This window comes from Phaseolus vulgaris, chromosome 3, assembly GCF_051622355.1.
Source record: "Phaseolus vulgaris cultivar YP4 chromosome 3, ASM5162235v1, whole genome shotgun sequence".
Lineage (NCBI taxonomy): Eukaryota > Viridiplantae > Streptophyta > Magnoliopsida > Fabales > Fabaceae > Phaseolus > Phaseolus vulgaris.
The window spans coordinates 52,048,899-52,105,066 of record NC_143500.1 but is presented as its reverse complement, the minus strand read 5'-3'; the positions used below and the strand labels follow the sequence as shown (position 1 = coordinate 52,105,066).

The following is a 56,168-nucleotide window of genomic DNA, read 5'->3' as shown; positions in this document are numbered from 1 at the left end:
GTGTTTTTTAAACTCGCTTAGATGCAAAGAACTTTGTAGAAAATCAGATAAAGAGGTGTGTTTATCTTATTTTAACTTTGTTTTTGTCTTTACATGAAAAATTACTAATTACTTTTTTTTTCATTGTATAGTTAATATATATAACATAATATAATAAAAATAAAATAATATTAAAATTATCTAAATACAAATATTAATTATTACATAAATCTATCAATCAAAACAAAAGTATTTATTGATATTATTAATAATATAAAATAATAGTGATTAATAAAATTAATAATAAAGTAAATTTTTAATACAACACAAACATATATAGTTGTTTATTATAAATATAATAATACTATTTTTTAATTATACTTTTTAAATTTATAAAACTTTACATCTGAATATTTTTGTCAAGTAACTTGAGAATAATTATTCAATGGTATCAAAAAATAATTTACAAAATTTTAATTAACTCAAAATCAACACAAAAATACTCATATTTCATTATTTAAATATTTTTAAAAAAGATTAAATTTGTAATTTGTAATTTGTAATTTTTACACATTTAAAAAAAATTATATTTCTCTTATAACCATTACATTACTCACAAATTTCAATAAATTTTTTTCATACATTCACTCTAACATACCTTAACAAAAACATCAATTTATTCACACTTCCCTCTCAAATCTTTACACATTCACTCTCTTAAATCTTCACACATTAACTATTTCAAATTCTCACACATCTTCTCCTCATTCCAAACACAACCTAAATAACGGTTGATGTGCGAGGAGTTTCAAGCTTTATGACTGACTACCTTATCCACATTCCATTATTATTTGTTTTTCTTGTCATTTATAATTAGTAGGATGTGTTGACGAAATTTACAATAATTTATAGAACGTTTATAATCAGTTATACCGTTCAATTTCATCAAATTTTAAATTATGATTATTGCTAATCTTACAGAAGACCAAATTTCATTCTTAATCCCTTATATGTGACTAACACAATTAGAGCTTCCAATTACTACTAATATTCATAATAAAATGATCAACAAATTATAAAGAAACTAAAAAAATGTTCTTATTTCATTTAAACTAAATGTCTACTTCTGGTTTTATATTTCCCAGATGGGGGATTGGGCCAAGAAAGGAAGAGAAGAAAACATCCCATACAAGAAAAGGGAAAGAGTAATATTAATATAATAGTGACAAATATTACATAAGTAAGATTTAAATTTGATGTGATAAACCAATTTCTTGTGATTGAATGAGAGATTAAACTCATGTGAACTTCTCCCCATAACACGCGACGCAATTATTGTATGAAATCATTGAGGAGGAATCTCAAACGAACGTGACCTTTTGTCAGAACAAGGAAAAAATTTGTTGGTAATTCCTTGGATTTTGTTCAGGATTTTGCTTGCAGCGCCTGGTTTTGATTCTACACTTGAAATCAATGCCAAATGCTCCAAATTTTCTAAAACTACAAAACATCATTTTGTTCAGGAACGAATATACCTTCTCACAACTGGCAGTTAAAAGACAATTATACAGTTAATATTTGTCCTAGTTGTACAGTGCATCACCTATTTTAGCTAAGATCTTACTAGAGTCATGCAATAGAATCTTATTTTAGGTAAGATCTATTATATGTAATTCTTTTTAACACTTTTTTGGTGTTTATTCCAATGCAATTTTGACAAATAATTATGGAAATGGTAGGTTTTCAAAATTTTGTCATATTGATAAGTTGTGTAAACACGAAGAAGTTAAGTTGTGTCAACACGAACAAGTCAAGTAAATATTTATATAGATAGTAACATTATTTGTTTTCAATTTACATTAATTTTTCTATTTTTTATTCTATAATATTGTTTTACAGCTTAGTTTTCTCTCATTATCACACAAAATAATCAAACAAATATTCATATATAGTTCCATAAAATTAAAAACCTAAGATTAATAGTCCAAACACAGTTTCATTGATTTTAATAAATAATATATAAATATAATAAATTTATTATACCAAAAATTAAAATAAGAATACCATAATATTTTATATATGAAATAAGAGTATGCCACCAGAAAAGGCACGGGAAAAAATTAAGTTTATAAATAATTTATTCGTGAGAAATTTAAAATTGATTCCTTCTATATATTTTTGTTTCAAAAAAATTTGGAATGAGTAGGTAAAATGAAAAGGTTGTCTGAAAGTGATGAAGCAAGTCCAAAAAACCTTGGTGGGGGCACGATGATACCAATGTTGTTAAATGAAAACAAAAGATGGACAAGAAAAGAAGCATGTCATCATATTCTCCACCTCCAATAAAACCAGCCACATACAGTGAGTGAGGTACGTCATAAATTCTCATTAGAACACTAAGTTTTGGCTTTAGACCCATGTCGGGGCTTAATTAACTCTTACTTTTAACCGGTTATCCGCACCAAATAGCAAAAAACAAACTTCCAACCACTCTTTTAACTATTTCTTATACAGTTAATATGAGTTTCATCTTCATAATCTACACTAATCCTTTATGTAAATTAAATCTTTGTTGTGTTACTAAAGAAACTTAATTGTGATTAATAAGCCACAAAAAATACACCGGTCGGTAGCCGTGTCACTCAGCCTTGGTAACCGATCGATCAGTCAAAAATACATTTAAAACAGTTATTATAAATAGTAGTTAAGACAGTTGTAAAAACTCTATGAGATTCACAAATACGACCCACCAAATCCATCCAGATAACTTTTCGAGAGATCAGGGAACCTCCCTAAAAATTAGCTAATACTAGTATACGATAGATTCTGCTCATTATAACAAATGACTCATGACCAAACACTATAAATAAATTCTTTAGAAAAGAATACGTACTCTTTAATTCAGTTTATAATATATAGTCATGAGTATTACTTGATAATCGGAGTACCTTTTGCAAGTTAACCCCTACCGAACATTAGAAAATTGAAAAAAAAAGACTTGGGACGAAAAACAATTTGGAGTACTCTCTAGAATCACTTTGTCTATATAATAAGTACAAATAAAGTTCACTATTAATTAAGAAAAAAGATGAAATGTTTTTACCACTTTTCACAAATATGTAACATTAATAAAGAAACAAAAAGGTGTACATTATAAATAGCCGTACGATTTTTTTTTGCATTAATATACAGTGAGGATTATATATGCTTTGAACGGTTCCTGCTGATTCTAACAATGGTGGACAATGGTCGGCCATGTCGATGTCTTTGTTTCTACATAATCTTATAATATTTGTTTGAGACAATGACCAACAATTTTAACCTTTCATTTTCGTTATTCTTTGTATATAAAACTCTACGTTTTGCATTTGGTTCGTACCAGACTAATTAACTACTCTTGTGTGTGATATTCTCTCACAGGGGTTTAAAGCTGAGAAATGGCACCCTTTGTGAGCAGTGAGTATGCTTTGGTGTTTTTATCTGTTCTCTTTTCTCTGGCCATGCACGTAGCTCATGGGAATAACGATGCCCCACCATTGTTCATATTTGGAGACTCAACTTTCGATGTTGGAACCAACAATGTTCTTAGGTCTGGAGCAAGGGCCAACTTCCCCTACAACGGCATTGATTTTTATCATTCACTTCCCACAGGAAGGTTTAGTAATGGCTTCAACACTGCTGACCAAATTGGTAAATACTATTTAACTATAAATATGACTACTCTATCAATTATAACTAATGTTTTCCTGCATTTTTTTTGTTCTGTGGAAACTAGCGAGGCTACTCGGTTATCAGCAAAGTCCACCACCTTTTCTGACTAAGAAAAATGAATTCAATTCGAAGAATAAGATTCTGAAGGGTGTAAATTTTGCGTCAGGAGGATCAGGAATTCTTCCAGAAACAGGGTCCGCGGCATGGGTAATTACTACTAATTACTGTGTGTAACAACTCTTTGTTTTACTCATTTTTACTTTACATGATGATATCAGATACATTTTGCATGTTTCAGTTTATCACTCCAACCAAAATATTTAAACCATTCCTTATTAACACAATATTCTTAACTCATTTTATATTCTAAGCTAATTTTTTTGGTTGGAGACATTTTATAGATTGAATGGTATAAATATCTTTCAAAGTAAATATATTATTTGAAATAAAATTTATTCAAAGTTATTTAAAACGTGTGCAAAAGTAAAAATAAAAACACTAATACGGCTGGAAAATAATTAAAAATAGACCAAAATCTATTAAATAAAATATTGAAAATAAGAGGGTTGGCACAAATAAGGTGCCAAAAAAAAAAAGAATACAAATATAACTTTCTAATATCTTTGTTTTCATTTTCATTAGTTAAAATCTTTGACTTGGGCACTATTTTGTTTATAAGATTAACAAGTGAAAACGTTCTAAATAGAGAAAATTGGAAATTGCATCATGCATGTATGCACGATAACATTTAGAATTTTTATATTCCAACTTTGTATTATGATTTTTTTTATTACATATATATATTTAGTGGTATAATGCATGCATGAAATTGATGTTTGTAGGGAGAAGTGGTTTTCTTTGAAAAGCAGGTGAAACAATTTGCATTGGTTCGTGCAAGTTTGAATGGGTTACTGGGATACAAAGCTGATAGCTTTGTTTCCAAGTCTTTGTTTCTGATTAGCGTTGGAAGCAACGATCTCTTCGATTTTGCAAGTAACCACAGTGGCTCCATTCGTTTGAACGCAGAACAATATTTAGGGCTTGTGCAAGTCACATACTACTCTCATTTAAAGGTACCTAATTTTGAACAACTTTTGCACCACCCAACTGCTAGAGACATGGTTGATTATAGTTTAATCATTGGGGTTAAAATTGCAGAAATTATATGATCTGGGAGCTAGAAAATTTGGCATCATAAGCGTTGCCCCCATAGGTTGCTGTCCCGCTATAACGTCTGGCAATGGAGGGCAGTGTGTGAAAGCACTGAATGATTTTGCAGTTGCGTTCCATTCTGCAACTCAAGTTCTTCTCCAAAAGTTGAGTTCAGAATTGGATGGCTTCCGCTACTCACTTGCTGACTCTTTTGTTATGACCACCATCTTGTTAAACATTTCATCTTCTTTCGGTAAGCACCACCACATACTCTAACAAATAAAATAAAATAAGACACTTTCAGAATTCGAGAAAGTATCACAACTCTTATATCTTGTATAGAGAGTATCTCAATTCTTATATAGACACTTCAAAAATATCCGAACCTTTATACACACTTTAGAAATGTTACAACCCTTATACAGATCACATACTAACCATTGATGTAAGCATTTTTATCCATCACTTGTTTCTATTTGTTAGGTATAAAGTTGGTATTAGTGGTTCTGAGAATGTATCATACTGAAGTTTATTACATGATGATGAGTAGTTAAGAGAGTAGAATAAAGTAAAAGTGTTGTTTGTGATGAAGTATTTGAATGTTGGGTAACGTGTAGGGTTGAAGGAAACGAAGGCAGCATGTTGCGGAAGTGGATATCTGAATGGGCAAGGTGGATGCATAAAAGCTCAAAACGCTAGTCTGTGTAACAATCGTGAAGAGTTCTTGTTTTGGGATTGGTTTCATCCTACTGAGAAAGTTTCGGAATTGGCAGCTAAGACGATATTTGAAGGAGGCAACGACTTTGTTTCTCCAATCAATTTTAGCCAGTTAGCTTCTTCCTATTGAGTCATAACAATCCATATTTACTACAATTTTTAGTGAAATAACGAAGCTGGCATATCTCACAGCCACTCTTTGCTTGTGTTCGGAAAAAAAGTATCATGCATAATCTAATGATTTGCTCATCGATACCTCAAAATTGTATCGTGTGTGAGGGCATAATAAGAGTTGCAATTTATAATAGGCATCAAGGGATTGTATTGTCTTAGTAGGTTATAATAATCAGAATGTTAATAAACCCCTTATATATGTGGTTTTCTGATACGCTAAATATCAAAAAATCCTTCCATTTTCTTTGGAGTGACAATAATCCTTATGACCTATAATCCACCTCATTTGTATCATTAAGTTGTTCGTTAGCATAGGATTTGGCCATAGCTGATAAAAAAAAGGATTTGGCCATATCAGACCCAATATGAATTTTGTCCACAATAAAATCTACATAACTGAACTTTTACTTTTACTTGACATAAAGCTTTAATTGTTAAATCGGGGCAGAATTTACATCATCCCGTTTTGCTTTGGTTCAACATAATAGGTAAGTTATATAATGATAAATATTTTTAAAATTATAAAAAAAAAAAATTAGCGGATTTTTAAAGTGTAATGACATCAGAGAGAGAGAGAGAGGAGAGAAATTGTGCATGTATTGGAGAAGAGAAAGATACGAAAACTATATTACAACAGAGGAAAAGTTAAATGCACATAAGGATACCCATGATACCATACATGCATGTACATGCATTAGGTAACATCTATCCTTAAACTTATGGGAGAGTTCTCAACAACCATAAGTTTACTCTTAAACTTATGAAAGAAGGCTCAGGGTTTCGTTAGCAAATTAGCTACTTGAAACTGTGAACGAGATGATTCAGAGAAGACACTTTGTTGTACACGATCACGCACAAATGAAAAATCAATTCAGTTCAAAGAACATCACCAATATTAGTGTAGAAAAGTAAATATGTAGTTCAGTGAATAGAATACATGGGATTCACTGCAAAAAAAAAAAATCATTATAGAATACAAACTATTTGTACAGAATTAGCAAATATGCAACTTCAGCTCTTCTTCCCGTTTTCTATAATCTTATTATATTATTAATTAATAATAATTACAATAATAACAAATAATCATATAATTTTTTTAAATTAAAAAATATCAGAACTATTTCTATTAAACAATTTCTACTTTAGCTCTATTTCTGGTCTATTCCTCTTTTCTTAACAGTGTTAATAAAACGAAAGCAGAAATGAGGCACTTGGAAGGTAGAACGTATGGAAATATTATCCCCCAAAAACAAAACTGATCTCTACAAGTAATCTCTTAGTTCTTCTAACACAAATTCTAAGGCCTATTCGTATGATGTAATCCCATAATATAATTACAGCTGATGACACTCGTCTTATAGAGTACACGAAGAATAAAACGAACGGTGACAAGATATAAACACTGAAACGGGGATGAATATCAAAATTAAAAACAAAAAAAATGTCATTATTCAAGCGGCTTTTCAAGATTAGCTTCTTCTTGATCTTTCTGCGAAGTAGGGCCTTCTTCAGACCCTTCTTCAGGGCCTTCTGCCTGCACCTCTTCGCCATTGACGGTTTCAGATTCTTTGACATCAGGTGTTTCTCCATTTTCCACTTTTGGCACTTCGCCATTCTCAGCTACGCTCTTGGATTCTCCACTGTTTACTGGTTTTGGGAGTTCTCGTGCAGAGGAGGTCTCTAAAAGACGGCTGATTCCATCATAAACATTCTTGGCATCCATAACAAGAGTTGCTCCACCAGGATAGCAACGCCCAAAACAAGTTGCGCAATGAGGATAAGCAACCTATAAATCGAATTTGAAGGTAATATATATATTATAGAAAGCATCTTGGATTGAATACAGATGAAGTGGTTCAGGAGTTTGCATTAGGTTATAGTGTAGATGATCCCAAAATAGAATCAGTAATCAAGCTGCATTGTGTAAGACTAATAAAATACCTCAATTAATGACCGGCAGAGTGAGAGGAAAAGCCCTGACTCGTTAGCCCGTAGCACTCGCGTTGTATTGTACAGCAACAATGAATCAGAAACTGCCCGTAATCCCTTAATCAATTCTTGGGCAAGGACATGTTTTAGACTTATTGGGGCACATGGACGTAGCTCATTCATTGCTGCAGATACACCTGCAGCCACCAAGAAGTGGACATTAAAATGGATAAAGGATATCAGATATTTAGATGTCTTTAATTTATATTCATTAGCAAATGGTTGGATATTGTTAGATATCCTTAATTATGGTAATTGGGAAATTTACATAATTATGATAATTATAAATTTATTTTTTCAGTAATTATTACCCACATTATATAATAACATACTCAGTTGTTTTATATTGACTTGTTTCATGTCTCTTGCTTTCTCCTTTTAACAAAGGGTTTATAAAAGCAGGAAGAATATGAAGCATACATAATAAAGCATTATGGAATCACATGATTAACAGCACCGATTGAAGTTTCATCAAAGAAGCTTCATAAAACATGACCCATCAACCATGGATGTTTCCATTTTGCACTTATTCTATATTTCGAACAGAGTATGTGAGTGTATGTTAGCATGTGTGAGTGAGTGGTTGGACGAATGTAAAATAGGCAAAGGATAATGAACAAATAATTTCCTGAAGATATCTAGAAGAAAACATTTACTAGGCTCACCATTAATAAAAACAGCAAGAGGTGGATGCTCCATCAAATTAGAGGGCGGAGTGACATCCTCATGATTTTCATCACCAACAGAACTTCCAGAAAAGCCAACTGCTGGCAAGGGAACCCATCGATGTGAATCCAAGACCAACTGTGAACAAATCCATCTCATAATCACTACATAAAAGATAGACAACTAGTCGGGGAAAAAATGAAAAAGGGGTCCCTAGATGTTGACTTGTTTGTATAAACCAAAGATCAATGCATAAAAGCAATCTCAGTAACTGCCATGTAAAATAATTACACTTCACAGCATTACCTGAAAATTCTCTACTGCAGTGCTCATATTTTTGGAGAATAAGTTCAGAACAGCTCTGTAAAGAAACCATCATATATATTAAAAAATGTTTTAAATATATGGCTTAATATAATAACAGATCATTAAAGGAGCATGTTTTACTCTTCAAAAAGAGATGGGAGCAAGCCTCGAAAATCTAGTCCAACCCAACCAAGTCCCATGGCACAGTACTGTTAAAAGTACAAATAAAAGAATGTTAGATGTAATTTCTTCTTGTTGTATGAGTCAAGCAGTACTAGCAGGCAGGAGAAACTTAAGTGTTCTTCTCCTTTGACCTAATTTTCCACAGGAAGGGAAGCTGCTAGAAATCTAATATGCCTCAAATTTATGTAGTCTATACAATATCATAATTCTTTCGAATTTCAAAATCAACAGAGTAAGATAGAAGAAGCCCACCATGCACTGATCCAAAATATTTGACAGAGATCCACCTTCGGTTATCTTTGGAAGCATAATTTTCAAAGTTTTTAGGTGTGAGGTAATTTGGTGCATTGCCCAGCTAAAAAGAAGCCCACCATCATAATTTTCCTCACTTCCTGATGTGTCGTCAGCAAATATTGCTCGATATTGGTTAACAACATCAAAAAGATGCATTCGGTGACAGTTGATCATCCCTTTTAAGTACTCGTATGGATTTGCCTGGTCCAGATCCTCAAGTATACCAGTAAGCCATGCCTCTCGGCATCTTAAGAACTACAAATAAATAAATGCCAAGTCAAATGAAAGCCAAAAAGGAAACCAAGGAGATGCAACCGAACTGAAAATTAAGAGACAAGCAAGAAAGACCGTACAATCATTACATCTTACCAGCAAACGCATTCCGTACTCACTAAATACTCCTATTCGCCGTAAATATCCGATAATGCGAAGGCATTCAGGTAACTGGCAAAGTAAGATACAGTAATAATAAGAAACTACAAAAGCAACATTTTTATAGATGAATCAAGTGGGATTTCTTTGTCTATTAAATCATAACACTGCATAAACCTGAATATTTGAGCGAAGTTTCTGTAGAAGCTGAGAAAGAAGTGATTGGGTAGTCAGCCTAACATCTGCAGCCAATGCTTGAATCACGGGTAACCTTTGCACCCATGAAAAACATTTAGTAACAAGAACAGAAATATATATATGCATAACAGGAAGAAAAAGAATCTTATTCAAAGTTAAATTACTTATAGACAGTATGGAAGAAGCATATAAACTTACTTTGGATGCATGGTTGAAAGTTTGCCAACAAATGCTTCCAAATCTAGGGCTTCATCATAATTCCCATTGCGTACACATCTGCAAAAATAATTAATTTACAAGGCTTCTACAGAGGAAGGAAATGCTCATCATACTATGTAAGAACACTACTACGCGAAAATCCCAGGAGTGTAATAATAACATAGTCTATCCTTTTTAACATACGTGTCCATGAGTTGAGGAATTTCTAGCAAGTCAAGCAAAGTACTGTGATTAGCTAGCATTGTTTGGTTCATCTTCCTCTTGTCCAAAATCTGCTCAGCAGATTCTATGAATTCAGTGCATCCAGATGTCAGCTTTGGGATCTCATTTATCTGTAACGGAGGAGATCAATACTCAATGCAAAATGTTTATGACCAAACGCACAAGAAAAAATAGAAATTCACAATGACAAGGAGATGGAAACTGTATTATCACAAAAGCTGGGCAAATTAAACAACAGAGAACAAGATAGCACATTGAAGCAGCAGGAAAGCTGTCTAATCTTTCTACATGTCTGTCAAAGAAACCAATAGCAGATCTAATAAAAAGGTGTACGTTAAGAGGGATAAGGTGACACGGGATTAGAGTTGGTTTCTGCCACAAACAGACCAGGGTCAGGCTCAATTGTTATTACAGTAAGAAATGATTTAGTTATTAGTCATACGCATTATGGGGAGAACCAGAGACAGAAGCGGTGGGGGCCATGCCCCTCCTTAACTTTTTTTACAACAGTTACATGTTTTTCTGGGTATTGGAAACCCCTTCCCCCACCCCCAGTTCATGTCGGCCTCCTCCTCTTATGAATTGGGTTAAACAAACATGCTTCAGTTTACAAAGCCCAATAGCTTACTTGTCAAACTTATTTAAGTAATAAATATTGGATTCAGCTACAATTTCTAAATGAATTTTCACCTGTCACTTTATATCCTGCTCAAACAAGTTTGTGAACTACACAAGATTAGTGTCCCTATTGAAGATTGCACAGAATCACAGATTCCTGCCACTAAAGCTTCCACTATGTCTTTTTGGTCTACAACTTAGGCCACAATTATATTTTTAAATGAGAGCAAGAGATTGGTTGCTAAACTATAGTAATCAATGTTCAGCTTTCAAAGTCATTGTACAACAGCATACATATTTAAATTTCTTTAACAATATTGTAGCTGTTGTATGATAATAAATAATTTTCATTAAGTGCTTTTAATTAATTTTTAATTTTGTTCCAGTGTATAACTAAAAGTCCATGATGTATTTAACTTTTATTTAACTTTGTATTTATTTCAGCACCTCATTAAATAATTTCTGGATTTGTCGTCCCTGGGCAGAAATGACTTCACATCTAGTTTTGACAGACCAGATTTCTCAAGACATTTTGTTCTACATGCATTTGATAAAGGTTTCAGAACTGTTTTGCTGTACAAAGATCACCCAGTAGCTTTCCTCAGTAAAGCTTTATCAGAACAGAAGAAAAAAAAGTCATACCTTAACTCCTGTGGAAACACTTGTGTTGCGATCATTACTAATTTCCATGGATTTTATTGAGGGATTACAAAAGCTCAAGGCAAGGACATCGTGGTAATACTAAACCAACTTACTGCCTGAGATGTAGCAGAGATTTTCCTTCAAGAAGTAGTCTGTTTACAAGGTTTTCAAGCCACCATTGTCTCTGGCCAGGAAGAGATTATCCTTAGGTATGTTTGGACTGGGTTATTTCTATGGGTGGTACTAACTACCAAGCATGGCAGAAATGTTGAATAGCAGCTAGGAGAGTGGGGTTTTCTTAAAATACAGCCCTATAGATGTAGATCATTGGCTAAGAAAATCAATGAGAAGCTGAACCTTGGATCTTATGGCTCATTCCAGATTTTGAACAAGATTAACAATATTTAAATCAGCCCGAGATGTTGCCCTAGGTGAGACACTGCAACCCTAAACTCCTGACTCATATTTTGTCTAATTATTCAAAATTGAAGGTGCAGCAAGCTGGTGCCATAGCTATCTGAGATCATCCTTCTTAAGTCACTGAATTTCTTATTCACCACGGCGATATTCAGGTTTTAAAGATTTCTTGGTAATCAGTCGCCAATTACAGGAATTGTACCCAGAGAACAATGAAATTTTTAGGTGCAGAGTGTTATTCCTGATTACTTATGCAACGGGTGAGCACAGGGAATTAGAACTTGGGTTGGTTTCTGTTATAAACAAACCAGGGCCCGTTCAACTGTAATAACATTAATAGTAAGTTAACTAGTTGTGTCATTTACAAATTAGAAGGAAAAGAGAGAGAAAAGGTGACACAGTACAAACTAATAGGGATTGAGTTTGAAATAGAGGCTCGTTAGAAAATTCAGGACTGTCATAATTGCCCTCAGCTTCGCTCGCTTCTAAGTTTTCTCTTGGTTCTGTAACCATGATGATTCAGATAGAGGAAGAGCAGTGCTATTCAATACAAATCTTATTCTTCTATACCTGTTTTCTAGTTTTCCAATCCAATTCTATTAGTAACACGCTTTACACTCAGTTGAACCTAATCACCTAATTTTATCCCAACCCAACGAAATGCCCCAAAGAATGTGTACGAAGCACGATCACATTTGCAACAATAACCAAATCCGCTTGGTTAAAGATTGAATTTAATATAACCAGAGCTAGAAAAGTGAAATACAAGAAAAAAACGAAATGAAAAGGGAGAGTAGAGAGAAGGTACGAGAGATTCGAGGTGGTTGTCAATGGAGGAGACTTCGTGGCGAATGGCGATTAAGGCGTCGGCGGCGGCAATGAAAGATCGGTAATTAGCGACGGCGACCTCTTGCATTTGGCGGCGAATGCGGTCGGCATCGACGCGCAGGAGCTCGGGCTCCTTGTGAAGGCGATCAAGAGTGAAGGATAGGAGTTCGGAGACGTAGGGTTGCTGTGATTCCGACGCCAGAGGAAGAGGAAGCGCCGCCTCCAATTCCGATGATACCAACTCCATTATTCTCCGCAAATCAAATCGCAGTATCAACTGAAACTCAGATCTGAACTCACTTCATCTTTTCTGTTGCAAGGAAATCTGAATCAGATCTCAAATTGCCCTGCCATTTGGATAAATGAGTCTCCACTGCAAGAAATTTCACTCTGTTAATCACTAAGGATTTAAGTTTTCAACATTCACTTATGGCGATTGGGTTCCCTTCCACAAAAAGTTATATAAAAAATATTTTCTCGGAGTATAATTCAATTCTTTTTTTGTGTTTTCATATCAACTTTAACATAGATTTATTTTTATAAAACTTGTAATGAATATGAGATAAAAATAAGAAAAAATAAATGAATGTTTTATAAAACAAAATTAATTTATTTACAGGAAAAGAAAAATTAGTTGTTTCCTCTACTCGTGTTTAGAATCTCATTGTTATATGAGATATTTGAAAGACTGAATTTTTAGATTTTTTAATTAACGTTTTTGCTAGACTTGGAAGTAGTTATGTGTTTTGTGCAGGTTTCATAGGGTCCTCACCTGGCAAGGTAGTGTTGTGTACAAGTCTATCTGATCTATGATTTCTTTTTGTAGGTATGGTTGGTTTTTGTGTTTTTGGTAATTAGGTTTCGACATTTGTCAGACTACTGGCAAAAACATGGTTTAAGTGTTGGGTTCTCTGTATATCATGAGGGTGTGTTTTATGGGTAGATTGATGTTATTGAGGACTCTATTTCTTGTTTTTTATTGTAATTTTGGGTAATGTGGTATAGGTTCTGTTGGATTCTTAACTTGTTGGGTGTAAGAAAACTGATTTTGTTTTGTGTATAAAGATTGGTACCCTGAAATGTTTCATTTTATTTTATTTATTTATTACTTAAAAAAAAGACAGAATTTAGAGAAGTTTGGTAATTGGGTTTCTCAAAATTAACTTATGCATTTTGCTTAAGACAAATATTATATGAATTTATCATGTAGGATTCGTAAAAAATTTTCCGATGAATGATTTATCCTTATATTATGTGTGATATGTGCTGTGTTCTTTACACTATCTTGAAAAAAATATATAATTATTTTATGTTTTAATTAATGAATATATAGTTAGTTCAAAAAGTTAGTATTTTAATTTTGTTTTAAGTGTATTTTCTAGATGATATGAAAATTGAAATTATATACTTGGTTTCCAAAATTTCACAACTAAATAATATAGGTTACATATAATATATCATTTAATAATACAAATATAAAAAAATAATATTTCAGAATTAAATAGTTTAGTGAGTAATGAAATTAATACTATCATTTTTGTGTGATAATAATATAAAAAAATTTAATACTTTATTATTTTGTAATAAAAAAAATCAGCTTTAGATAATAAATTATATATCATTATTGCAAATTACACATTATCAAAATTTCAGAAAATAAATTATGTATTTTATATTTTAAGTTATAGATAATAAATTACACATAATTATCCAAAAATTACATGTATAGTATTTAATAATTTATTATTTTGTAATTATAAATTTTATTAATAAATAACAAATAATAAAAAAAAACAAATGAGATTAAAATAATAAAGTAGACAAAAATTAATTTTTTGAATAATATTTTAATTCAAATTAATTTTAATCACAATGTCAAAATTCTAATCTTACAACTTCATTAATTAAAACAAGTTCTCAATCACATCACTTATAAACTTTTCATTTATTTTCCTTTATTTTCACTCTCTTTCCTTTTGATCAAAACCACCCCATTTTTTTCTCTTCTTTTTTTCTCTCTCTCTCCCCTTAGTCATCAAATACAAACAAAGCCTATATGACTTAACATGAAGGATTCTTCCAATGATTTTCCTTTAACATAATATTAAGAATGATTTATCTTTATATCACACTTGACATTTTTATTCAAATATTATCTTTTGCAATGTTACTTTTAACTTTTATTTATTTATTTTATGTAGAAACTAAAAAGTGACTATTTTAAAGATGTGAATTCATCATCCACTTAACATTGTAAAGAATAATCTAACAGAAGAGACAATATTGAATCATTTTATAAATAATTAAAATCATATTGAGATTTATCCTTAATATAAAGCTAAAAAAATAATTAAATCTAAAAAAATAAGAACTAAAATATATACATAAAAAACAAGGATGTTGATGCAAAATGTATATAAACCAAATGAGATAATAACTATAATATAACGAATGCATACAAATTATAATAAAAAAGGATGTGATAATCAATAATCAGAGTATGTAAATATTTTGTTAAAATTCCACTTAAAAACAGAAAAGAAAAGATAATAAAACTAAAAAAATAGAGAGGTAGTAACCACTAAATTTGATAGTTATAGGAAGAAAAAGAATTAAAAAAGAAAGAATAATGAAGTAGTGATTGGTTGCAGTTTTGGTGATAATTTCCCTAATATTTCTACCAACCAGCTCCCAGCACGTGGCATTTTCACTTATTGATTGTTTAGTGGTAAGAAATGAGAAAAAGACTTTGTCAATCATTCCCATCGTAACTTTCCTAATTTCCTTCTGAAATGTGAGACTAAGATGAAGAACTTGATGAAGACGAAATTAGAAATCCTCCTAAAGTCTTCTCTGTGATTTCGGCATCATTTCATCGTACTTTCGTTCCTTGGACCCAAACCCTTTCGATAAATCCCTCCACACAGATCAACCCACACACCAAACTCAACAACACAAACTAGTGTTTCAATTTTAAGCCATGGATGATAAAGTTGATTGGTCTGAACTTCCCATAGATCTATGGCCAAAGATCGGAAAATCTATGGAAAACCACATGGATGTTGTCAGGTTTCGCAGTGTGTGTGAGTCATGTCGATCTTCTATCCCTCTCTCTCTCCCCAATTCTCCTTCTTTTCCTATACAGATTCCTCAGCCCCTGAACCAATCCATAGACACCTTCCTCAGCCAAGCCACAGTCTTTCTTATTGAACCAAGCCTTGGAGCCTCCAATTTGGAGCCCTTGGCACCTTCTTCCAAAGGGTGGCTGATCAAGGTTCAGGAATCAAAGAATCAGTCCTTCACTTTGCTCAGTCCAATATCCGACAAAATCTTGTACCCTCATGGCACCAGTTCTCCCATGTTGTGGAACTTGTTGGACTATCGGGTCATCGAGTTATGCAAATCATACACCATTCACCGTCAATTATCTGCCTTTGTAAGCAAAGTTGTGTTCTTTCCCAATTCCCCTTGGGTTGATGTTGAGGATTCCGTGGCTTGTTGCATCTTTTTGGAGGGGAAGCTGGGGATCATGAAACATGGGGACGAGAAATGGAGTCTGCTGGATGACGAAAACTTCTTCTACGATGATGTTATCGTGTTCAAGAGTCAGTTTTATGTGACTGACAAGTGGGGTACCATTTCATGGGTTGATACTTCTTCCTTGAAGTTGGTGCAGTTTTCTCCTCCCTTGTGTGGCTTTGGGAACAAGAAGCATTTGGTGGAGTCATGTGGGAGTCTGTATGTTGTTGATAGGTTCTACGAAAAGCCTCCCAGAAGAAGGAACTACGGTGATGTTGCGGTGGTGTGTTTCAAGGTTTATAAGTTGGACGAAGAGTGGGGAACGTGGGTTGATGTCAAAAACTTGGGAGATAGAGCCTTTGTTTTGGGTAAAAGTTGTAGCTTCTCTGTTTCTGCTAAAGATATAACGGGGTACCAAGAGAATTGCATCTATTTCACAGATATCTTTAACGTTCGTGCCTACAACTTAGAGGATCGTAGTTTTGTGGCCATTGACTTTGATCCCTGTGTTGACAAATCTCTGTGTTCTCACTCATCATGGCTAAGAATTGGATGACAAAACCACCTCCACAATAATTGACTTTAAAAGTATATTGCTTATTCACATAACTCCCTTCTTTACTTTCTATTCATGTCTTCAATACCTTATTCATTTGCATATGATGTTTCTTTCTGTTTCTCTTTGTGAACACCAAATGACCCAAACACCTGATTAGCACGTATAATTTTTCTGTGTCTCTCTTCCTATTACCTGTTTTGACCATTTTTCTGATATAAAGTGATACTAGTTTTGATGACTGAGATATGTGGTTTGTTGTGGCAGTGGAAAGCTTTTGTGTGGGGCCTCTCCCAGAAGAAGTGCAGAGTGCAGACACTATACTAATTGGCATACAGAACGAGGTTTGATCTTGAGTTGTGGAAAATCATGGCCCGGTGTCAGAAGTTGGTTGAGATGAAAAACTGGAATAACTGGTTTGTTCTCCGTGATCTGCTTATTTTGACTCTGTATTTTATTTGGTAGGGAGAAAAAAAAATTTTATTCTCTTATGTGTATATTACATCAGTATAGTAAATATATAGGAAGTTTCTCTCTCCAAATTACAATCTAATTAGGTGGTAGGATACTAATAATGAGATTTTATAATTATTAAATTAATTGCATATAATTGGTACAATATCGTCAAATATTGCATACAATAATTGCATATAATTTTATAATTATTATTTCCTTAATACTCCCCTCAAGTTGGTAGGTGAAGATCAAGAACCCCCAACTTGTGTCGTAGCGTCAAAAATCGTTCCTTACCCAATGCCTTCGTAAAAATATCTGCGAGCTGATATTGTGTTGGTACATATGAAGGACTGATTATCCCAGCTTGTAATTTTTCTCGCACAATGTGGCAGTCTATCTCAATATGTTTTCTACGTTCATGAAATACTGAGTTTGCTGCTATATGTAATGCCGCTTGATTGTCACAAAAAAGTTGACCTGGCAAGTTACATGACATCTTTAAATCCTGCAATAGATATCGCAACCAAACTATCTCCAATAAGTATTGGCCATTGCACGGTATTCTGCTTTCGCTGATGATCTTGAAACGTTTGTCTGTTTTTTTGACTTCCATGAGATAAGAGAGGAACCAAGAAAAAATGCAATATCCAGATCTCCGAGTTGTCTGACAACCTCCCCAGTCTGAGTCGCAATAAGCTGTCAATGTCAGATTGTTTTCGGATGGCAATAACAATCCTTGTCCTGGTGATCCTTTGATGTACTTAGTACTCGAATTGCTGCATCCCAATGAGGTTTCCGTGGATCCTGTATATATTGACTTAGGGTCCAAACCGAAAATGCTATGTCAGGTCGAGTAACCGTGAGGTATATAAGTCGTCCCACGAGTCGCCTGTATTTGACTGGATCCTTTAATAACTCTCCATCGTCTGGTGTGAGTTTTAGGTATTGTTCCATTGGACGACCTGTGAGTCCCGTATCCTGCAAAATATCAAGCGCATATTTTCTTTGAGACATGTAAATACCAGCTTTGGAACGGGAAAATTCAATCCCTAGAAAATATTTTAGGTCTCCAAGATCTTTAATGCGAAATTGTTGTAATAAACAATCTTTAACACGCTGAATTTCTGTCAAATCATTTCTTGTCAAAAGAATATCATCCACATAAATCAAAAGAGCAGTAAATGATGAGTTATTATGTCTTGTGAATAGAGAGTAATCTGTCTTGGACTGTTGAAATCCTACAGATTTAATCACATGAGAAAATGTTGAAAACCATGTTCGAGATGCTTGTTTGAGACCATAAAGGGATTTGTTGAGTCGACATACAATGTTCTCCCTCTGTTGATGATGCCGGGTGGCAAGTCCATGTAAATAATTTCATGTAATGTGCCATGTAAGAAGGCATTTTGCACATCTAGCTGGTGAGTAAACCAATTCCTGGCTGCTGCAATGGTGAGGAGACACCTCAAAGTTGTTAATTTTGCTGTTGGTGAAAAAATTTCAGAATAGTCGACACCTTCAATCTGAGTGTACCCCTTTGCGACAAGGCGCGCCTTATATTTGTCGACGCTACCATCTGAGTTGTACTTTATTTTATAGACCCATTTGCATCCGATGGGTTTCTGCCCAGCGGGTAACGTGTCAAGGTCCACGTTTGATTTAGCTGCAAGGCGGAAAGCTCTTCGTCCATTGCTTTTTGCCAATTTGGATCAAGGATAGCTTGAGTATAATTGTGAGGTTCTTTGGTGGCTGTGATGTTAGCCAGATATGCACTATGTGTAGAAGAAAATCGTGAATTAGAAAGAAAATGATGCATAGGATACCTGGTTCCATTCGGTCGGTCTTGGGCAGTGGTCAAATGATTGGCTTGAGATCCCGTTACGTAGTCTTGAAGCCAGGAAGGTTGGGTTGATGTGCGACTGGATCGTCGAATCGGTTGGAGAAGGTTTGGTAATGGGTGCTAAACTTCTTGGCATGAGAGAAGAAGGTTGGTCTACTGGAGGTTCAGGTGTATTATGACGAGTAGGAGAAGAAAGTTGGTTTGATGGAGGTTGAGGTGGATTATGACGAGTAGGAGAAAAGAGTTGGTTTGATGGAGGTTCAGGTGTATTGTGACGAGTAGGAGAAGAAGGTTGATTGAGTGAATGTTGGACAAGAGTGGGTAAGTCAATGTCAATAGTGGGCAAAATACCTTGTAATGGAGGTGAGGATTGTGTCTGTGACTGTTGGCAGAATGGGAAAACACTTTCATGGAAGATGACATCCCGACTTGTAAAAAAAGTGTCTGCATCTACATCAAATAATTTGTATGCTTTTTGATTGTGAGGATAATCAATGAAGATGCATTGTCGGGCACGCGGATCAAATTTTTGCTTAGGTGAAACAACAGTTGCAGGTGGTTGATTATATAGTAGCTCAAAAGCTGATTTATTTTTTAGTAAAGGTGATGGCAAGCGATTAATGATATATGTGGCGGTTAAAACGCATTCTCCCCAAAATTCTAATGGTAAATTGGACTGAAATAGGAGGGCTCGTGCTGTGTTTAAAACATGTCTATGTTTGCGTGTAAACGCAAGTGCGTTGACATTCAATACCTTTTTTGAGAAAAAAAATCATACATTGAAATAAATTTCAGTCCGTTGTCAACGCGGATGGTTTTAATAGATGCCTGAAATTGATTTTGTGCAAATGTAATGAATGACTCTAAGAGATGTTGGGTTTCAGATTTGTGACTCATAAGAAATAGCCAAGTACATCTAGTATAGTCATCGACTATAGTGAGAAAAAAACGTTTTCCAAAATGAGTTGGGGTTTTATGAGGATCCCAAATGTCACAATGCAATAGATTAAATGGAGAATGAGATTTTATTGTGCTTAAAGGAAAGGGTAGTCTTGTCTGTTTAGCTTTGGGACAAATACTACAATGATTATGAATGGGAATGAGATTTTTACTAATAGGGATAGGTAGTAAGGAAGATACAAGTTGTAGACACGCCGGAGAAGGATGTCCAAGGCGCTTGTGCCATAAATCAAGATCGGTCGATATTTGAGATGCGTGGGCTTGGTTTGGAAGAGGGGACATGTAGTATAAGCCTGCGTGTTGTTTGTGGAGTCAAAACGACACAACAATTTAGTGAACTGGTTATCTTACTAATGGACATGAGATTTAAATTAAAAGAAGAAACACAAAGAACATCTTTGAGAGTGATTTTGTCATTGAATTTAATTGTGCCTGTAGATGAGATAGGCGCAGTTGAGCCTGTGGGCAGATTAACATTTAAAATAAATGATGATGAAGTGTGTGTGAAAAATTGTGAATCAGATGCAATGTGATGGGTTGCTCCGCTATCCAAAATCCATGGTTTCATAAAAGCAGAATTAGAAGAGGAGTTATGGGCAAGCATACCTGCAGAGCTAACAAACGTGTCACTTTTACCGTTATTGTTGAGCGAGTAAATAGTCCTTGCCAATTGCTGAATTTGCTCGGCACTGAAGCGTTTGTACAATTTTTTATTATTTAGAGGATAAAAATGGAGAGGCTGTCAGGCACGGTGCTCTGATACCATATAAGAAAATGATACAAAATGGTAAGAAGAAAAAAATGTTTCTTATTCTCTTATGTATATATTACATCACTGCATGCATGTATAGTAAATATATAGGGAATTTCTCTCTCCAAATTATAATCTAATTAGGTAGGATACTAATCATGCGATTCTATAATTATTAAATTAATTGCATATAATTGGATACAATATCGTCAAATATTGCATACAATAATTGCATATAATTTTATAATTATTATTTCCTTAATACCTTCTACGCTTAATTTAATTTTTAAATTTTTTATTATTATTACATAGTGGAATTTGAGAGCTCGTGATATAACATACTCATTAGAATAAGTTTATAATAAACTTTAAGTTTAATTTAATTTCATAAAACTGAGTTATGAAGTGGACTTTAAGTCTAATTTAATATCATAAAACTGACTTATAAGATGAGATTTTCATCCATTTATAAATAATGAAATGTTCATATTTCTAGTTGAAATATAACAATTATTAATTAATTCTTAATAATCAATATTACAAAATTAAAATATTATTATTTAATTTTAATAATTATTTTCAGCATAGTCTCATTTGACATATATATATATATATATAAATTGATTTTTCCTTTGCGTTGAATACCAAATGACTAAAGTAGAATGAAATTAAGGTCTAAATTGACGACTAAGGGATACTAAATCGCACACCAAATTGACCTATAGTTATTAAAGTCCATAATCAAACTCATATATACTCTTATTCTTCCAAATTAAAACATCTACACGCATAAATTTAATTGACATGTCTAAATATTGGTTCTGGCATTATCTAAGGAAATAAAAAAATAATATATATATATATATATATTAAAATAAAATTAAAACATTAAAACAAAATGATAGTTTTATAATTGAGAGATAAAAAAAAATGAAACACAAGTAGCCAAATTTTCTTACCGTGACTTCTATTGAAATAATAACCGTATAGATATAAAAGTTAGAGTTCTCCTATAATAAAAATATATACAAAAATATCTTCATATCATAATAATATTCTCAATTTTTTTCCTATTTTATGGATATTGCGTCATTTTCTATTCTTTTCTAAAAAATATTCAAACAATTATCAAAAACAGTTTTGAATATATAATAATTTTATTTTAATTTAATTTTTTAAAATATATCTCAATTTTTTCAATTTTCATATTGTTGTTTTTCAATTTGAAATTTTAGGATTTTATCCCGTTTTATTTTTCTTCGCTCTTTCTCACTTTATCTCTCTTCTCTCTCAAATATCTTAAAATCCAATAACATGACTCTCATGCTCTCTCTCATATATAGAATACACATAAATCTATATTTCATTTACATAAACTAGCGAAAACAAAGGTACAACAACACCTGTACATACATAAATAATCTTACATACATAAAAGAATAATTTTGATGAGTCAAAATTGAAAGACAAAAAATAACATATAAAAGAAAAATGATGAATTGATTAAACAACTTTTTTCTTCTTCTTCTATTGGTAGTTTTGGGATCGAAAAGTGTGATAATGTTCACGTTAAAGTTATGACTGACTTGATGGTAGATACAAAAGAATAATAATTTTACCAAAAAATATAGTTGTTTGAAATAGAGTGAAGATGGTGATTAGAAATGGAGGTTATTTTATGTGCGATTTGGTATGAAAATGTGTGAAGATATGCTCTCTCTCTTCCTATTGTTGCCTTAAAATCAGGAATTGGGGAGTCAACATATAAAAATTGTATATTAATATTAATTTAAAATTAAAAAATAATTTTATTTTTCAAGTAATTTATATGAAATGACAAAATACTCCATTGTACTAATAAAATGAGATATATTAAATAATGATAAAATCAGAATGACAAAATACTTCATTATACTAATAAAATAAAATATATTAAATAAGATAGATTTGGAAAAAAAAATTATGCATATAAAACACAGTTATAATGAAAAATATTTATATATATATATAAATATACATATAATAATAGAATAATAGTCAAAATAAAGGTAAACCTGTGTTTCCACTAGTTATTTATAATGGAAGAAGATGACGTGTCTCCATGAGTGACGCTTTCAGATTCCATGCAACCTCCATGTTTCATGGATTTTTTTCCCATCAAAATGGAACAATTTTGCATTATTTTTTTAAAAAAAGTCACACTATTTTTTTTTTAATTCCCGTCACGTTTCTTACTATTAATACATTATAATAATCAAATTATTAAACAATTCTTTAAATTAATCAAACAAATCATTAATAATTATCATTTATAAATAGTAGTAATTTTTTCATATTTTTTACACAACTTTTTCTTTCTTTTAAACCATAAATTTTCATTTACGTAAATTAAATAAATGACAAAACAAGATACATCACTCATTCAAATAAGATAAGTTCCTAGCATGTAAGTAATTGTTTTCCATGATCAATAGTCATCACCAATACCATGTTTAAAAAAAAAGAGTAAGTTGAGAACGACATTTTCACTTCTTTCCTTCTTATTTTTATTCATTCATATAATAACATAACATTTATTTATCTTTGTTTTTATCATTCCTCTCTTCTTATTTTGTTCCTCTATGTTTCACTTCCAAAAAATAAAAAGCAAAGACGCCATCTGCAAGGGTCCGTTTCAAATCAGAGAATGGGCTCAACTTTGTACAGTCCACAACAACAATATAACTAGAAAAAAATGATAAAATACTATGAACAAATATGAAGAAGAGCACTCCATAATTGATTCTAATATCACTGCATCAACCTAAAATTGATGAAAAAAAATCTAGGGAAATGTATAACACAAACTTTAACGAAACATGAAGAAAGGAAAGGAGAAAGGGGAAAGTTATAAGGAGGAGATGGAGATAAAAGGATGTGAATCTTGTCACATGCCATAGAAACTAACCGTAAATGGGATCTATTTGTGTTTATTCAGATGAAGGCTAAGCTTAATCAGAAAAAGGGGCACTTCATATTAATGTATATAGTTATTATTAGTTGTTATTTGTCTATTTCAGGGAGTGATGATCAACCAATTACCTCGTATAAATAAAAGGTTTGCATGGATGGTTACGTATTGACAAAAACAGAACATTAGATTGACTCCAACGAGTCCTATGAATGAGTTCATCAAATATTTGCCTGTTTTGTTTTATTTTTGTTGTTTTAATAAAGATTGTGCGTACAATATCACAAAAGTTATTGTTTAGCCGAGGCAAAAAAATTTTTTGCCAACATTTGACATTAGAGCTTGTCATGAAATTATGGCGACAAGTTCAAGCACACTAGGAAAGTCATCTTCAATACAATTAGTAATTGTCAAGTTTCGTGGAAGAAAAAGTTTTGCTAAGTGGAAAGACTTGATGGAATTTTGTTTAAACACCATTGGTTATGAAGTGACTTTTTTTGGTAGTTAACAGTAAAGATTATACAGAAATGTATTATTGAACCAACAAAAGGAGAACAATCCAAAGTTGGCAAACTAGTGGATGGAGATAATATACTTTGGAAAAAGCTGTTTTTTAATGTGTCATTCTGTGAAGCTATTTGTTCTTGAAACAAAAATTGCAGTCCAAAACGATAAAGAAGCTTGGGAAATTTTGCTCAACATATGAAGGTGTATATCCACACAGTTCAACTAGAAAGCGTCTCAGGAGATAGTGAAATAGTAATGGGAAGATAGCATCCCATCCATAATGACAAAGTTTAACGAAGGAATGTTTTAGAGAAGTCACAAGGGAAAAGAGGCAGATTATTTACTTAAAAAGGAGGAAAAGGAAAACAAAGATTCAAATCTTCTTCAATTACAAATAACATAAACATTTCATTAGGATTTTGAAGAATTAATATGTTTCAGCATAGCCTTGGAAGATTCATTAGCAAAGTATTTCTGCCTAAGCATCACATAAGGGTATCCAAGAAATGATAAAATGTGGGCAGGCTTTGAGAAAGAAAGCACTTCGTACCAAACCTGATTGTTCTCGTCTATCTCCACTGAAAAGCGCTCTTCCCCAGCCTGTGGCCAAAAAGGATAACACATTTAAAATGATCATGGCTTGTTTGCGAGAAGATTCATATACAAGGTAAGAGAAACTTATTAAAAGCATTTCTGCATTAACATGTTAAAAATATTTAGTATCTCCATATTTTTGTGTAGTTTAGCATAAACAATTGCTGTAGAAGTAAATACACAATATAATCAAGCATGAGACAAACTTATTGACAACAAAAACAATGGTTATTACAGTAGCGAGGACTAGGATGGAGTTTGCTATGCTTTCTCTCACAAAATAATATCATCAAAATAAGTAAACTGAAGATTGCAGAAAGAAACATGCTACAGGGTAAAATGATTGTAGGTTTATAAATTATACCAGAACTCAAGTGGCTCCCCAATTAGTTATTCTGAATTCTGAGAATGAATAACAGAACTTTTGCAACTTCCCTAAACCCTTTTCAGAGGCAAATAATAGCAAGAACATGTTGACATGTAAAACCAGTAACTTCAAAAAATGTTCAGTTAAACTTGAATTTTACGAAGAAGTCTGTCCGGACTTACATTTGTACATCCTATGACAGGGACATAGCTGCAGTGAAGTGACCATAACCAAAAATTTTGCTTGGAAGTGTAAACTGTTCCTTATTTTATCATTATGCAATTGCAAAGTATATATGCTTATTCAAACTCTCAAACAGAGAACTTAAACTGTCTTCTACAAGAATATAAATGCATCCAAAAGCACCAACTTAAGTCAAGGTATCATATTCATATCTATACAAACTTAAATCACAAAATAACTTAAAAAATATAATTAAAGGCCCAAAATAAAAGGAGTAAGAGGAAAAGAAAAGCCGCAAGACTGATGAAAAAACACTTACCAGCAAGTGACCATGAAGAGTGCCACTTCCAAAACCAAAGGAGCCCCCGCGGTTTTTGGCCTTTGGAGTTTCATTTACGTACACAACCTGGAGTGGCATCATGAGCCACGGAAAGAACTCCTTGACACAAACACAGAACTTCACTCCTTGTTGAACTGGTGTTTTCGGATCAACATATGCCCAATTCAATCCAAAATGCCTGCAAGCAATTTTCCCACAATAAACCTATGTAAACTTGAGGTGCACCCACTTCAAAACTTTAGCAGATTAAAACCACAATACACCTTTATTTTCTTATTTCATATATGAAATTAACATACCTCCAACTTCTGAGGGCACTCTTGCCTTTTTCAAAAGTCTCAATACCAGAACCAACCAGAATTCGTGCCTCATTCAGTAAAAATCCATCTTTGGAGAGCCCCTCGTCTGCTTTAAGGGAAGACAATGATTTAGCTGTAGCTCCTTGATATTTGTCATCATAGTTGAAAGTACCTGACCTAGTAACATGGCAACACGTAATAAGCCACAGAAAAATGCACTTGGAAACGGGTGTTCCAATTTTCGAGTAAAGAAGTTAAATCATGTGTTATTTACTTGTTGATGCAAGCTTTTTGGTCTTGGGGAGAGGGGCGACCCCAGCTCAAGAAAAACATCTCTGTTAAGCATTTTCACAAACATGTCGCGGGATAACAATAACGTGAAGGAAACCAACGTCCACAATACACAGTAAAGGTAAAAGAGAATAAGCTTTTCTGCAAATCGGAAATTGTAGTAATGATTTCCATGAAATGAGAGATTGAAGATACCAGATGTTCAGAAAGTCGCAGCCACAAGTTGCGTGCGTCTCGCTTGGATATGGAAGCGATCATCCACGAAAATTATTATTAAAGCGTAAAAATATTATTATTTTCATCTTAACTATTCATATTTAAATTATTACATTAATTAATGTTAATAACTTTTAAATTAATAATCATGGTCAGAAATAATAGTTAACATTATTATGTAAAAAATTAAAATTTATTTTTTAAATACATTTAAAAAAAATATTAGTTATTCAATTAAATATTTTTGGAAACATAAGTTATGTATTCTAAATGATATAATTGTATTTAAATTTTTATTTAAAACGTGGTTTTAAGGGTATTATAGATTTATTTAGTATTTCTCTTATATTATCAAAATTATAACAGTAATATATTTAATTAATTATTATTTTAATTAAAAAATATAATGTACTAATATTTTTAATGATTAATAAATATGATGTTTTTACTCATTGTTAATGTAAATAGTTAGTAAACAATTTTTTTTTTCTTCTTTAGTGTTTATTGTAGGTTGATATGTGTTTATGGAGGAAGATCTACAAGCATATGGAGATTTGTCTCTCTAAAACATAAATTATAATATTCACATTAATTTGTTAAACCGTCATGGAAACTTTATGTTTCATATCTTTTGAAACTTTAATGCTTTGTTTGGATCCAAGTGACTACTATTCACTTGGATTGAAAAGTGATCAAAATATGCATTTGTATCTCTTCATTTGTGAAGAAAGAAAAGCAATGACTTGCAGAAAAGTAGTAAAAGCAATCTTCTATCTACAGAAAAAAAAAAAAACAAAGAAACCAAACAAGTTTTACATAATACGAGAAAGTCAAAATTATCCTTGACCTTTTATACATATAAAATAACACTATATATATTATAATCATAATAAAATATAAACAATAAAAATAAATATAAATATAAATTACATACTTAATATAATTTTTTCTTTTCTTTTATTTGATTTTATGAAAATATTTTTATATATATTTATAAAATTTTAATTAACTAAAATTTATAAAAAAAAGTCTCATATTTTATTATTTAAATATCTTTTTAAAGAAAAAATAAATTTGTAAACTTACATTTTATATATTTAAAAATAAATAAAAAATTTCTTACAACCATCATATCACTCACAAATTTTAATAAGTTTTTCTCACAAATTCACTATAATATATCATAATTCAAAAAATCTCACTTTCTTTACATTTTCTTCTTAAATCACTCTCTCAAATCCTCTCCTCAATCCAAAGACAATCTCTGCCCTTAGTATGGAGAGATGAAAAACAAAAGAAAGTATGGAGAGATGAAAAACAAAAGAGTTTCTTGCAGAAGCTTCAAGTCTCATCCCATCTTGGGAGAGATGATGAAATTATTGTTGTGAGTGCAAATGCACTCGTGCTTGCCTCAGATATTGATACTGTGGTGTCAGCCTGGTAAAAGGCCATAACTTCATCTTTAGGCAAAAGTTTTTTTTCCATTGGAGTTGAGAAGAAGCATTCTTTTTGGTTGAATGTCAGAAATCAAAATCAGGTTAATCTTTATGGGGTTCTCACTTGCTCAAAAGTTAAAATAGGTGTCTTCGTTTGCTTGTAATACTTGGTTAGTTACCTTTGAAGCATCTTAAGTTCCATAGATTGGTTTCTAAAACATGAACGTGTTAATAGATAAGTTTTTCATTCACATTTTAACTATATATCGATTTAAATATTCATTCAATTATTATTTATCATACTTATATTCTTTTATTTCTTCACATTGCATTATTCATTATTATATTGTATATTTATCTTTTGCTATTCCGTCTTTTAAAAATGTGAGGATAATCCAAAAAATAACTGCAAAAGGGAAGTTATAAAAATATAATTTATTTTCTCGGCAGCAAATAAATAAACCATAAGACAAATTGAAGAAAGATAGATTTCCTAATTGTCATGTATTTGAAAGCATTTTGGAATAATATAAGGTACTATTTTTTTTTTCAACTGTTTTCTTTGTAAGTTAAGACGAGGGAGGTGGTAATCTCATAGGAAGGAAATATATAAAAAAAACGTAAGAGAAAGAAAGGAAAACAGTTAAATAAGTGATTTTTTTTTTACTAAATGTAAAATGAGTGAAAAATAAAATAAATTTATTTATTATTTTTAGTTATTTATTATTGTTATTATAACAAAAAAACCATAATTATTTTGCTAATATCTTATAATCAGTTATGTATAAAATTAAGAATACAATGGATAATGTATGTTGAGTGTGTTTACGTTACATATAGAAATTTTTCCGAATTATCTTAAACAAATCACATTAATCCTTTACACTAAAAAAAAATCATAGAGACTTAAAAAAATGATTGGTTTCTAAATTAGTGTATATTATTGATAAATAGTTTCTAAATTGATATTTAATTAGTTATCAAGGTTTTAACTACATACCAAATTTAAATTTATCTATAAAATAATATCTAATTTTGTTAATATAACAACTAATTATTTTTAGTCTCTAAAATTAATTTTTATTTGATGATTTTTTAGTGGTGATATCAAAGCCAAACAATACTGAGAAGAAGTCACATTAGATAAAAAAAAAAACATCAATCATGCCTAGCCAGAGAGAGTTGAAACATGAAACAAAACAATAAGTTTTTGTACGGAAATAGTATAATTTCTTTTCACAAATTACAATTTTTGATAAATTTTTTTTATGAAAATGAGTAAGTATATATCATGTGAACAATTTTAGAATGAAAGTCATACAACTCATATGACTTAAGTGTAAAATAAACTAAAGGAGTCATAAATGAGTAATGTGTTGTATTATTTTACTAAATTCGTAAGGATTATGTACAACTTTTACTCTAAAGTCAACATGATGTTAGGATGTATCCATATAATACAATTTTCACTTTTAAATAATGTACAACTTACTTATTTTCGTTTTTTTTTTTTACCTAAATTCGTAATTGGGGGGAAAATTTAACTACTTTCAAAATCCAAAACAATATTATTAGAGAAGCATTGGGATGACTAAAAATGAGTGAGCAGAATTTACGATAGTGACAGTTTATTTTATTCGTGCGAGTGGGTTGCGAATGCTTTGAAGACACACTGGAATCGTCACAAAGAAAATCATGCCGCCACGTTTTCAGTTTTAGAACTCTGACATATAACAGGCACCACCAAAGAAAAAGAAAAAGGTTTTGAAACATGTTTCCCTCAACTCTCCCCTTCCTTTACGCCACTTCCTCACATTTAAATCATAACTAACCACTTCACTCCAACCAAAACAAACACAAGTAAAATGGGTGTCTCGCAAAAATGGTTCAGAGTTTTTGGGGGCAGATTCTTCAGATCATCCAACAAAGACACCATTCTCCTCCCCACAACTAACCAATGCGAAGAAGCCATACTTAGGAATGAAGACTTCACTTTCCCTACACCAACACCAACACCTATCTCTTCAATCACCATGGAAAATCTTGCGGCCATTAAGATCCAAGCTTATTTCAGGGGACATCTGGTATGCCATCTTATCTCAAACATATATATCTATAACTTTTACTCAAAATCATTTTGGTATTTTTATTTAAAGATTATTTTTTTATCATAACAAATAAAACGAGGTAACTCAATCCTTATACAGATACTTTAAGTGTCTCAACCTTTATACAAATACTTTAAAATGTGTTTCAAGAATGTTTCAATCATTATAATAACCATGATGAACCTGTTCAACACTGATTTAAACACTGATGAAATTTATGAATTGATACAAGTGATGAAAATTGTGACTTAATGTTGATATATACATGGAAGCATGATTGAGTTGATTATTTGTTGGACAGGCGAGAAGAGCATATAAGGCGTTGAAAGGGCTGGTGAAGGTGCAAGCTTTGGTTCGTGGGGTGTGGGTGAGGAAACAATCACGTATTGCAATGCAGTGTATGCACGCACTTGTACGATTACAAGTCAGGGTTCGTTCAAGGCAGCTACTTGCTACCTTTCATACACAACCAAACACTAACTGATTTACACACTATAACCACTAGATCACTCTCCAAATTCATTCTTTTTTTCCTCCAAAGTTAATTTTGGTTCATTTAAATATATATGTAGACATTTACTAGAGTGACTGTTTTTAAATATATATTTTAGAGGTAGATTAATTCTTATGCAGAACAACAGAGACAAACATACATCTCTTCAAAGCTAAACAAAACTGACATAAATCACCAAGTACCCATACAGCTAACCCAATTAAAACCGTAAAAATACCAAAACCCAGTTTGACTACTCTATAAGCAATTTGAATCAAGTACATACAAATCAGGAAATTCAGGTGCTTAAGCTGTCTTTCACAAGGGTCAACAAGCACCAAGCACACGGACCACCAGTGAAAAGGAGGATGCATTTTTTTGTTGTTGTACACAGTAAAACTATATAGTTCTGAATTGTTGTGAAGGGAGATTGTTTAGATGTTTGTTGTGCTTACGTGTTTGAAAGTTATAAAGTAAGATCAGACACTAGTAAAAGGTTGGGACACCCCTGAAATGTTTTCTTTTAATTTATTTATTATTTGATGATAAAAAAACTTAGAAATCAGGAGTTTTAGACACCAATCTTAAAAGGAGAAGTCCGCTAAAGATACTTTTGAAAAAATTCAAGACCAAACATTTAATTGTGTCAAGATGAAAATTTCAAATCACTTCACCTTTAAACGTATTTATTCCTATCCTGTCTCCGAATCTTACCTATGCAATCCAAACATTTCACAAAATTAAATTAACACATTGATCCCATAAAAAGTCTAAACTGCATAAAAGGTGAAACATGGATAAGAATATAGTTGAATTTTTTATGAGAAAAAACACACACAGAAAATTGACTTACAAAACTAAAATAGTTGAACATAGATTGGTTTGAAAATAATAATTAATTTCAAAAGAAGAATACTTCTTCAATTATTTTTAACACTTATAATTAATTTAATAATTTAATTACATTAATTACAAAAACTAAATAAATAAAATAAAAAACCTGAGTCAAGCCAACACAATTACGAAAAATAAATAAAAAGAAAACATGTATGGGCTAAGCCCACCACCAAAAAAATAAAAACTAAAAATTGTGTGGGGGTCAAGCTAACACAACTACCAAAAAATAAATAAATAAAAATTAAAAATCATGTATGGTTCAAGCCGCTGCAACTAAATAAATAAATAAATAAAAGTATACAAAAATAAATAATACTTATCTGTGGGATCAGCCTACACAATTCTTTCGAAATAATTAAAAAAATTATTTTATATGCATCAGTTCTCGTGGACACAATGTATTTTTATTTATTTTTTATTTTTTTTCTTGAGTGGGTGTAGTGGGCTTGGTCTAAATTGTTTATTTTACCAATTTAACATATTCTATATTTGCGTTTTGCTTAAATTCACGCTAATTTTTGACAACTAATCCCTGTAGTGAAATATTTTTAATTGTTATTATAGATTTTACTATGTAAATAATGAGTTAATACTCGTTTTGAATGTTCTTACAAATAAAATGTAATTAAAAGTTATTAAATTGTGTACAAAAGAAAATAGATTTAAGTCGAAGTTCATTTTGAGATCATAATGATCTGTATAATGAGATGTAGAGATTTATGGAAAGATATTGGTGCTTTTTAGGTGTACAATATGCAAACATATTTGTGTTGGCATATTGCCTTACATGGAAAATCATAACATGGTAAATTGAAGAATGGGGAACTACTATAGATGGTCTAAAGGTAAGGTATTAAGTGATTGAAAAGTTAATAATAAGGATAATTCATTCTATTAGCTAACTTTTGAATAAACTTGACTATCTCAACAACCTACATGCATTGATTACTATGAGAGTACATCTTTTTTGTTAGAAAAAAATAAAATAAAAATTTGAAGTATTTAAAAGATGTTTCAATCATTGTAAAAAAGTTTTAGACTATATATTATAACCTCCTAAATATACTTGTACATGTTTGTGAACGAATAGTTTATTAATATTGATATAATTAAGGTTTATTCCAGAGATGTGATCATTACTTCCGATATCAATTATATACTTTGAATCACTTTTATGAAAGGAAAAATATAGATCCATATGTCATATTTCAATTTAGAGACATACTCGTCGTTGAGATAGAATTAGTATCAAAATTGATGTGTGAAGAAAAGTATATAAATATTTGAACACTATAAAAAAATGCACATTTAACATAACCAAAAGTTGATTCTAACAAGTAAGAGTCGGCTAATTAGTCAATAGCATCGAATTTGCATTGCACATGCAATAGACTTTAACCATGGATGCTAATTCATTAACATCAACTTTACCTCATCACTAATTTTTAAATTGATTTTTAATTAAAACAGTTTAGTGTCGGTGACACTAATATTTTTTTATTTTAAAATCAATTTAATTTAGTGTAAACTATTTTTAATATTATGCTAATTTGTATTGATGTGGTCAACATTAATGATAGTGGTTTCAGAAAAAAAGTTTGTCATACAACGCCTCCATCATCAATAGAAGCAAAACAAGAAAAGGTGCATATTATTTTTTTGCATGCATGAAAGAGATTAGCGTAGATGAAGAAGATGTGTGTGGGTGAAAGAGATGAATGTAAATGAAAGAGGTGGATGTGAGTGAAGATGAGCATGGAGAGATTTATATAAAAAAAAAGTGGGAGAGAACGAGAGTATGGAGATTTGTTATCTTTAAATTTGATTTTTTTGATTAAAAATAATTTATAGTTCTTATTTATCCTCAAGAAGATGCACAAATTCACAACATATAAATTAGTGTTGACCTAATCAACGCTAAGTTAAAGAAATAATAAAATAAATAAAATTAGTGTATGCAGTAGATACTAACTTGAATAAATATAAATACTAAGAAAACATATTAGCATTAACAAGATCGACACTAATTAACTTTATTTATTTTAATTAGCATCAACTAAACTGACCTTAATTTGACACTAACACAAATATTTTTACTTATTAAAAAATTTAAAAATAATTAGTGTCAACTTAGATTTAACTAATCTAAGAGTAACACAAATACTTTTATTTATTAAAAAGTTAGAATCAACTTAGTGTGAGTTAAACCAACTCTATTCTTATGCTTCTCTATTTAAGCCATTGATAATATTTTCAAAATAAAATGTGAAAATTTTATCTTATTTTAAATAAAAGAAATAAAATATAGTGATAGTGGGTTTAAACAAAATGCAAAATTAGGTTAGTACTAAGTTGATAGCAACAACATACTAGTTTACATGATTAATCTGGTGATTGCAAAGAAAATTGGTGGATTGGAAAATGTATAATTGAGAGGAGAACAATAATTAGAGAAACATAAATATATGTATGTTTCTAATGTGTTTTTCTTATTTGTAGAAGTGAGGAGGTGACAAAACAAGATAAAAAGAAGAAGATGGTTAGAGATAAAATCGATAAAATTAATTTATAATATACAAATAAAGATAAATCTGAGCACATAATGAATGAAATAAGTGTTAAAAATTTATAAGAAAGATATATTAATATAGCATATGTTTTAGTTTACAATAATTTATTTTATAATATAATTAGTATGTATGTTTCGATATTTAAATGAATTATTACAATATAAATATATTAATAGAATTTTTTATTATTAATTATTTTTTAATATCTATTACATACATTTATATAAAATTTTATTTTGTATATAAGTTGAAGCAATCTAATGTTTCTTATATTTATAACTATACTGCTGTCGATAAAAAAAGTTAGGTACATGATAGAGTGTTAAGTTTCATGATTGTGAGAAGAATAGGTTAACTAATTTTGTTAATTTAATTAGCTTTTTTTGTTCTAATAATTTAGTGTATAATGTTAGTTATATATAAATTTTTTTTTCCGATATAAAAAAAGAAAACTATGTACCTAATAGATTGTTATAATTAAGTTTCATTATTGTGAGAGAAATAAATTAACTACTTTTGTTAATTTAACTAGTTTTCTTGTTCTACTAGTTTAATGTAAACATTTAAGTTGCTTGACTTGGAGGGCAGATAGATGCTGTTAATCAATGTTTTTTTATGCACTTCTAATATTTACCCTTAAATGTTTTTTTTTATAGGCTTAAATGTTGGTACTTTTAATCTTTTAAAATATTTATACTTTGCATTTACTATTACCTGAAAAAGTTAAAATATACTCCATAATACTGCACATTTCTTTTAGTCCTTTTTGTTTTTAAGGCTTTTTTTAATATGAATAATTTTATAAAATACTATGTGATCACCATGTTATTTAATATCAAATTTTTATAAAAAAAAAAATCTGAAACATCTTTAATAATTACATTGGTATTTTATATTCATTTGTTTTCTCCACTTTTTCCAATAATAATAAACTATATCAATAACTAGAGAGAGGTAATTAATGCGAAGAGAAACCAAAATATTGGTATTTGTTTAAACAAGTAATTATGGATGATTTGGAGAGATTCAATTTTTTTTATAAATACAATACTATTAACTATTTAGTTTTTTCTCTTTAAAAGGATTACTTAATTTTAATTATTTTTCTTAATTGTTGTAAATGAGTAAACAATAAATTATAAAGGAAAGTGAAAACAATTATAGAGAAGAAAAATATTTAAGAATTGGTATATTTTCTTTTACATTCATCTCTCACATTAAATAAAAAAGACTACCGAAAACTAACACACGTTTTTTCTGTTTTAGTTTCTTTTAAAAAGTACAACAAATTTAAAGATGTGCAAGAATAAAAACAAAAACATTAGTTAATATGTGAATAAGCAAACAAATAAATAAAATCCTCTTTCATTCTTTTGGTAATTAGTTGTGTCTTACATCCATGTCTTTTCATGGTCATGCAATATTACACAACTTTTTCCTTCATCTCATGGATGATGATAAAGGTTTCAAGTTTGTAATTAGGTTTAGCCACATAAACAAAGTGTTAAACTCTTAACAGAAGTAATAATATAATGACCCATTCATGAGGCATTTTCAGCCAACCATATGGTTCATGTATACATCATTGAATTGAATTGTGAAGTAGAAGTGTAAACAAGAAATAAGAAAAGAAGAAAAGAAACAAACCTTTGCAATTGACGATCTTAGGTTTTATAGAAACATGAAGAAGCACTGAGATATTGGCACGGCTCAATCAAACCGAACACAACACACACAAAGTTACAATGTTGTTGTTTGTAGGGCAAGGACAGAACTGTGTGATACAGATGATGTCTGAGTGAACCAGGCCAATATCACAATAACTACTTCATATAGTTGTGTCTGTGCACCCTTTGTTCTTTTTGTGCCTGAACCAAAGGCTGGTGTTTGCAGAGAAGAGAAGGCACAATAAGGTGAAGAGAAGAAGAGAGTGTTCCTTTGAAGGTTGTGTTGTGAATGTTGAGAATGTCTTGGTTGGGATTTAAGATTTTTCAAAAGGGTGTCTGAACATAGCATTTAAAACCCCCGACTACCAAAGCATAAAGCTGGGACATAGCATTTAAATCCACACTTCTCCCTCCATCCCACTTTTTATTTCCCCCTTTTTTTTCCACCAACATTTTCTTCTTCTATACTATCATAATAATGTTTCCTGTTATCCTTTTAGAATATTAAAGTCATATCTTTTTCAACTATCTAGCTATAAATAAATAAACAATTTAATACATTTAATAAAAGTTTTCTCAACAATTTCTGATCAATTCTTTTGCTTTTTGCTGGTTAGGAGTAACTTTATTATATAGAGATAAAACTTGTATGAGAGTCTTTATTGTATAGCATCAACTTCTATGAGATTATATTTTCTAATCTATTTTTTTATAAAAAAAAAGTAGAGATGGAAGTTATAAAATTGTATTCTTAGATTATAATTGAATAATTCCCATAAATTTTATTCTTATAGATTATAAAATTAGAGATTGAACTTTCATTTTATGCACGTTTTACATGTCAATAACATAAGAGCTTAGGGAGATGAAATTTATAAAGAAAACTTTAATTAATATAAATTTTAAACTAAAGGGTCAAAAAGATATGTTATAGTATATAATGGTCACACTAGAAGGAGAGCATTCACCCATGTCTAGGTTTTGTGTTCTTATGTGTTCATATGTGAGTTTTTTTTATTAGGTTGGAACAAGTATATTACATAAATTAATAAATTAAGCTAGTTATACAAAATTATAAGTTGAAAAAATTTAACGTGACATTTTATTATAAAGAAGTCATAACACACAATTTTGATTATGTTAAGATGAGGTTTTGTCAAGTGACATGATTTTGATAAATCTAACATAAATTTGATTAATGTCTTTTTTTTAAGGTTACACTAAAGTGATGTCTAAGTGACACCACTTTAGTTTTACTCAATTTTATTTTTGAAAAAAAAAATTGTTTGTTTCTTATTATTTTTTAAAAATTGAATAATTTATTGAATTATTAATTTATTTATTTTTATAAAATTAAGACAGATTTATTTTTTAATTAAAAAATTAATTAAAAATTTGTTAAATCCTTAACCTAAAACATACACTAAAAAGTCTAAAATATAAAAAGAATCTAAAAAATACAAAAAAAATATATTAGTAAATGGTTGATTTTTTGAAAATTTGTCTTGGATTTGACAATTACATTCCTTACTTCATTTCGAACCACTTTCATTTTTAATACATTTCAATCAAAATTCTCTATCAAAAGTTATAACCATTTAAACTTTTTTCCTACAAAACTTTCTAATTTTTTTTTCAAAATAAAAATTTAGTAAAATTGAAGTCGCTTAAAAAAAATCTCAAATCAAAATTGTATCAGATTACTAAAGTTGTGTCACCTTAACACGATTTTATTTTAATATAACCAAAATCAAAATCGTATCACACCTTACCTAACTTCTTCACAATAAAATTGGATCATGTTATACAACTTCTCCTAATTCATAATTTCTTTTAAAACCAGTCCCATTTCGATAATAAATTTATAGTAAAAAAACTGAGATATATTATATTAGTAGTTATGAAAAAAAGTGTTCACTTATACACAGATTTAATATCTCAAATATTTTTTATATATTTACTTTTGTGTTTACTATAGAGAAGTATAAATTTAAGCAAAATTATCTTTGACTTTTCAATTATTTTAAGTAATCTTTAACCTAAATAATACAATATAGATTATTCTTAATTAATTATATATATGAATGATATTACTGAAAAAAAAATTAAAAAGTTTAAAATAGTATTATTTTAAAACTAATATAAAAATATTAAAAAACTACTATTTTGGAATAAAGAGTATTAAATAAGAACATTTTAATCCAAATATGTTTTAAAATTCATATGGATTAACTTGAAACAACTAATGTCAACAAAAGTTTGACATAGTGGATAAAGATTAGATTAGTTGAGAGATATTTTGACTTTATAATCTCAATTGATAATGTATATTGGTTATATAGAAGAGCAGTGAACTAGTAAGATATGAGAAGAAGAAGAAGAAGAAGGTGAGAGTAGAAAGAAGTGAAAAGTAACCCTAGAGATGGTGGAGGTGAAAGAAGGGCAGAAGTGTAATTGAAGGAACTGACATGGGCAGTTTTGGTTAGGGTGAAGAGTGGGCAGAGAGGGAAGAAAGAGGTTGAGCATGATGGCGATACTCGTTGTGACAGAGGAACCAGAAAGACCACCACATTTAATGAGGGAATCTCCCTCTGGAATAGACAGGCTGCAACATTAATAGCCGAGGTACCCATGAAACTGTGTCTTAGAACTGTCAAAACCATTTCACTCCCCACTCTACACTTTCTTTTCTTTTCTTCTCTTTTTTCCTTCACAAAATCATGCACTACTAACTAATAGGGTGGGGTTGACTTGCTTTGGAGGAAAACCAATTCCATGCCTTAAACCCTCTCTCATGTTTCCTCAATATGGCAAAGCAGTATCTCTGTTGCAATTGCCAACCCTTGTTTTATATACCACCCAGTTTCTGCTTTGGTTGATATGGTATTTATGGCAACAATTAATGATACCTCATAATAATATCTTCACCCTTTTTTCTGTTGCAATCTGGTTAGGTTACACATGCACACACCAGACGTCTACATCTTTTTTTCATCAAATTAATTCATCATCATCACCAGTACAACCTCACCATGATTTCACATTATTTAGGGCATTTCTGTTTGTGTTTATGTGCTATCATCGGAATATGCTGCTTCCAATATTACAATTGGAAAACTCCAAACCAGATGCATAACAAACTTCAAACCCTTCCTTCAGATTTCAAACATATATGCAGCAATAAATCTTGGTAGAACTTGTTATTTCTCTACAAGTGCTTTTGCTGTATATATGAAGCTTGATTAATTAATCTGCAGAAGAATGCTGTGAAAAGATGCTATTCAATTTGAGAAAAAATGCTTTAGAGAAATTACATGTTCAGAAGTAACATCCCAGAAGTTCAAGTTTGAAAATTAAATGCTACATTTTGAGACTGCAGGAAGTAGGGCTCGCAAAGCTCAACTTTTGTAATTAAATAAACAAAAAAATTATTAAAATAATAGTATAATTGATTATTAAGTAGATGTGAAAATAAATTGAGTGTGAAAGTATTAAAATCCCTATACTATATAATGATTTGTTGAGTGTACAGGATATTTAATATAAACAGTTCATTAATATTAAAATAACCTAGGCAGATAATAGGTGTGAAAAAAAAACATATGATCGAGAAAAGAGCATCATAGATTCATAGGATTGAACTCATGCAGAATTTGAATGGGTGATTAATATTAACACTGATTAAAATAATTTTATCGATTAGTCATGTATGTTATATAATCAAGGTTAGTTGATTTCTCTAGCATTTGTTTACTCTCACTACACGTGTGTCTCTCAAGTAAATACATTAAATTCACATAATTAAAATCAAAATAATTCATAAATTAAATAGAAATAGTAATTTTGTCCAAAGATCATTAATATATAGTTTATTTAAGTATGAGACTTAAAAAATATCTCATATTTAAGTTTTGGAATGAAAAAAATGAAGTTGGAAGAAGACATATCATGAAAGAAGATCAATTAAGATTTTAATTAGGATTGTCAAAGTAAGTCAACAAGATTTATGTGTTCACTCTCTTTGGATTTTCTGTAACAAGAGGGGTTGTTTAAAAATATGAAGTAATAGAGTGAAGATATGAAAGTTATAACAGTTACAATATTATTTGGATATTAATATTTATTCAGAAAATGTCCCTTTAGATGCTCTTCATAGGTTTGATCAATCTTATTTATTATTCTTTTATGTTCTCTGTGTTTGATCTTCTTTTGATACATTGACTCATGTTTTATTTTTCAAAATATGGATGCATTAATTGACTCATTTAATATCTCTGTTTGCACACATACAAATAATAAATCTGATTATTTAGTAAATGCAAACAAATAAGCATTATGACACATAAAAGAAGAAGAATTTATTTTGAAAAACTATTGTACAGTTTAAGCTTATAGGTTTTATTATACACTAAAAAAAATTATTAAATAAAAAAATTAATTTTAAAGATCAAAATAATTAGTTATTATTCGATTAATTTAATTTTTTTTTTATAAACTTAAAAAAATTATTGGTATTTAAAATAGTTTTTATTATTAACAAAAATTTATAAAATAGTTTTTAAATTGGTATCTAACTATTTGTTACCAAAGTTTTAACTACTACTTTATCTAAAATCTAAAATATTAGTCGGTAAAATTTAGATAACTAATTTATATACAAATTTAAAAATTATTTTACAAATTTTTATTAATAATAAAAACCAATTTAGATATGAATAATTTTTAATCTTTAAATTAGTATTTAATTTAATTAATATAATAATTAATTATTTTTAGTTTCTAAACTTAGTTATTACTTAATAATTTTCTTGTTATTTAAAACATCATTTTGGTCAAATGGTATTCTTAGAAAAATTCATGTAGAAAATAAGTGCAGTTTAGAAAAATAAAAAGGAGTCATCATCATTTGCTTTTTGGGATAATTCTTACTTTATAATGACTTTTGTAGCATTAAATTAAATCTAAAATATTTTTTAAATTGTATTCAAGTTTATCTTAGATTTATTAAAATAGTCCCTTAAGGTTGATGTGAAAAGATTTGTTTAAAAAAAGCTTAAATTAATAGTGTCAAAATATATTTCGTAAGTATGAGTCGTTCTCACTTTACAAAGCTTGTGTTTTTAAAATTGATTTTTTTTTTTTCAATGATATCAAAATTTATTTTAGAACCTTTAAAATAGTTACTCACATGTTATCCTAGTACCAAGCCTAGTAATAGTTCCAATTTTGATCTATCAGATTTATTTTGCTGACAAAAAAAATCTAATAATAGTAGACATATAAGGAGGTGGATTAAGGAGAAGACAAGTCCTATATTTACTATACTAGAACTACTGCCAAAATAAATAAAGAACCATTCTTTTATCAATTTTATAAAACTAAGTAAGGTCAAATTCACTTCTAAATGATATCAAAGAGTGTCTTTTATTTATTATAAAACATCGTTCATCTACCAGCTCAATAGTACTTTATGTAAAAAAGTGTATTAGGAAAAAAACCACTTAAGCAACTTCTAGCTTCAATTGAACATACGACCTTAGATAACATAATACAAAATAAAAATAATAAATAAGAATTAAAACAAACAAAAATCTAAATGGGTGATTAAACATTAAGCAATGTTATACTAAAAATAATTTAAGAAAAAAAAATTAAAACACTCAAATTGTTAGAGATTCCACGAGTTATGTATAAGAAAAATTGTAAATTTCACCTTATAAGTTCGATTTTATAAGCATAAGTTAGATTTAAAATGCATTTCTCAATATGATATCAAAGTTGTTCTTACAAGACCTAAACCCTGCAGAACACTTCCTCTTGTTGCAATCTTCTCGTCTTTCCGATCTTTCGGTTAGGCTTCTTTCGAATGAATCTCCTTTGATCTGGACACGATAGGGGGAGTACCTGCGAATATACTCCGACGATCAAGTCAGTCTGAGAGCTAGGTACCAGAAGAGTAGAGAATGAATAGTTACCTTGGGTGTTGTGTCTCTTCTGCTATTTATACTGCTCTAGATGGGCTATGACTGCTATGGGCCTGCTTTAGGGTCCAAACGAAGACCCAATTATGTCTTAACCGTGCTTATCACCTAAGTTGGCTTGTTTATACCTAATTACGTGTTTAGCTTTGCATCTTGTCGTCTAGTCGGCTTTGTCGTCTGGTCGGCCTTTCGGCCATCCGGTAGTACAAAAGTCATGTAAAATTTATCATAGCAAGTGTTTGTTGGGCTTATCAGATCATCCACTAGCGTGAGGAGTGTATGTTAGAGATTAAATGTCGACTAGAGTTAAATATAAGTGAGTCCAAACCTCACATTATAATCTGATTTTATAAAACTGAGTCAATTTTATAGAGTTGAGTTATACAAATATTTGTTTAGGCCCATTGTATAGTGAAGACTTTGGTTTCGTGGTACCAGAAGAGTTGGAAGATCTTGTATAATGGTTAGAGTATCCCTTAAACACTCTTATAACTTTTATTCTTTCTTTACCTATAAAAAAAAATCTTTAACAATAATTTTTCAAAAAAAAAGTGTAAAGCAGACAAATAACCAACCAAATAATATCTAAGAATAAAAGTGACATGTTTGTAATTACAAAGTAAAAAGTAAAAACAGAAACTGTAATATTGCTGGCTATTGGTTGTAAGCGAATAATTTAAGAAAGCAAAAGACTTTACAACGTCTCAAGTCACACAAGTGAGCTAAACTGATAATTTATTTACTTAAAGTTTGAAATGCGTCATAATCTTGCCTTGTCCTCAATCATTATTTATTAATTAAATTTAAGTTCTTTAATGAAATCGATTAGAACAATGTTCCTCGCGTCACAAGTGAATTGCCCCTGTCTCAAATGCAAATTATAAAACTATAAAATTTCAGCTGAGAGTGGCTTAAGATTCTCCAGTTTAGCTCTTTTACAATATAATTTTGAAATGAATCTAGTGCGTAATGTCGAATCACCTCAACAAGAAACAACAACTGGTCGATTATTTCGAAAATTCCTTAAAAAATGTTCGAATTCTGACACCCTTTATATTCCAAACTCTACCCCCACGACACAGGAAATTTTGCAAACACCATGAGTTCTACTTCTCACGGTTTCCCACTTCCATCATCGCTTTTGCCAAGTGATGCATCACCAGAGTGGAACAACAAAGCAGACAATGCATGGCAATTAACGGCAGCAACCTTAGTGGGCCTGCAGAGTGTTCCTGGGCTTGTCATCCTGTATGGCAGCATGGTTAAGAGAAAATGGGCTGTGAACTCGGCCTTCATGGCCCTCTACGCCTTTGCTTGTGTGCTCATTTGTTGGGTTTCATGGGCTCATGGCATGGCATTTGGGGCCGGGCTTTTGCCATTTGTGGGAAAGCCCAGCCACGCTCTGGGAGGCAAGTTTCTGCTTGGGAAGTCAAGGACTGGGTTCTTTCCAATGGCTGACTTCGTCTTCTATCAATTTGCTTTTGCAGCAATCACTGTTGTGTTGCTTGCAGGTTCTTTGCTCGGGAGAATGAACTTCTATGCGTGGATGTTGTTTGTTCCTTTGTGGCTTACCTTCTCTTACACGGTTGGTGCATTCAGCATCTGGGACAACTATGGCTTCCTTCAAGGAAAAATAATCGATTATGCTGGTGGCTTCGTCATTCATTTATCTTCTGGCATTGCAGGTTTCACAGCCGCTTATTGGGTACATTCATCAAAATCAACACTACCACTTCTACAAAACTATATTCTATGTTCAAATTTCTACACACAAATTATCATCTACAACTTCACTTTTCAAAAATAATGTTGTAAATCCCATTAATGGCAGGTTGGTCCAAGAATTTCCTATGACAGGCAAAACTTTCCACCAAATAACATAATTCACATGCTTGGAGGTGCAGGGTTTTTGTGGATGGGTTGGACAGGTTTTAATGGTGGAGCTACTTTCCAAGTGGGAGAAATTGCATCGTTGGCGATCTTCAATACCCATCTATGTACTGCTACAAGCCTACTGGTTTGGCTTACACTGGACATGATTGTATATACCAAGAGCTCAGTCACCGGGGCCGTACAGGGAATGATGACTGGCCTCGTCTGCATCACACCAGGTGCAGGTATAATACATTCATGAATAATGCTAATAATATTATTAAGTGAATTTTAAGTGTAACTCAATCTCATAAACTAGTTTATAAGGTGAACTTTATAAAAAATAAAATACTTTAAAGTAGGATCTCCAACACATCTCCATCATCTCGAAAGTGATAATTATTGCGTGGGACAATATATTATAGATGATATGACTTGATAGTGAAGTAGTCTGATGATAAGATTAATAAACATTAGTTAAAATAAGTTCAAAATGGATCATAATAAAAAGATTTGCACTTCCATATTAATAAAATAGAAATGAAATGCTTTATTCTCTGTATGATGTTGGATTCCAACAATTATTCATGTAAAAACATTGTCTTTAAGCTTATGTTTTTACCTATGTATGTGAAAAGGTTTGGTAGATTCATGGGCGGCAGTGTTGATGGGAGCTTTGTCTGGTTCCGTTCCATGGTACACGATGATGGTGTTACACAAAAAGTCAGCATTCTTTCAGAGTGTGGACGATACATTAGGAGTGTTTCACACTCATGCAGTGGCTGGTCTTCTTGGGGGTGTTCTTTCTGGCGTGTTCGCGAAACCGAAGCTTCTGAGAATAATGTACAGCGACGATGAGCAATATGGCCCAGGCTTAGTCTACAGCTTTTGTAAGGGGGAATCAGTGGGTGAAGGGTTTCGGCAAATATTGTACCAGTTAGTTGGAGCAGGGTTCATCATTGTTTGGAATGTGGTTGTTACAAGCCTGGTTTGTGTTCTTGTAAGCCGCATTGTGGATCTTCGGATGCAAGAAGAGGATCTTGAGGTTGGTGATGATGCTGTTCATGGAGAAGAAGCATACGCATTGTGGGGTGATGGAGAGAAAATGAGGTTCCCTCTTCGTCTCCATATAAGTCCAACCATTCCTTCTTTCTGTCGCCGAAAGTTTTCTATTCCTCTCCCCAAGAATCAAGAAAATTAGATGAAAGACTCTAATCTCTAGTCAATGTGGAATCTCCAACACATCTCTTCACGCCGTTGTTAGGATAGGCTCGAAATGGCTCATATTACAAAGTGGACTTTAAGTCTAACTCAACCCCATAAAACCTGCTCATAGGGTTGAAGTTTGTATCCACCTATATATAATGAAATGCTTTAATCTTATAAGATTTCCATCCAGAAGATTTGGGTTTACTTGGATAAATATTCTTTAACACAACTATTTAAAAGATTGGAAAACAATTCTTACAAGATACATTCACCTATATAACGTATCCTTTTTCTCAATAAAATTATATATTTTTTATTTAAATAATAATTTTTTAGTTGTAAAGTGAATTAAAAAAAGAGAAATGTCAACGCGAATAAGACAATAAAATCAACTTTGTCCTTTCTTTCGTACACCATTATTTTTTGTTTTAGGTAATGCTCAACTATAACGTGGAATTTTTATTTTTTTTAAGTTAAAATATTTAAAAATGTATTTTTAAATTTAATGTTATATTATGTAAAAGATATACATTTGTTAACACTCACTATAACACAAACTTTTTAATAAATAAAAATATTTATAATAATGTCAAATTTTAACTTGCCCGATACTAATAAACTTTGTTTAATGATACTAGTTCTCAACTCTGAGTTAATATTAATTAATTTTAATTTTTAAATAAATAAAAATATTTATTTTAATATCAGATAAATGTTGATTTAACTTATGCTAATTATATAAATATTAAATATAAATAAAGTTAATAACAGTTTAGTTGGCACTAGTTTTATTTAGGTTTATTTTGTGAATATTTTAGAGGAATATCCATATGTTAGGTTTATGATTTGTATTAAGAAGTAAACTTTAAGTTTAATTTAATCTTATAAAACTAACTTATATATAAGGTGAGATTTGCATCCACTTATATATTATCAAATGTCCTAATGTCTAGTCGATTTGAGATCTCCAACACACCCCTCACACTGAGGCTACCAAATTGTGCGAGAGACTATTTCTTTATAGGTGATCCGATTTTTTTTTTTATCAACAAAGAATAAATAAAATAAAATGAGACAATTGAGGGGTGTCCCAAGCTTTATACTGAAAGTAGCCAATCTACAAACATACTTTAGACTCTACAAACCACCAAATCAATTCTCAATTGAAAGGCATGGTAAGTCATATCAACAGAAATCATCATCTACCTTATCAGGTCCTTTTAACCAGTCTTTAGTCAAAACAATACACACAAAACGTCCCCTAATACAACCAAAAGCCCACAAACACATTTACAAAACAAAATCCCTCACCCACAAACAAATCCCACAAAAATTACTCCAAATTGAACCCGCTTTCTTCAAAACCAAAAGAAACTTTACCTACTTACTAACCTGCTCGGGAGCCGCAATATCTGTTCATAGTCTCAACAACTATATATCATAAGAACCTGTTCAAAAATCCTGACCGGAAGCCACATTCTCTTTTCATAACCACACCAACAGTAGAACAAGAACCTACACAAAAACAAATCCAATTGTCCTACACAAATAGTTAGAACAATTTGCAAAACATCACTTTTTCAAATACTTCATACAACACAAGGGATCCAAGTACCAACCGAATAAGAGAAGTTCGTTGTCAATCTTTCCTTGGTTGTAACACAAGGTCAAGATTTCCTTTGAGGCAGAGTAAAAATTGTTTCTCATAATTAAACACTCACTACAAGAAAATCATCAAATAGAAACCAATTTTTAGAAACCAAAATAATTAGTTGCAATATTAACTAAATTAGAGACCATTTTAGAAACTAAAACAAAAATTGGTTTCTAAATTAGTTTCTATTATTTTCTATTATTGTTAAATAGTTTCTAAATTGGTATCTAATTAGCAACTAATGTTTTATCTACCAATTATTTAGTTTCTAAATTTAGTCTCTAAAACCTTGGTTGCTAATTAGAGACTAATTTAGAAACTATTTAACAATAATAGAAAATAATATAAACTAATTTAGAAACCAATTTTTGTTTTAGTTTCCAAGATGGTGTCTAATTTAGTTACTATTGCAACTAATTATTTTGGTCTCTAAAAATTGGTTTCTATTTCATCATTTTCTTGTAGTGACTAACATATTGTTATTGTCATTTTAGATATAGCTAGAATGCTCTTTCAAATTCTACCATTGTTAGATTTACAATAGGGTGAAACTTAGTTATTGTCCAAGAGCATCCACTTTTCGGCCAAAAAGCTTCATTCCAAACCGGTAGTCATCATGCCATCAAATAGAATAGGTGTTGAAATCACAAATAGTTGATACACATTATTGGGGATAAACATCAATCTGAATATGAAAATAGAGTTATCGAATACCTAAATATGATCTAAGTCCAAGATTTTATCTAAAATCATTTATCGATGTGAGATTTCTAACCATTTGACAAAATAATAATTACAAGATATTTTATGTATAGAAGTTTTGTTTATATGATGTGTTGCATAAGAACTAATTCTTTTTTTTTTTAAATCAATAATTATACTTTATCGGTATATTTTCTTTCGGCTAATGTTATCTTTCCATTCAACGAACATATAAATTGATAATGAGGAATCTTTTAAAGTTGGAAATCTCGTATTTACCATGTTATATTGATTTAATCATGTAACCATTATTTCCTAAAAGAGAGGATATCACCATTATGTCACTTCCTTATATGTCGAAGAAATAAATGTGACCAAATTGAACTGCGTTTATATTTCTTAGTAAGGTCTTTTTATGATTCATTAATGTGTGTTGGATGCATGAAAAAATATATTTATAAAATGGAAACATTTGAGATATCTTTAATTATGAAAAAAAAGGAAAATGTTAATTTATATATATATATCAAAATTTTGTTTTATTATCATGTTTTTTTTCACAAATTTTTTTAACATCTTAATTACATTAAAAATGTGTCATATTATACCAGGAAAAAATATTTATTTGTATATTTGTGACTATATATATATATATATATATATATATATATATATTCTTACATAAAATGACAGTATTATCTAACTAAAAAATTAAAAAAACAATTTTAGAAAAAGAAAGTTTGAAATATATACACTACAAGAAATAATGATGGGAAAGTCTCTAAAAGAGCAATGCAAAGACCAAAAGAGAGGTAGTGTTGACTAAGTCTACATTAAAAAAAATATATTATTTAACTTTAACATAGGTTTGGGAACACTAAAATGAATATAAAATTAAATAATTATTAAAAATAGCTTATAAGGTGAGGTTTGCACCTACTTACATACTATGAAATGTCTTAATCTTTAGTCGATAGGTGATCTTTAGATAATTAAATTTACCGTAGTTGGGGACACTACGTAAGAAAACAAATGTGAGTAAACTGTCGTCATTGGGAATACTACCTGGGAAACAAATATTAATGTCGCTTGGACCTACGTTAAATGTAATAAAATATTAATTTGCATTCACTTTGTGTCCCTATTCTCGACGCAATATCATTCTGTAACTTATTTTTTTATTGCATCTACTTTTTGTCCGCATTTTAGACACTAACTTCTTCTTATTATTATTATTATTATTATTATTATTTTAATAATTTTTAACTTGCATCCACTTTGTGTTTTCCATTATACTTAATATTATTCTGTCACTTAATTTGTTTTCATTGCATCTACTTTGTGTTCTCATTTCTAGACCCTAACTTATTATTATTATTATTATTTTAATAATTTTTAGTGTGAGTTAAAGGTTTCCATTGTGGACACCATTTTGACATTTATTTTTGTGTCAAAATTGAGTAGACTTCATCCTTGATAATGACTTCTTTTTTATAGTCTTGCTTTTTGTTAGCAACTAAAATAATTTTTTCTTGTAGTGATATATATATATATATATATATATATATATATATATTAGTTTTTATAAATAAACTTCACAAAATATTAATAATATTTCTACAAATCCATAGGGACATTATTTTTCTTATATATATAGTATAATATGATACTACTGTTTTTTTAATTATGACATGGAGAAGTTTATAAAATATATTTCAAAAAGGAAATTTTCAAATCTCTATGAAAGAGGAAAATTTTAAAATATATCAATGCAATATTTAATTTTATTAACATAATATTCATGCAAATCATTAAAATTAACACCATACAACTTTTCTTTTATGAACATGATTAAATTGTACTGATATTGTAAAGATACTACAATTGTACAGGGTTAACGAATAAGATGGTTAATGTTTGTAGTTCTTACTTTAAAACTTATCCAAAATGAATTTTTATTCATTAATGATAGAATAAAAATCTCGAATACCATGTAAATAAAATTAACCTATTTTGTGATTCCAAACTTCTAAAACTGATTATATATTATTATCGTATCTTCAATTCGGATTCGCAGGCCTTTGGGCAACATTTTCATCGTCTTCCATAGTCTCAAAAATACTGAACTGTCTATAAAACCTCTGAGATCAATGAGTGTCAACCATATATTTCTTTAATTTCTTCATCTTCCGTTTCTTTCTGGTTTTTTTTTATCCAACAATACATAAAAACCACTTCAGGTTTAGGGTGATCGAACTCATATAGAAAACTGTAGTTTTTTCTGGTTAATCTGCTACTATCACTTTCATTTGTCTTTGATTTCCCGTGCCTTATTTGTTCTCTTGCATAGCCATATTTTGTGATCTTCGATCATAACACAAAACCATATCCATTCATGATGAAGATACTGTCTCGAATCAAAGACAAGTTGTTGAAGTTTATGCCAACGCAACCAGTAGCTTCAGTGCCCTTTCAAAACCCTAATATGAGTCCTATTGGGAATTTTCCCACAAGAGGATGTCGATCACCTACACATAGAGTCTCGATTGTTCCAATGGAGGTTCGAAGAAACCGTGGAAGCGAAAGCTTCAGTGCACAAGAGCCTTCCTCCCCGAAGGTGTCTTGTATGGGTGAAGTGAAGGGCAGAAAAAAGAGAAAGGTTCGTGGACAGAAAAGGGTTCCAACAGAAGAGGGTGATGCTGTTGCATGTAGTGAAAAGAAGAAGTCTCTGCAGTGGATTTTCAAGGGAATCAGTGTGGAGGGACGAAAACAAAGTAAGAAGGGTTCTGTGTTGGAAGAGAAAGCAGCAGCAAGCACAGAGGGATATCCATCGTTGGGTGCAATGAAGAGTTTTGCAAGTGGCACTGGATCATTGCCCCGTTTTGAGGTGATTATGGAAAGGTGAATCTCCATGCCTTGTGGTAGCAGAGAAGTGATTTAGAATGCTACTTTGAGTTATGTGCAATTGTATTTGTGATGTTTATGGTGAGAAACAAAAATAAAATATGTAGTGTTTTAGCAAAATGCAGTGTGCAATCTATGTTCAGTTTTTAGTATATGCAGTGTGAAGAATTTTGTATGTGGATTGGATTAGTTTCATCAATTTTGAGTTGTCTTTTTGATGAATAGAAGTGATATAATGGTGATTCGTCTTCAAGCATGCCAAATATTGTGACAGTTTTCTGATTTTGATGAGTTTTCTCCTCATAGAGTGATACATGCAATATTCATATTTTTTATACAATTATATTATAATTTCTAATATTATTATTTTAATATTTTTTCATATAATTTAATTTTAAATTTATTTTTTATTATATAAGATTTTTTTAAACTATCCTTTTTCTTTTTACTCTTTGAATAAAGATAAAGTTGTGTTTTTCTCCATGCATAACCGAAAGTGTAGTTTTAAAAAGTTTAAGCATATTACTTTTACATTTATAAAATGTAAAACTTAACCATCTGTAAACAAATAATAAAATAATTTAAATTCTCACCATACTACTTTATAGACTAAATCAAAATACCACATTTAAATTATATATATATATATATATATATATATATATATATATATATTTCATATAAATAAACAAGTATATTTATAATTAAAAATAACAATAAATGGAGTAAATATGCCTAAATAAATAATATTTACTAAAAAGTATTTTCTTTTACCACAAAAAATTTATCATAAACCATATCGAACACTACAATAAAATCATTAAATAGTAATCAAATTTAGAAATAAAAAATAATTAGTCATTATATTAACTAAATTAAATACTAATTTAGAGACTAAAAGATTATTCATATTTAAAGTGGTTTCTGTTATTAATAAAAAAATTATAAAATAATTTCTAAATTTGTATCTAAATTAACTATCTAAGTTTTAGCAACTAATGTTTTAGATTTTAAATTAGTGTCTAAAAGACTAATAGAGACTAATTTAGAATATAAAATAATAAGTAGCTAAAACCTTAGTAGCTAATGGTTAGATACCAATTTAAAAATTATTTTATAATTTTTTATTAATAATAGAAATTACTTTAAATATCAATAATTTTTTTTTAGTTTATAAAATGGTCTCTAATTTATTAAATAATAACTAATTATTTTGATTTATAAAATTAATTTTTATTTAATAATTTTTTTTTAATGAAATTTTGTGAGAAAAGATAATTTCTAACCATTTTGTCAAGAATATTTACCTTGTCGTAGAAGTTAATTAAGTAATGAGTATACTTGTCAATATTTTGTCATTAAAATGTATGTTATATAAGTCAATATCATGGTTACTTTTTATTGGTAGAAATTTTGGCCACACATAAAGTAATATATAAGAACTCGACAAGTGACCGATCACTGTTATTTAGTCTTAAGTCAACGGCTGCAGATTGAAGTTCAAAACCTTTTAGAACGTTGAATGTATGGAACACTGTTTCGGTGTTTAAAGATCTAACAAAAATGATGGAACTCATATGTGGAAAGAAGGGTTAGTTGTTATGAAGCAAAATTAAAGAGACTCAAATATGACTTGAAGTCTTGAATTGTTATAGTATAAAAAGGAACTGAGAGAATTTCAATTTGTTAATTTCTAAGTTTCATCCAATACTTTATAAAGATATTTTTTTTAGCATTAATCTATTGTAATTTATGTCCAAAATGTATAACACACAAATAAATAAATCTAAATATTACAAATTTCAATATATATATATATATTTATTTATTGTTCTCGTCGGTTTACCTAGGTCGAATCTTGGTGGTGGACTTTGGGCTAATTTTTCTTTTTTACTATTTCTATTTTGGGATGCTAATGATTCATGGTGAGAGAAACTTCATCTATTGATTACACTCCGCCGATCAAGTCAGTGAGAGCATATAACAATCAAAATCTGAATATAAAATAACTATATGAGTGTAGTCTCTCCATATTTCAACTTAATTTGTGCTTAACTAATTCAATTATTATTTTTACTTTAATTATATTTTCAATATGAGCTTCCAACTGTCTGGGTCAACCACCAGATATGTGTTATTGGGCTCTATCATCGTTTGGTTCGAGCTTAAACATTTAAACCAAACTTAAATCCAGCTTTAATAAATTAGGTGGATAAGATGACGCACCTAAGTGCTTGAGTTGGACCCTAACACGTTTGACATATATATATATATATATATATATATATAAAACAACCATCTAAAATATAAATTTATAAAGATAACTAATTTACTTTTAACTCCGTTAAAATATAATAATAGCACATGATTAAAAATTATAAAAAAACAAAAGATTATATATTAACATTTCAATCAAATACATAATACAATTAACCTCAATATCAAATTTGTATCTTAAAAAAAATTAGTATTAAGTTCAAATTTAAAGACTAACATTTGTCATTAATTTAATGTATTTAAAAATTTAATTATTAAGTATAGATCTCATTTCTCAATGACAAGATATTTTTTTTTTTACACTTTTAATTGAGTATTGGTTATTATATTTTTAACTTAATGAATACAATTTTCATCGACACTTCATCATATATGATACATTTGTTTACTTTACTCAAAGTATCATTAGAACCTGTATATTTCATAATTGAATACTTACATTAATAATACTCATTGCTACTTAGTGACATATGCATATAATCATTGTAGTATTCACTCTAGTAATTACTTATTTACTTTTTACATCTTTCAATTCATCTCTCATAAAAAAAAATGATAATATATACAGTCAATTCTTAATTCACTAATATTCAAAGAAAGAATGTTGAGGAAGAAAAATATAAAATAGGTAAAAGAATTATATTTTATATTACTTAAACTCATATCGTTGAGTGAATTTTAAGCTTGTTAGACGAATATAATAACTTAAATTGTCTATTTGCTTTGAATTTGAGATTTTATAATTTCATTGAATTTCAACTCAACCAATCGTCACATTAATTCAACAACACATCCTTCAAAATCATACTTAATTAATTAGCTCTCCCTACCTTATAGACATTTGTCTTCCAAGCCAAAAGTGTAACACCCTTTTTTTTATATATATCTTACTTTTATAAACATCTCATGTTTAAGTAATTGAAATAATTAATATTAATCAATTTATTGGAAAAGATTTATAAAAATATAAAGGTTTTTAATTAATTTAAAACATATGTTATTTACATTACAAGAAAATCATTATATAGCAACCAAATTTAGAGATAAAAAATAAAAATTGGATACTATGTTAGAGATTAAAATATTATTGGTATCTAAGTTGATATCTATTATTAATAAAAATTTAGAAAATAGTTTCTAAATTTGTATTCAAGTTAATTACGAAGGTTTTAAGAATTAATATTTTATATTCTAAATTAGTTAGTAGTTTAGAATACAAAAATAGTTAATAGTTAAAATCTTGGTAATTAATGGTTTATAAACTACTTTATAAATTTTTATTAATAATAAAAATTATTTTATTAGATACCAATAATTTTTTAGTTTATAAATTAGTTATAATTTAGTCAATATAATAACTAATTATTTTTGTCTCTAAAATTAATTTTTATTTAATGATTTTTTATAGTATTAATACGATTTAAAAATCAATAATAAAAGAATTCAAAATATAATTTAGTTCACATAAAATTTCCATCTTATAAAATTATTTTTCAAAATTGTAATTCATGATAAAAATTTGAATCGTCTAATAATTCTCCAAAACATGAAGTTTATGAAATAAGGTAAGTAACACTTGTATAAAATATTCTAAGAACGACTCTAAATAACCACGTTTGACAAAAAAATCGTTGTAAAAAAATATAATATTTTATAACTATTTTAACTTTTTTAACAACGATTATGCCACCAACGATCATTAAAAACACAAAAATGAGAATCCTCAACCGTTTCTTAACAATAACATTTCTTCTCTCTTGCTTATTTATCACTAATTTTAATTACAGTGTAATTTATGTATCCAAAAAAAATTGATTATAAATTTTAGTTCTATGAAAATAAGCATTTATCATGCACATTTGAGTATATCTCTCTATATATATAACCATATGCACATACATAAAATAACAATAAAATTTGAACATTTGCCATGCACAAAACAACTATTTATTTATGTAACTAAAAATTAAAATAAAAGAATATTTGAGAAATATGCATACTTACTTAAAAATGGATACGTATATATACAATAGGAAATAAATGATAAAAAAAAAATAAAAAATAATGCAGATTAACTTCCGAAGAAACCCAAACAAAAAAATAACAATGAAGCTTCTGGTAAACTTTTCCATTCAGCTGTCACTCCAGTTCAAGAGTTATATCATGAATGCTTTTTCTTTTCCTCTGTGATGGCTCCATTTTCTGACGTATGAAGTATTTCTGAGCGTGACTTGCTAGTTGCGATGGTGTTTTGGTTCGAACAACGTTTTCAGAAATCTTTTTCCAACTTCCGCCATACATGCGAAGCCCAAGAAGAAACAATCTAGGGCAAAAAAAACACATACAAATCTTAAACACTAAACTTAACAAGATAAAAAGAAATAATAAAGAACAAATGAAAGTTCTTGGCAGATATTTACTTGTGCTCTTCAATGCTCCATGTCTTCCTTGGCTGGCGCTGTCGACTCGGTCCGCAACCACCGTTCTGGTGCTCGGAGTTTGGCGGGTTATCGGGTAACTGGGTCGGACCCGATTCAACGTGAGTGACGCTTTCATTGAGTTGTGTGAGAGGATGATCAGAAAAGCTCTGTTGAGACAATGGTTGGCCCTGTAAGTTGCTGGTTTCTTCTGGGTAGTTGACATCGCCAAGCATTTGATCAATGGAGACCCCAAAAATATCCTCAAAGTTAATGTTGAAGAGTTCATCATTCAATGCACTCTCCCATTCATTTCCTTCAACCCTACTCATTTTTATCCTGTTTGCAGATTGCAGATTGCAGATTAGATCAAAATCTATCTCTCACTCACAGATGAAGTTCTCTTCCTCTCTTCTACTTTTATAACCACACCAGAGACACTCCCATTTCTAAGTTTGTTTTTATTTTTTGAAGATTTTTTTTTTTTAAAGATAAAGTTCTTTATCTTATCTCATTTCTGAATATGTAAGCTATTCAGTATAAGCAATAAATATTTATTTTATCTAATTAAATTCTATTCTAGATTTAGAAAAATAACTTAAATTTAAATTTAATTTGAAATAAGTAAATATTTGTTAACAAGATTGATCAAAACCTCAAAAGCTCACCGCTTGATGAAAATTAAAAAAAAAAATAATAAAAAAAAAGATTTAGCTTGCGGAGATAAAATAAAAAAATTACAAAAAATAAAAGAAATTAAGAAAACTCTATTAAAGTATCTAAAAGGTTAACGGCCATGGTTAACAAATAGATTGTGTTTTAGAATTATGATAAATAACTCTTATTCTGAAACGATTTTATTTTAATATGCTAGTTTTTTTTAAAAATAATGATATTTAATTTAAAATAAAATATTAAAAATAATATAATAAAATATTAAAAAGAATCGTAAAAAAAATTAAAATTCGTAAAATTATTATTATTATTATATATATAATTCCTATGTGGACTAAATATATATATATATATATATATAATGGTTCCTAAAATTATTCTCATTCAAAATAGCTATTTTAATTTAATTTAATTTAATTTATATGGAGAACATTATTAGGGGGAAATTCCTGTCAAGCTGTGTTTTTTAAAAAATGTTTTACATGTCTTATTATTATTACTTTATAAATTTGATCAATTACTTTGTTTACACATTTTATCATCAGTTTTTTTTTTTTTTTTTGTACTTCACCGATACGTTAATAAAGTACTATTTATTTAATAAAGTACTATGTCTTTTTATTATATAACTCCAAAATGTACCAGTATTTCAATCTCCGCAATTCATGAAATAACTAAATTATTAAAATCCAAAATATATCTAAAATAACTAAATATATATTTTTAAGATCATGTTCATATCCTACATAGTTAATAGTATAACTTTCAAAGCAGACGGTCATTATTTTAG

At 29.9% G+C, this 56,168-nt stretch overlaps 7 protein-coding genes across 7 annotated transcripts; 5 read left to right on the top strand and 2 right to left on the bottom strand.

Moving 5' to 3' along the window:
• Positions 1-3,354: 3,354 nt before the first annotated feature.
• LOC137805985 (GDSL esterase/lipase At5g55050) lies at positions 3,355-5,925 on the top strand. Its single transcript, XM_068605860.1, has 5 exons — positions 3,355-3,669; positions 3,755-3,897; positions 4,533-4,763; positions 4,849-5,095; positions 5,460-5,925. The coding sequence occupies exons 1-5, from the start codon at positions 3,417-3,419 to the stop codon at positions 5,687-5,689; spliced, it is 1,104 nt and encodes a 367-aa protein (XP_068461961.1). The 5' UTR covers positions 3,355-3,416; the 3' UTR covers positions 5,690-5,925.
• Positions 5,926-6,949: 1,024 nt separating this feature from the next.
• Positions 6,950-13,198, bottom strand: LOC137808511 (conserved oligomeric Golgi complex component-related / COG complex component-like protein). The gene is made up of 11 exons (XM_068609654.1): positions 12,668-13,198; positions 10,144-10,292; positions 9,940-10,017; positions 9,721-9,814; positions 9,541-9,615; positions 9,130-9,426; positions 8,836-8,903; positions 8,695-8,749; positions 8,388-8,526; positions 7,675-7,859; positions 6,950-7,519 (listed from the first exon to the last, which is right to left on the bottom strand). The coding sequence occupies exons 1-11, from the start codon at positions 12,932-12,934 to the stop codon at positions 7,181-7,183; spliced, it is 1,746 nt and encodes a 581-aa protein (XP_068465755.1). The 5' UTR covers positions 12,935-13,198; the 3' UTR covers positions 6,950-7,180.
• Positions 13,199-15,430: 2,232 nt separating this feature from the next.
• On the top strand, positions 15,431-17,304 carry LOC137808510 (F-box protein At2g26160). The gene is made up of 2 exons (XM_068609653.1): positions 15,431-16,794; positions 17,030-17,304. The coding sequence occupies exon 1, from the start codon at positions 15,668-15,670 to the stop codon at positions 16,760-16,762; it is 1,095 nt and encodes a 364-aa protein (XP_068465754.1). The 5' UTR covers positions 15,431-15,667; the 3' UTR covers positions 16,763-16,794; positions 17,030-17,304.
• Positions 17,305-24,614: 7,310 nt separating this feature from the next.
• LOC137808509 (outer envelope protein) lies at positions 24,615-26,605 on the bottom strand. Its single transcript, XM_068609652.2, has 5 exons — positions 26,496-26,605; positions 26,284-26,344; positions 26,010-26,186; positions 25,690-25,888; positions 24,615-24,826 (listed from the first exon to the last, which is right to left on the bottom strand). The coding sequence occupies exons 2-5, from the start codon at positions 26,340-26,342 to the stop codon at positions 24,638-24,640; spliced, it is 624 nt and encodes a 207-aa protein (XP_068465753.1). The 5' UTR covers positions 26,343-26,344; positions 26,496-26,605; the 3' UTR covers positions 24,615-24,637.
• A 3,126-nt stretch (positions 26,606-29,731) lies between these two features.
• LOC150028907 (protein IQ-DOMAIN 20-like) lies at positions 29,732-30,686 on the top strand. Its single transcript, XM_090299800.1, has 2 exons — positions 29,732-30,036; positions 30,362-30,686. Exons 1-2 carry the CDS (start codon positions 29,818-29,820, stop codon positions 30,542-30,544), a joined length of 402 nt encoding a protein of 133 aa, XP_090155926.1. The 5' UTR covers positions 29,732-29,817; the 3' UTR covers positions 30,545-30,686.
• A 12,010-nt stretch (positions 30,687-42,696) lies between these two features.
• On the top strand, positions 42,697-44,845 carry LOC137805984 (ammonium transporter 2 member 3). The gene is made up of 3 exons (XM_068605859.2): positions 42,697-43,373; positions 43,500-43,785; positions 44,179-44,845. Exons 1-3 carry the CDS (start codon positions 42,768-42,770, stop codon positions 44,739-44,741), a joined length of 1,455 nt encoding a protein of 484 aa, XP_068461960.1. The 5' UTR covers positions 42,697-42,767; the 3' UTR covers positions 44,742-44,845.
• A 4,482-nt stretch (positions 44,846-49,327) lies between these two features.
• LOC137805703 (uncharacterized) lies at positions 49,328-50,089 on the top strand. The gene has a single exon (XM_068605639.2). It carries the CDS (start codon positions 49,501-49,503, stop codon positions 50,008-50,010), a length of 510 nt encoding a protein of 169 aa, XP_068461740.2. The 5' UTR covers positions 49,328-49,500; the 3' UTR covers positions 50,011-50,089.
• Positions 50,090-56,168: the final 6,079 nt, after the last annotated feature.

What these genes read in the sequence shown, in the direction of transcription:
- LOC137805985 (XM_068605860.1), top strand. Translation starts at nt 3,417, where the DNA reads ATGGCACCCTTTGTGAGCAGTGAGTATGCTTTGGTGTTTTTATCTGTT. An exon ending in CAACACTGCTGACCAAATTG is followed by an intron (nt 3,670 to 3,754) that starts GTAAATACTATT and finishes TGTGGAAACTAG; the next exon opens with CGAGGCTACTCGGTTATCAG. An exon ending in AAACATTTCATCTTCTTTCG is followed by an intron (nt 5,096 to 5,459) that starts GTAAGCACCACC and finishes GGTAACGTGTAG; the next exon opens with GGTTGAAGGAAACGAAGGCA.
- LOC137808510 (XM_068609653.1), top strand. Translation starts at nt 15,668, where the DNA reads ATGGATGATAAAGTTGATTGGTCTGAACTTCCCATAGATCTATGGCCA.
- LOC137808509 (XM_068609652.2), bottom strand. Translation starts at nt 26,342, where the DNA reads ATGTTTTTCTTGAGCTGGGGTCGCCCCTCTCCCCAAGACCAAAAAGCT. An exon ending in CAAAAAGCTTGCATCAACAA is followed by an intron (nt 26,187 to 26,283) that starts GTAAATAACACA and finishes CCATGTTACTAG; the next exon opens with GTCAGGTACTTTCAACTATG. An exon ending in AGTGCCCTCAGAAGTTGGAG is followed by an intron (nt 25,889 to 26,009) that starts GTATGTTAATTT and finishes AATTGCTTGCAG; the next exon opens with GCATTTTGGATTGAATTGGG.
- LOC137805703 (XM_068605639.2), top strand. Translation starts at nt 49,501, where the DNA reads ATGATGAAGATACTGTCTCGAATCAAAGACAAGTTGTTGAAGTTTATG.
- LOC137808511 (XM_068609654.1), bottom strand. Translation starts at nt 12,934, where the DNA reads ATGGAGTTGGTATCATCGGAATTGGAGGCGGCGCTTCCTCTTCCTCTG. An exon ending in CTTTCAACCATGCATCCAAA is followed by an intron (nt 9,815 to 9,939) that starts GTAAGTTTATAT and finishes ATGGGTGCAAAG; the next exon opens with GTTACCCGTGATTCAAGCAT. An exon ending in AACTTCGCTCAAATATTCAG is followed by an intron (nt 9,616 to 9,720) that starts GTTTATGCAGTG and finishes TTACTTTGCCAG; the next exon opens with TTACCTGAATGCCTTCGCAT.
- LOC137805984 (XM_068605859.2), top strand. Translation starts at nt 42,768, where the DNA reads ATGAGTTCTACTTCTCACGGTTTCCCACTTCCATCATCGCTTTTGCCA. An exon ending in GTTTCACAGCCGCTTATTGG is followed by an intron (nt 43,374 to 43,499) that starts GTACATTCATCA and finishes CATTAATGGCAG; the next exon opens with GTTGGTCCAAGAATTTCCTA. An exon ending in CTGCATCACACCAGGTGCAG is followed by an intron (nt 43,786 to 44,178) that starts GTATAATACATT and finishes GTATGTGAAAAG; the next exon opens with GTTTGGTAGATTCATGGGCG.
- LOC150028907 (XM_090299800.1), top strand. Translation starts at nt 29,818, where the DNA reads ATGGGTGTCTCGCAAAAATGGTTCAGAGTTTTTGGGGGCAGATTCTTC. An exon ending in CTTATTTCAGGGGACATCTG is followed by an intron (nt 30,037 to 30,361) that starts GTATGCCATCTT and finishes TTTGTTGGACAG; the next exon opens with GCGAGAAGAGCATATAAGGC.